Below are 71828 nucleotides of genomic sequence, written 5' to 3' on the forward strand. Positions count from 1 at the left end.
ACTAGTTTCACTAAAGCATAGTTACTCTTCTTTGTACGTTGGGGACTTTAATAGCCATCTCACAACTTGTGTGATAATGATGCTACTGGTGAATGGGCCTCGAATCAAGAAACATAGCTACCTTTCGCTCTTACATGGAATGCTAACATGTAGTATAGCAACAGGCCATTCAGTCCAAGTGGTCTATTCTGTATGTATGCTCTACTCTCTCATTCCCCTTTCCCTCTTCATTTAACTTTATTAGCAAATCCTTTTCTTTCCTGCCTTGTGAGCTTATCTAGGTTCCCCTTAAATACGTACCTGCCTCACTACTCCTTAAGGTAATGAGTTCTACATTCTGGGTAACACTCTGAGTAAAGCTTTTTCTCCTGGATTCCCTGTTGGGTTTATCAGTGACTATGTTGAGCCGACCTTCTGATACCAAAAGTGCTCAATGATGTGGGAGTCCTGACCCATGCACATGTGCAGTAATTGTCTGGGAAGCTTAACCTTCTGATTGTCAGATTTGTGCTGCACAGGTCCCTCCAAGAACTTCTCCAATACTGACCTCAGGTGTGGTAGGCGTCCTGCCTGATACTTAGCCGGATACTTGCCCTGGTATTGTACTGCTATTCATTTCTGGTGCAGCTCAATAATTAATAGCATTGGCCATACCTCACCCCAATTACTCTCCTCAAGTACCCACTTCTCAAATATCCACCCGCTGATTGACCATTCTCCTAACCCAACTGGCCACCCAAGTCTCTGATCTCCGCCATCTTGACTACCCAATTCCCGACCTGACTACTGAAACCCTCAGCTACCCAATCTTGATTACCCACCATCCATGATGCAATTACCTGACTACTCTCCTTCCAGCTACCTGCCTGACCCAAATACCCACATTTCTCAATCTGCCCACCCTTCAATCATCCATTCCCTCTCACCCATCCTCTTACCCACTCACCAACCCACTTACCCTCTCAAGACTGCTAAAAGCGTGCCTAAACATGGCAACTAGTGTTGTAAAAAGTGAGTATGGCCTCTCCACTGCTCCTTTCCTCTTTGCCCGCTGTGGATTGCTATGAGGAGGGATCATTCTGCAGGATGGATAGTACCAGTTGTAAGGACGGAAAATGTCGGGCCGTAATTATCTTCACAGTCAGTGAAAATTACCCCAGCATTGTCATTGACTGGAAAACCTAACATCTTATATTTATGGTCTCTAGTTTTTCAGTACATTTCAAATGGAAACATCTCACTATGTTCATTCTGTCAAGTCCCTTCATTTTAAAGACAGGTGTATAATAATGATCTAGATGTGAATGTGTGGGGGATTTGATCACTAAGTTTGCAAAAGACACGAAAATTGGTGGTGTGGTAAACAACGAGGGGAGAGCCTTAGATTACAGGCCGATAGAGATGGGCTGGTCATATGGGCAGAATAGTAGCAAATTGAATTTAATCCTGAAAAGCATGAGGCGAGGCATTTTGGGAGGATTAGCAAAGAAGGGAATACACAGTGAAGAGTAAGAAGCTAGAAAGTACAAAGGGGCATTGGGGTGTGTGTCCAAAGATCCCTGAAGGCAGCAAAGAACATTGGACAAATAAAAGTGCCCTTCGGCCTCCAAGCTTGTGCTGATCATGATGCCCTAACTGAACTAAAAACAACTTTCTGTCCTTATTCAGTCCATACCCCTCTATTCCCTCCCTGTTCATGTAGCCATCCAGATCCCTCTTAAAAGTTGCTGATGGTCAATAAGGTGGCTATGGGGCACATGGGATATTTGCCTTTACTAGATGAGGGATAGAATATAAATTAGAATACAGTAGCAGGGAGGTTGTGGATGGAGCTGTATAAAACACTCCTTAGGCCACAGCTAGAGTAATGTAGTGCAGTTCTGGTCACCTCACTATAGGAAGGATGTGATTGCACTGGAAAAGGTGCAGAGGAAATTTACCCACGATGTTGGTGGAGCATATCAGCTATGAAGAGAGGCTGGTTAGGCTGGGGTTGCTTTTCTTACAGCAGAGAATGCTGAGGGGGACCTGATTGTGGTGTACAAAATTATGAGGGGCATAAATAAGGTAGATAGGAGGGAACTTTCCCCTTTGATAGAGGGGTCACTAACCAGGGGGCATAGATTTAAAGTAAGGGGCAGTAAGTATTAATGATGGCAGAGTGAAGAAACTAATAACAATGGAGACCGGGATGGCAAGTTTGTTGGTCAGCAGCATGGTGGGAGTTTGGATTGAGGGAGCAAGATGCTGGGTGTCACGGACAAGATGAACTTGGAGAAGGCATGAGATGAGATGGGAGAGAACCTAAAGATAAAAGCTCATGACTGAAGTGACGGGAATGGGATCCTTAGGGAAAGTTTAACTGCCTATTCTGATGTCCACTGTGGGTACCTGGATGGATGCCACAGTATAGATATAGGAGGTGTCATTGTCCCTAAGGATCATTATGGATGTGGCAACATATTGGAATCATAATGTCTTTACTCAGCCTGCACTTTCTCATGTACTGCTCATATCTGGAGCCCAGGAAGCTGTACTTGCTTTGGTAGATAAGTTCCCTAGGACAGTTTATTCTGTACGTTGTGTTCCCAAACTGTTGTCTCCTCAGACTGGACTGATTCACAGGCTGTGGTCTTTGTACTTTAGGGATTGAGATTCTGCTGGCTGTCAGCATCATCTACTAACTCACAGGCCTGAAGAACCATGGGCTGGGATTTTCCAGCCTCACTGGCAGTGACAATCATTGTGGACAGGACAGGAAATTTGTCAGACCAGCCAAAGTTTGTTGACTTCAGGCAGGAATTACGCAATGGGACCGTAAAATCCCGCCATAGAGTCTTTTAAGGCACAGAAGCCATTCAGTCTATCGAGTTCACACTGACTCTGTAAGGTAATCCAGTTGGTCGCACTCCTTGCGTTATCACCATAAGTGATCTCAAATTAAATTTGAGATCATTAATCATGTCTGTTTCCCTTGTAGGAAGCAAGTTTGAGGTAATTATCACTTTCTTTTCTCATATCCCCTAATCACTTGCCTAAAATTTTTGATCTGCGTCCCCTAGTCCTGGTACCATCAGCTAACAGGAAACAGCTTTCCTTTGCCTACTAGTCACAATCTTGGACACCTCCTCATATCTCCCCTCAATCTCCTTTTCTCCAGAGAGAACAGCTCTAGCTGGTCAAAGAACAGAACAGCACAGAAACAGGCCTTTTGGCCCTCCAAACCTGCGCCAATCACGTTGTCCTATCTAGACCAACCTGCCTGTATCCCTCTATTCCCCTCCTGTTTGTGTGTCTATCCAAATAAGTCTCAAATGTTGCTAACTTGTCTGCCTCAACCACCTCACTTGACACTTTTCCAGGCCCCCCATCACCCTCTGTGTTAAAAACTTCCCCCACACATCTCCACTGAATTTCTCCCCTCCTACCTTGAACTTGTGCCCTGTTGTAATTGTCATTTCTGCCCTGGGAAAAAGCTTCCAACTGTTCACCTTATCTATGCCCCTCATGATTTTATAAACTTCCATCAGGTTGCCCCTCAGTCTCCTTCTTTCCAGGGAGAGCAATCCCAGCTTATTCATTCTCTCCTCATATCTCTGGGTGCTCCAGTTTCCTCCTATAGTCCAAAGATGTGCAGGTTGGTTGGCCGTGCCAAATTGTCCCTTAATGTCAGGGAATTAGCAGGGTAAATACATAGGGATGAGGCTGGGATTGTTGTTGGAGCAGGCTTGATGGGCCAAATGGCTTCCTTTTGCATTGTAGGGATTCTATAACAGCAGATACATAAGAACACCACCACCTGGGGTTCCCATTCCAAGTCACTCATCACTGGGTCAGAATTCTGAAAGAAATGGCGGAGGTGATAGTGGATGCCTTGGTGGTTATTTTCCAGACGTTGCTGGATTCCGGGGAAGTGCCGGATGATTGGAAAACGGCTAATGTTACGCCGTTGTTTAAGAAGGGTGCCAGGCAAAAGGCGGGGAATTATAGGCCGGTTAGTTTAACGTCTGTGGTAGGTAAAATGTTAGAATCTGTCATTAAGGAGGAAATTGCGAGGCATCTTGAAGGGAATTGCTTGATAGAGCAGACACAGTACGGTTTCATTAAAGGGAAGTCGTGTCTGACAAATTTACTGGAGTTCTATGAGGATGTGTCTAGGGCGGTGGATAGAGGAGAGCCGGTGGATGTGGTCTTTCTAGATTTTCAGAAGGCATTTGACAAAGTACCTCACAAGAGGTTATTGCAGAAGGTCAAGGGACATGGAGTTGGGGGTAGGGTGTTAGCGTGGATAGAGGATTGGTTGTCAAATAGGAGGCAGAGAGTGGGGGTTAATGGGTGCTATTCGGATTGGCGGATGGTGACTAGTGGAGTGCCCCAGGGGTCGGTGCTGGGGCCTCAGCTTTTTACCATTTATATAGATGATCTGGAGGAGGGAACCGAGTGTAGAGTGTCGAAATTTGCTGATGATACCAAGATTGGGGGAACGGCAAATTGCGCGGAGGGTGTGGAGAGTCTGCAGAAGGATCTAGATAGGCTGGGCGAATGGGCCAGGAAATGGCAAATGGAATTTAATGTTGGCAACTGTGAGGTGGTCCACTTTGGTAGGAAGAATGGTAGGAAGGACTATTACTTACGGGGTGAAAAACTGCAGCAGGCGACGGTGCAGAGGGACCTCGGGGTCCTTGTGCATGAGTCACAAAAACCCAGCTTGCAGGTGCAGCAGGTGGTCAGGAAGGCGAATGGGATGCTGGCCTTCATAACCAAGGGGATTGAATATAAAAGTAGGGAGGTCTTGCTGCAGCTGTATAGGGCATTGGTGAGGCCGCAGCTGGAGTACTGTGTGCAGCTTTGGGTGCCGCACCTGCGCAAAGATATTTTGGCCTTGGAGGGAGTGCAGAGGAGGTTTACTAGGCTGATACCGGAGTTGAGGGGGTTGAGCTATGAGGAGAGGCTGAATAAACTGGGCTTGTACTTGTTAGAGTTTAGAAGAATGAGGGGAGATCTCATTGAGACGTATAAGATGATGAATGGGATGGATAGGATAGAGGTGGAAAGACTCTTCCCGCTCAAAAAAGACAGTAGGACTAGGGGGCACAGCCTCAAGATAAAAGGGGGGCGGTTTAGAACGGAGTTGAGGAGGAACTTCTTCACTCAAAGGGTGGTGAATCTCTGGAATTCTCTGCCCGTTGAAGTGGTGGAGGCTGCCTCGCTAAATATTTTTAAGACGCGGGTTGATGGGTTTTTGATAAGAGAGGGGATTAAGGGTTATGGGGAGAGGGCGGGAAAGTGGAACTGAGCAGCGACAGATCAGCCATGATCTTATTGAATGGCGGGGCAGGCTCGAAGGGCTAGATGGCCTACTCCTGCTCCTATTTATGTTCTTATGTTCTTAATTCACTCCCTAACAGGAGCACTGCGAGTTCTCCTATGACACATGACTGCAGCAGTTCAAAAGGCAGTTCACCGCCATCTTCTCGTGGGAAATTAGGGATAGGAAATAAATTGTGATCTAGCCAGGAATGTCCATACTCTATGAATGCATGAAAAAAAGGGCCGAGATCTTTGGGATGAAGCCATTGCAGTTTTCATATGGGTGAGTGGGGTTATTGACTGCACTCCTAGGAAGAACAGAGCTGTTTTGGGATCAGCCATAAACATTACTCAACCTCAAAGGGTTCCACACTATCAAAGACCAACTGGTGTAAATCCATGGCCAAATCCTCCAGGTGTGCAATAAGATCTCATGCATTCCTGACACTGACAGCTAGCACAGCTGTCTAAGGCTCCCATACATCTGCAGGTATGGATCCTGGGTGACAGTGCTTATTAATTGAAAATATGGCTAATGACACCAGTCCAGGGTGCACTTGCTCGTCACCTATAATTAGTCCACTCTCCTGTGTAGGTGGTTGACATGCTTCTTAACTGGGTGGACCTGTGCCTCCACCACTTATGAGATTGGCCCCCTCTTCTCCACAACTCTGCCTGCCACCAAAATTCAGTGCTAATATGAGGTAGTCCACGTTAAACAATCTGTTTCCTTTCTAAGAGTCATGATACTCTTGAGAGGTTTTGATTAAGATTGACCCTCCTGACAAGTTTCGGAACACTAAGTCTAGACAGGTACTGACCCATTAGCAATCCTGTTGGTGTGAGGGTGACAAGCAAAAAACTTGTCAATCACAATGGAAATGCCCTGTGAGTCCGCTTCTTCATGGAAGCCTTGAACATCTGCACAGTTCATTCTGCCAACCTATTCAAGGCAGGATGGTAGGGGGCTGACCTGACATAACAAATGCCATTGGACTTGATGAAAGTCTGAAATTAATCAGCCCTGAATCAGCTGTCTGATCCAATGTTTCACTTAGACCATGGATCACAATGATCTGCCTCAATTTGTCAATAGTAGCTATGCTCATGGTGGATTTCATGGGCTGAATGTTCAACCACTTGCAAGGGGTATCTCCCAGAATTAGGAACATGTGCCCCAAAAAAGGCTCAGCCTTTTCTTTATGAAGCCATGACCATGGATGGCCCAGCCACTTCCAGGGATGCATGTGCACTGGTGGAGGTAACACTTGCTGAGTCTGTTAACTATCATGCTGCCCAACCATGTGTTCAATGTCTCTGCCAATGCCTAGCCACCAAACATAGCTTCTGGCCAACACTTACATTCTGTTCTGGCCGGGATGGGCATCATGTAACTCTTGGAGCAGAGTCCGTTGCCCCGGGGGTGGTACAATGACAAGGCGACCCCCAACAATATCCTATCCGAGCTTTGCAAATACAGCTTCATTTGCTCTACCTTGTCGAAGTGCTACCTTATCGGCGCCATTCTCTTGATCTTTGCTGACATCGGATTCCTATCTGTCCACGACCTAATGTGGGTCACTGAAACAACAGGATGTCCAAAAAATGCAGAACCAATATTATCTCCTGCTGAATAGCTGGTAACGGTATGGTCTGTGGTAGAAAATGTGGTTGACTGTCAACTGCCCTCAGGCAATTTGGGATGGGCAATAAATGCTGGCCAGTCAGCGATGCCCATGTCTCATAAATGAATAAAAAGAAAGGGAAGGTGGCTCAATGCATTTGCATCTGAGATCTATGTGGTCTGACCTATACTGGAAAGTATAGCTGTGCGCCACCAGCAACAAGGCCCATCTCTGCATCCTGGCTGAAGCCATAGGCAGAACTGACTTATCTGCTTGGAAAAGCCCAGAAATGGCTTATGGACTGACACAATAGTGAAACGTATAAATAATTTTGTTGAAATCTGTCCATTAGTTTTCAAGTTATATGATTTGCAGGAAAAATATTAACCACCTTTAGTGGCAGAGGAGAAAAGAGCATTGATCTGAGCACTTGACCCTTGTTGAATGCCACTGTCTACCTTCATCTGAAAAATAACTATTGAACACAATTTGCTGTTTTCTGCCCTTAAACCAGTTTTCTAATCTAAGCTGACACTGACCCTTCTATAAGCCTTAATTTTATTAACCAGCCTTTTCTGTGACACTTTATCAAATGCTTTCATAAAATCCATATGGACAACATCCACTGCATCTCTTCATCAGCCTTCGCTATTATTTTATCAAGAAAATTCATCTCGCTGAGTTAAACATATCCACCTTTTACAAATCCATGCAGGTTCTCCTTATTAACTCAAAACTCTCTATGGACCTGTTAATTTTTTTTGCTGATTCTTTTCTCTAAAATCTTATCCAGCGCTGACGTTAAATTGCCTGTCCTGTAGCTACTAGAAATGTCCTTGTGCTCCCTCTTGAACAAGCATGTTACATTTACCACATGATAATCTTTTGGCACCTCTCCCATTACTAAGGAAAATTGGAAAGTGATGGCAAGCCCTTCTGCTATCTGTAACATCAACTTCCTTATCAACCTGGGATCAACCTGGGATGCAAACCATATGACCAGGTGAGATATCCACTCTAAGCATAGCCAACTTTCCAGTACATTCTTTTAATCAATTTTCACCTTATCTACCAATCTCTATCTACCTCTACGATATTTTGTCACTACCCTCTCCTGTGGCAAATACCAATACAAAGTACTCACTAAGTATTGTAGATTTGTCCTGCATCTCTAAGTATATTACATCCTTTTCATCCCTAATGGGACTCACTCGTCTCTTAGTACCACCTTCTATTTAAATGCTGATGGAAGACTTTTGGGTTCCCTTTCATGTTAACTGCTATTCTATTCTAATATTCCCCCTTTGCCAATCCTATTTTTCTCTTAAATTCTCCTCTCAGCTCATTGTATTTAATCTGATTCTCACTTGAAGTATTCACCTGAGAGCATCATACACGCTCTTTTTAGTTCATAATATTCTATATCTTCTTTGTCATCCAAAGATGTGTGGATTAGGTGCTTTGGCCATGCTAAATTGCTTCTTACTGTCCTGGGATGCATAAATTCGAAGGATTAGTGGGGTATATATGGGGTTATGGAGATAAGGCCTAGAGAAGATTATTGTCAGTGCAGACTCGATGGGCTGAATGGCTTCCCTCTGCACTGTGAGGTTTCTATGATTCTATGAATTAGAACCATGGCTTTGGCTCGCCTCTTGTTGTGACGTACCTAGCCCGTCCCTGAAAGAACTCCTCCTTAAAGATCACTTATTATTCTGTTCTGATTCTGAGGGAAATGAATGAATCTGTTCCTCTTTATCTAACCCTGAGGAAAAACTCCTGCATTTTTTAGATTCCTTTTACACAATGACTTAACAAGTGATTTTCCTTTTGGGCATCAATTTTGCAAACGTATTTTAACATGGTCATAGGACTTTAAGTAATGGGGATGTGGGATAGTGATATTATCACTGGATTCAGAATGTTGGGGCCTAGGCTAATACTCTGGGATAAAAGCAAACTACACAGGTACTGGAAATCTGAAAAAAAACACAAAAAGCTGGAAAAACTCAGCAGATGTGGCAGCACGTTCTACACACCTGACGAAGGAACACCGTTTCTGAAAGCTTGTGGGATTACTATCAAATAAGCTGTTTGGACTTTAACCTGGTATTGTGAGACTTCTTACTGGGCTTCAGCAATGCCAGTTAAGCCTCAGTGGCAACCATGTCAATAATGCCAATCATTCCAGGGAGGTGAAGGTATGCAGCTATGTGCATCCCTCTCCATGTCCATGGACAGGAATTGCCTCCTGTTGATGTGCCACCTGGTCCTGCAAGAGAGTAGGTTATGTTGGTGAGTGTGTTGCAATGTTATAGTCGTAGGTCATAGAGTTTTACAGCACAGAAAGAGGCCTTTTGGCCATCAAAAACCCATCTATTCTATTCCTTTTCCAGCACTTGGTTCCTAGTCTTGTATGCTTTGGTGTTTCAAGTGTGCATCCAAATGCTTCTTGTTTGACTTATGTGCCTGTCATTGATGAGAAACTGGGAGAATGTGGACACTGCAAGAATAGTCAGCGCGTGAGGGTGATGTGGAATAGATAAACTCAACAACGAGTAAGATAACATGCCTTACTGAGAGACTCCACTCCCAGCCCCACTTTATATTGTTAAAATTTTACCCAGGGATTAAAATATCAATGAAGTAAATTGACTGTTGGTGCGTTCAAAATTGCTGTGCTGTGCTTTAGCCTCTAGTCTTAAAAGAGCAGAGTTCATCTGCATTGCTGCAACTTCCTCATTTACAAAGATGGAAGTCATGATATTAGGCTGAAATATTTGAACACAACACATGCAGAGGCGCACATCAGCTCAGATGCACTCGTCCACAGAGATGAAAACACATTTGGATATATCGGCCTAAGTTCCACAGTAAACACAGGGCCATCATAACAGCAATGTGTCTAATCAAAAGAACACGATCATCAAAAGAAATGATGGATCTGCCGCTGGAACAAGACTGATGGGAGCAGGCAGGTGGAATATGCAAATAGCTTTGTGATTCGATGTTGTTAGCAAATTAATTCAACTTCCCAGAGTGTAACCAGAGACAAAGATTCGACAAAAGGAGGTTGTCTTTCTTTGATCATTGTTACTCTGCCAGTTGCTTGCTGACAGGGTCTCTGAAGCAGACAAGCTCTATGACTTGAATTTGTTATTCGCTTAATCTGCATATTAATGACAGAAACTTGACAAGAGCCCACGGGCTGGAGATACCAACCACCAAAATCACCAGCTTAAAATGCCCTGAGGGAATAAGAACAGCATGCAGACTGGTGCGAGTAAACAGTTAAATTATGAAACACAGAACTATATAGCAAATTAGAATGGTTGCATTGCTCATAAGCCTGCTGCTTCTATTCTTTCCCTTGCATTACCATTCACAGATTCATGTTAAGTATCCGACTCCAAAAGTAGTTTTGGCATCAAGATGGGAAATGGAGAAGAATTTAAGGAGCTGAATGCTCAATTTCATTGAAAAATAGTCTGTATTTTAAAAAAAAACAATGTAGGAGAGGTCTGCAGCGTGGTGAAATAATGGCAATTATTCAACAGAAATGTACATATTCAGCTGCAGAGCTCTCACCATCTGATTTGGCTTGTTAATTTATCCTCTGGAACATTAACAAATTCCTTTCAGCCAGTATACCTGTGGATTTTGCTGTAGCTTTTTTACACAATAGTCAATTCCGTTATAGATGAGCTGCAACCTTGCCTTCGAACTGTTACAGACCAATTATCAAGTCAACACTCAGAACCCTGAACAGATTAGCCTCTCGGGACTGATCCTGTTTTGGCCTGGCGGAAACTGCAATATAATAAGGTTGTTTTTTTTACCCTATCAATGGGATCAGTAATAACACTGCATGTGAGTCCATATTATTAAAGATTTACTGGACGCTTTTATCAGCTCGCTCCACTGGATTAGTGATTCCAGTGCCAGGCAACATGAGACAGTTCCATTCTAGTTCATGGTGTACTATCAAGGCACTTTTATTGTTGTGATTTAGACAGAAGCAAAGCCAGGAGTTCTTACAGTTCCATTATAACTCTGAAATGAGATTATTTGACATTGAACAGAATAAAAATTGCCTTTTGAAACAGTGAATAGTTTATGTAAATATTTCAGAATAGAAAGCAATGGAATTAATCAATAGGAGAATTGAGGGTTACAGCAAAAGGGCAGGAAAGTGGCTATGAGGAACGTCAGATCAACCATGAGTCCAAAGATGTGCACGTTGGGTGGATTAGCTATGTTAAGTTGTTTGTTAATGTCCCAAGATGTGTAGGATTAACCATGGAAATATGTGGGATTATGGGAAAGGGTGGGGTGTGTGGGCCTGGGTAAAGTACTCTGTCAGAGAGTTGGTGTGGACTCAATGGGCTGAATGGTCTCTTCTGCACTGTAGAAATTCTATGATTGTATGACCCTATTGAGTGGCAGAGCAGGTATGAAGGGTCAAACAGCCTGCTCCTGTTCCTATTTCTTACAGTCTTACATAAGAACATAAGAAATAGGAGCAGGAATAGGCCATCCAGCTCTTCGAGCCTGCCCCGCCATTCAATAAGATCATGGCTGATCTGTCGTGTCTCAGTTCCACATTCCCGCCCTCTGCCCATAACCCTTAATCCCCTCACTTATCAAAAACCCATCAACCCACGTCTTAAAAATATTTAGCGAGGCAGCCTCCACCACTTCAACGGGCAGAGAATTCCAGAGATTCACCACCCTTTGAGTGAAGAAGTTCCTCCTCAACTCCGTTCTAAACCGCTCCCCCTTTATCTTGAGGCTGTGCCCCCTAGTCCTACTGTCCTTTCTGAGCAGGAAGAGTCTCTCCACCTCTATCCTATTCATCCCATTCATCATCTTATATGTCTCAATGAGATCTCCCCTCATTCTTCTAAACTCTAACGAGTACAAGCCTAGTTTATTCAGCGTCTCCTCATAGCTCAACCCCCTCAACTCCGGTATCAGCCTAGTAAACCTCCTCTGCACCTCCCTCCAAGGCCAAAATATCCTTGCTTAAGTACGGCGACCAAAACTGCACACAGTACTCCAGCTGCGGCCTCACCAATGCCCTATACAGCTGCAGCAAGACCTCCCTACTTTTATATTCAATCCCCCTCGCTATGAAGGCCAGCATCCCATTAGCCTTCCTGACCACCTGCTGCACCTGCAGGCTGGGTTTTTGCGACTCATGCACAAGGACCCCGAGGTCCCTCTGCACCGTCGCCTGCTGCAGTTTTTCACCCCGTAAGTAATAGTCCTTCCTACCATTCTTCCTACCAAAGTGGACCACCTCGCACTTGCCAACATTAAATTCCATTTGCCATTTCCTGGTCCATTCGCCCAGCCTATCTAGATCCTTCTGCAGACTCTCCACACCCTCCGCGCAATTTGCTGTTCCCCCAATCTTGGTGTCATCAGCAAATTTCGACACCATACACTCGGTTCCCTCCTCCAGATCATCTACATAAATGGTAAATAGCTGAGGCCCCAGCACCGACCCCTGGGGCACTCCACTAGTCACCAACCGCCAATCCGAATAGCACCCATTAACCCCCACTCTCTGCCTCCTATTTGACAACCAATCCTCTATCCATGCTAACACCCTACCCCCAACTCCATGCCCCCTTACCTTCTGCAATAACCTCTTGTGAGGTACCTTGTCAAACGCCTTCTGAAAATCAAGAAAGACCACATCCACCGGCTCTCCTCTATCTACCGCCCTAGACACATCCTCATAGAACTCCAATAAGTTTGTCAGACACGACTTCCCCTTAACGAAACCGTGCTGCGTCTGCTCTATCAAGCAATTCCCCTCAAGATGCCTTGCTATTTCCTCCTTGATGACAGATTCTAACATTTTACCTACAACAGACGTTAAACTAACCGGCCTATAATTCCCTGCCTTTTGCCTGGCACACTTCTTAAACAATGGCGTAACATTAGCCATTTTCCAATCTTCCAGCACTTCCCCGGAATCCAGCGACGTCTGGAAAATAACCACCAAGGCATCCACTATCACCTCCGCCATTTCTTTCAGAACCCTCGGATGCATTCCATCCGGTCCTGGGGACTTGTCCACAATCAGTCCCTCCAGTCTGTCGAGCACCGCCTCTCTAGTAACAGTAATGTCATTGAGACCCTCCAGTCCTACCACCTTTCCATCGCTAACACCCGGCAAATTATTCACGTCTTCCTCCGTGAAGACCGAAACAAAAAAGTTATTCAAGACCTCAGCCATTTCCCCATCCCCTACCACTAAGTCCCCCCCTCATCCTCTAAGGGTCCAACGTTCACCCTAGCCAGCCTCTTCCTTTTTATATATTTATAAAAACTCTTGCTATCCTTTTTTATATTAAGCGCTAGCCCAGCTTCATAGTTTCTCCTACTCTTCTTTATCAACTTCTTTGTCAATCTTTGTTGACATTTAAACCTCTCCCAATCCTCTTCTCGCCCACTACTCTTAGCTACTCTAAACGCCTCCGCTTTTAATTTAACACTTTCCTTCATCTCCTTTGTTATCCATGGCTTATTACCTCTCCTCCTACAGTCCTTTACAACCATCAGAATAAATTTCTGCTGAGCACCAAGAAAGATCTCCTTAAAGATCCTCCACTGCTTCTCAGCAGACCTACCTTCCAACGCGCTCCCCCAGTCAACATTCGCCAATTCTTCTCTCATCCTACCGTACTCCCCTCTGTTCAAACAAAGGACGCGTGTCCGGGACCCCACTTTCTCCTCCTCCATCTGCACCAGAAACTCCACCATACAATGATCACTCTCCCCAAGAGGATCCTTCACCACAAGGTCCCTAATTCTACCCGCCTCATTACATAACACCAGATCCAAGATAGCTCGCTCCCTCGTCGGCTCCAACACACACTGTTCCAGGAAACTATCCCGGCAGCATTCCAAGAACTCTTCCTCGAGCCCACCGCATCCAACATGGGTCGACCAATCAATATGCAGATTGAAATCTCCCATAATTACGGCCGTCCCATTCCTGCACGCCGCATTTATTTGCGCGTTAACAGCCCGCCCCACCTCCAGATCATTATTCGGGGGCCTATAGACGACACCCACCAGCGTCTTCCTCCCTTTGCTGTTCCTAATCTCCACCCACAACGATTCCACTTTCTGCTCTTTGGCTCCAATATCATCCCTTGCTACCACCTTGATGCTATCCTTAATCAGCAGAGCTACGCCCCCCCCTTTTTCCTCCCGCCTATCCTTCCTAAACACTTGATACCCCTGGACATTCAGCTCCCAGTCCCTGTCACCTTGCAGCCACGTCTCTGTAATGGCCACCAGATCATATCCATTTGTGCTGATCTGCACCACCAGCTCATCCACTTTATTCCGAATGCTTCGTGCATTCAGATAAAGCACCTTCATCCCAGCCTTCATCTGGACCCTATTTGCCAGAACACCACCAACCATACTCACGCCCCCTACTCCCTTTATTATTGGGACATCCTCGGCCTCTTCTCTTACCTGTACCGTCTCCTTAACTGTAGCCCCCGTAACGTCACCTACCCTCGCACCCTCCCCCCCCCCAATTAGTTTAAAGCCCTGTCTACAGTCCTATCTACACGATTCACCAGGACTCTGGTCCCAGCACGGTTCAGACCCACCCCATCCCACCCGAACAGGTCCCACTACCCCAATACTGGTGCCAATGCCCCATAAATTCAAACCCATTCCTCCCACACCAATCCCTGAGCCACCCATTCACTTCCTTAATCCTATCAACCCTATGCCCGTCTGCACACGGTTCAGGCAGTAGCCCAGAGATAACCACCTTGTCGGTTCTACTTTTTAATTCCGTTCCCAGCTTATCATACTCCCTCCCCAGATCCTCAGTTTGCATTTTGCCTACGTCGTTGGCACCCACATGTACCACAATGACCGGATTCTCACCCTCCCACTCCAGGTTCCTCTGCAGCCCAGATGCGACATCCCGGACCCGAGCACCAGGCAGACAACACACCCTTCTGTGCACTTTGTCATTGTGACAAAGGACAGTGTCAATACCCTTAACCCCATTATCCCCAATTACTATTACGTTCCTTTTCACCTTCTCTTTGCCTATGTCCTGCTGCATCACTGTACCGTGTGCAGTTTGCTCACCAACCTCACCTCCCTCGTTCTCGTCCAGACTGGAAGCAAGAACCTCAAACCTGTTATGCAGATTGAGAGGCTGAGGCATCCGCTCCCCACCCTCCTTCCTCCGCTCCCCACCCTCCTTCCTCCGCTCAACAGCCCCCTCTTGTTCCTGCCCGTTAGAGTTAGCCAGTCTAGCGGGGGTGGATGTCACTTGCACCCCATTATCAATGGCACCCTCTCTCCCCTTGATGAGCCTCAGTGTCTGTAGCTCAGAGGCCAGCTCATCTACCTTAAGCTGGAGCTCCTCCAGCAACCTGCACTTACTGCAGACATGGTCACTGGGAAGGACCCTGGGGTCCACCAGCTCCCACATCATACAGAAACAACACATCACATGCCCCTCCATTATTCACTGTAGTAATATTGAAAATTTCCACACAAACTTACCTGGCCCTTTTTCTCCCCAGCCCTTTTGATCTTAAGCCCTAATTGCTCACTCCGCTGCCCGCTCCGACGTTGTCCGCTGTCTACACCAGGCCTCCTTTTAAACCTGGTGCTGTTTTAAAGGCTGCTCCCCCACAACTCCCTGCAATCCACTCCCTTAGAATTCTTAAAGCGGTAAATACAAAAAGCCCGCAAAAATGCTTTTAAATGATTTAAACAGTTCTGCAACGTAAGTTCTTACTACAAAAGTGCTTTAAACTTATTTAAACAGGTTTTTAACAGGTAATTTCTTATCTGTCTCTCTGCTCCCTCACTCGTCTGCTCCAGCAAACAATGGAAGGCTTCACCATGTGAGCACCTGATAATTAAAGGCTGCTCCCCCACAACTCCCTGCAATCCACTCCCTCAATTCTTAAAGCGGTAAATACAAAAAGCCCGCAAAAATGCTTTTAAATGATTTAGCTTTATTTGGGGTGAGGGAGTTTTAGAACAGGAACCCTTTTAGATATATAAAGAGTAAGAGAGAGGCGAGAGTAGACATTGTTTCGCTGGAAGATGATGCTGAAGAAGTAGTAATAGGGAACAAAGAAATGGCGGAGGAACTGAATAAATACTTTGCGTCAGTCTTCACAGTGGAAGACAGCAGTAACATACCAAAAATGCAAGGGAGTCAGGGTGGCAGAGGTGAGAATGGTGGGCATTTCTAAGGAGAAAGTGCTAGGGAAGCTGAAAGGTCTGAAAGGGGATAAATAACCTGGACTCGATGGCCTACACACCAGAGTTTTGAAGGAGAGAGCTAAAGAGATAGTGGAGCCATTAGTGGTGATCTTTCAGGAATCACTGGAGTCAGGGAGGGTCCCAGAAGATAGGAAAATTGCTAATGTAAACTGCTGTTTAAGAGGGGAGGGAAGCAAAAGATGATAAATTACAGACCAGTCAGTTTGACCTTGGTTGTTGGTAAGATTTTAGAGTCCATTATTAAGGATGAAATTTTGGAATACTTGAAAGTGCATAGTGAAATAGGACAAAGTCAGCATGGTTTCATCAAGGGAAGGTCATGCCTGACAAATCTGTTAGAATTCTTTGAGGAATTAACAAGCAGGTTGGACAAAGGAGATCCTGTGGATGTTATCTACTTGGATTTCCAGAAAGCCTTTGACAAGGTGCAGCACAGGCAACTGCTGAGTAACATAAGTGCGCATGGTGTTAGAGGCAAGGTACTAGCATGGATAGAAGATTGGCTGACTGGTAGAAGGAAGACAGTGGGGATAAAAGGATCCTTTTCAGGATGGCAGCCGGTGACCAGTGAAATTCTGCACAGGTCTGTGTTTGGACCAGAACTTTTCACTTTATATATCAATGATCCAGATGAAAGAACTGAAGGCAGTGTGGCTAGGTTTGTAGGTGATAAAAAGATAGGCAGAGGGACAGGTAGTACTGAGGAGGTGGGGAGGCTGCAAAAGGACTTGGACAGGTTAGGAGAGTGGACAAAGAAGTGGCAGATGGAATACAATGAGGGAAAATGTGAGATTATGCACTTTGGGAATAAGAATAGACGCATAGACAATTTTCTAAATGGGGAGAGGATTCAGAAATCAGAAGCGCAAAGGGACTTATGAATCTTAGTTCAGGACTCTCTTAAGGTTAACTTGCAGGTTAAGCGGTAGTTAGGAAGGCAAATGCCATGTTAGCATTAAATTTGAGTGGACTAGAATACAAAAGCAGGGATGTACTGCTGAGGTTTTATAATGCTCTGGTCAGACCACTTTTAGAATATTGTGAGCAAGCTAAGGAAGGATATGCTGGCCTCGAGAGGGTCCAGAGGAGATTCACAAGAATGTTTTCAGGAATTAAAAGTTTGACAAAAGAGGAGTGCCTGAGAACTCTGTACTTGATGGAGTATAGAAGGTAAGGAGGGGTCTCATTAAAAGTTACAGAATAATGAAAGGCCTGGATAGAGTGGATGTGGGGAGGATATTTTCATGAGTAGGCAAGACGAAGATCCTAGAGCACAGCCTCAGGGTAAAATGACAATCCTTTAGAACCAAAATGAGGAGGATGAGGGCGGTGAATCTGTGGAATTCATTAACACAGAAGCTGTGGAGGCCACATCATTAAGTGCATTTAACATAAGGGTTACAGGGAAAAACTGGGAGAATGGGATTGAGAAAGTTATAAGCCACAACTGAATGGCTGAGCAGATTCAATGGGCCAAATGGCCTAATTCTGCTCATGTCTTATGATCTTAGTGTCTTATAACTTGTATTTATATGGCACTTTTAACATAGTAAAGTATCCCAAGGCATTTTATAGGAGTATTATCAAACACAATTTTATATTGAGTCACATGAAAAGACATTGAGACAGGTGACCAAAGCTTGATTAAGCATGTAGGTATTCAGAAGCGCCTTAAAGAATGATAGAGTGATAAAGAGGCAGATTGGTTTAACCAGGGGATTCAGTCTTTAGGACCAAGGATGGTGGGAAGGAAAGTGATGAAAAAGCAGGTGTTGCTTGCACAGGAGACGAGGGAGGAAATTGCAGGTTCCCTAGCAAAGACATTTGAATCATTGACAGTCATGAGTGAGGTGCCTGAAGATTGGAGTGTGGTAAATGTTGTGCCTTTGCTTAAAAAGGGTTACAGGGAAAAGCCTGGGAACTACAGGCCAGTGAGTCTCACATCTGTGGTGGGTAAGTTGTGGAAGGTATTTTGAGAGACAGGATCTACAGGCATTTAGAGACACAAGGACTGATTAGGGACAGTCAGCAAGGCTTTGTGAGTGGAAAATCATGTCTCACAAATTGGATTGAGATTTCTGAAGGGGTAACCAAGAAAGTAATTGAGGGCAATGCAGTTGATGTTGTCTACATGGACTTTACCAAGGCCTTTGACAAGGTACTGCATAAGGTTAGATCTCACGGGATCCAGGGTGACGTATCTAAATGGATACAAAATTGGCTTCTTGACAGAAGCCAGAAGGTGGTTGTAGAGGGTTGTTTTTCAAACTAGAGGCCTGTGATCAGCAGTGTGCCTCAGGGATCAGTGCTGGGTCCACTGTTACTTGTCATTTATATTAATGATTTTGATGAGAATATAGGAGGCATGGTTCATAAGTTTGCAGATGACACCAAGATTGGTGGCATAATGAACAGTGAAGAAAGTTATCTCCGATTGCAACAGGATCTTGATAAATTGGGCCAGTGAGCTGATGAATGGCAGATGGAGTTTAATTTAGATAAATGCTAGGTGATGCATTTTGATAGATTGAACAAAAGCAGGACTTACTCAGTTAATGGTACGGCATTGAGTAGATGGCCTACAGTAATGGTTTTTAGTTAATAATGCTTTTTGTCTGTTTGTTACAGTGAAAGAATGTTAAGAAATAGGCATCTACCTGGTTCTGGGCAGAGGCCAAGGGCTCCATCTTCCAAGCGTTCCAATCTATCCGTGGCAAGGTGACAGGCTGTGTTAGCTCAGTTTTTGGTATTCCTTTGACAACGGCAAGGACCAGGAATGTGTCTGCTTGGCATGTAAATGGTTACAAGAGCTCGTACCATAAAAAAGGAAGCCCTGGTAAAGAGAGAGAGAGAATGTTGGGGGGGAAAACCAAGGAGAGGACCCAAAGAGGGAGACCACCAAGGAAGAAAAAGATCATCAATAATAATCGCCAGAGAGAAAAACATCGGGGAAAAGAGGCTCCAGGCAGTAAAAGTGCTACTGTTGGCAGGCTACATGTTGTGAGGGTTCAGGAAAAGCCTGGGAGAGCTGAAAAGGGAGTGGAAAGTTGGTGACTCTGTGCTGTGAGCCACTGGAGAAAAGGGAACCCTGTATAAAAGTGGTGTGTTGTTTGGTGTGGCTGAAGAGCAGGCATTGTGCACATGAGTCAGTGCTAGAGTACAGTCTTGGGAAGCCAGGGGGACATATTCTCAGGAGAAGAGATTAAACCGACAGGAAATGACCATTTATTGAGGCAATGTGGTTTACAGTGATTTTGGAGGGAAATCAGAGGCTAAATCTTTGAAAGAAAAGATTTGAAATCCCTTCCAAGGGAGATAGTCTTAATACATTGTGCAACTCACAGTGAATGCTGGTACAGTGAAGTCTGTCTTGGTCACATCTGTCATTTATTGAGCAGTGTGATGTATTTGACCACACCTTTGCTTGTTAATTCATTCTTACCGCATGTTAATTCTGAGTGTTAGACTACTATATGGATATTTAAAATGTTATTACTTTCCAGACTTTGTATTGTCAAGTTTATTTTGGTCAGATTAAAACCATGGGATCTTGGGCTTTTATTCTTTTAATAAGTACCTGGGATCTCTCATTTTGATTTCTTTAAACAAAGAGTTACTTTAAACCAAAACTCGTGCAAAAATCTGGGGTCTGGCTCCAAAGGATTTCCTTTGACATAATGGCCCACAGCTTGAAGTGATTAACATCCCACAGCCATTCCAGCTCACCAGAGCATCTCCCAAGCCCTCACTACCTGGAGACTGCCAACAGGAAGTCTCTTCCCCAGCATCCCTGTGGTTTCTCTCCCCAACAGTTCCTACTGGTGGTTTCCTCCTGGTGGTCCCCCTCCCTCTGTCCTGGAACACCCCTTCTTATGGCACCAAAACTGGGTCCCTTGTTTAAAAACTGGATGTTGAGTTTCTTTTCAAGCTACCAGTCTCTCTGGGGATTGTAATGAAAAGTCAAAGTGAATCACTGTACCACCTGGAAGAGGTGTTTGGCCCCGGAAAGTGAGAACGGGAGAGGTATTGGGCTGCAACTCCATCTATCATTACTGTATATTGTATATATCTGTATATCTGTACATATATGTACATAGTTGTACATAGTTGTATATATGTACAGCTTGGTATTGCTCCTGCTCTGTCCAAGACCATAAAAAAACTACAAAGGGTTGTGAATGAAGCTCAGTCTACCACTCAAACCAGCCCCCATCTATTGACTCTGTCTGCCCTGCCTGCTGACTCGGAAAAGCAGCCAGCATAATCAAGGACCCCTCATACCCTGGATATACTCTCTTCCACCTTTTGGGACAGCACGGTAGCACAGTGGTTAGCCCTGCTGCTTCACAGCTCCAGGATCCTGGGTTCGATTCCTGGCTCGGGTCACTGTCTGTGTGGAGTTTGCACGTTCTCCTCATGTCTGCGTGGGTTTCCTCCGGGTGCTCTGGTTTCCTCCCACAGTCCAAAGATGTGTGGGTTAGGTTGATTGGTCATGCTAAGAAATTGCCCCTTAGTGTCCAGGGAAGTGTAGGTTAGAGGGATTAGTGGGTATAATATGTAGGGATATGGGGGTAGAGCCTGGGTGGGATTGTGTTTGGTGCAGACTCAATGGGCTGAAAGGCCTCTTTCTGCACTGTAAAGTTCTATTATTTTTCTGTCGGAAAAAAAGGTACAAAAATCTGAGGACACGTACCAACTGACTCAAGAACAGCTTCTTCCCTGCTGCCATCAGACTTTTGAATGAACCTACCTCGTATTAATTTGATCTTTCTCTACACCCAAGTTATGACTGTAAAACTACATTCTACACTCCTTCTTCCTTCTCTATGTATAATATGCTTTGTCTGTATAGCACGCAAGAAACTGTACTTTTCACTGTATCCTAATACACATGACAATAATAAATCAACTCAAATATCAATAAAATGGAAGGGATACATAGAAGAAGCAAAGAACAGACATAATTGAAATGGAAATCTAGGTCCTATCCTGATAACGAGTCCTCTGCTGCCCTTCTGCCCTGAGTGCACTGGGAAATCGCCAGAAATTCAAGGCAAGCTTAGTTGAGTCAGTTAAAGAAAAGTGCAGCCAAAAGTTCAGGATGGTAGTGTGGGCCACTGTAAAACGTTCCGCTTCTGGTTCATGAACCACATTCACATTTAGTGTGTGGCATGGGTTCCAGAGAAGGAGAGCCAAATAAGGGCAAATAATTACTTTAAGTGGCTGGATGGTGAACTCAGTGTTCTGATTCACAGATGGATACTGAATTATTGTACTGGAGAGCATTTACCTTTCCTTCTGCTGGGAATTCAATTCTGGTATGTTTGCATTTCAACACAAAAGTAAGGTTTTTTTAATATCAGCAGCCCAAAGGCACTTAGCTGCAATATCAATGGTTTTACCCGTTTCCTGTCTCAGCCTCACTGTGCTGTCACACGAAAGGATGCAACAGAAAACAATTTTCTACCTAATCTGGGTGTGATCAAAGCCATTTCCTGCCCTAATTCTCACCGGCATTTTAGCATATTGGAAATAATTTGAAGTAATACAGTTGATATTTATTCACCACTGTTTCATAAATGGAGAGATTAAAGCAGTACTGTAAGGCATGGTGAAATTTGCAGCATTGACTGATAAACTGCATTGATTCTTGAATTTCCAAATCATTCTCCTAACCCCATTTGTGAAAAATGTGGCTTTCTTTTTTCTTTGGAAGTTACATTGATCTCCTTTTGTAAATTTAATGATGGAGTATCCTAAAATGTGTCCAAAATGAAGTTTAACTTGAAAGTTGTCCAGCAACAGCATCAACTTGAATTGATATAGCATCATTAATGTAGTAAATCATCCCAAAAGCACTTCACAGGAACACAATCAAACTAGATTTGACACCAAACCAAATAAGGAGATATTAGTGTTGATGAGCGATGGGCCTTAAGTTTGATTGAAAGCAAAACAGAGTTAGAGGTGAAGATATTAAGGGAGGGAATCTAGGGTTAAGGCCTAGAGCTGAAGGGCACTAACCATGGAACAATTGAAATTGGGAATGTGCAGAAGGAGGAGTGCATGCTAGAAACGATCACATAAATAAGGAGAGTCGAGGCCATGAAATGAGCTGAAAACAAGAACCCACATTTTAGGTTGAGTCATTGCTCAACGAGGAGCCAATGGCGGTCAGCTAGCACAGGAACGAGTCATAGAAGTATGAAATAGGTTTTCGGTATCAAGCGAATGAAAATGGGGACAGAGTCTAGCAATGTTACAGGGGTGGATATGGACAGTCTGAGTGCGGGTGCAGACACGTGATCAGAAATTTGTCTTGGGGTCAAATATGACACTGAGGTTGTGAGCAGATGGGTAGAGCCTTGGACAGTTGCCAGGGTGGGGTTGGCGGTACCGAACAGAGTTAGTGGTGAGGTTCAAATACAATAAGCGGAATTCTCCGGCCGCGCTGATCTAAAGGCCGAAAATTCCTTCCCGACTGTCAATGGGGTTTCACGATGACGGAACCCACCAGCTAAAATTCCAGTGGCAGGCAGGATGGGAGAATTCCAGCCAATGGCAGGCGTCTTACCAAAAAATGGCAGAGTGTTGGTTTTGATGAGAATAATGGCATATTTCTCTCCAGAGAAACAGGCTGGTTTTCTCTCCAGATCTTATCACACACTGGCACAGAAAAGCAGGTGGGCATGTTTCATACCGTCATACAGAGAGACAGGGCCTCAACATACCGGCAAAGTCCAGCTGCTGGCCAAGCAGGCGATTGACTTTCTGAAGATGCAGTTCTGGTGCCTGGTGGTGGTGGTGGTAGTGGTGATTGGGGGGAGGGGCCATCTTTAAAGAGCGCCCCAGTCAAAGCAAAAAGAACACCCCCCACCTCCTCCACCCACCATAGAGGTCTCAGGGGATACCTCCAGCCCCACAGCCATTCACACCTCACCTCCCCCCCACCACTGCAGCAGTCGGTGCTGGCACCACCACACCTTCCCCTTCCCCCAAACCTCAGACCCTTTCTTTCCCCTCCACCACTCATTGTTGGCAACAACACCCCCTCCCAAAAGGCATCTCCAGCTCCTATATCTGCTCCCCCACCACCACCACAAATGAATGAATCCCACCTCCCCTATGATGCTGCCAATGGGGTCCGCCCCTTGGCACCACCCTCTGGCACAGGTTGGCATTTCCAAGCTGGCAGTGCCAGGTTTGCATGTACATGGTGCCAGCCTGGCAATGTCAGCCTGTGCCAAGGGCCAGGGACATTGCCAGGCCACTGCAATCGAGCAAGCGATTTATCTTCTAAAGATACAGTTCTAATGCCTGGACTGTTTGGGAGGCGGGGTGGGGGTGGGGGGAGGAGGGTACCCTACAATACAGAGGGTCTCCCACATTATTGTAGTTACTGCGTTCTCCACCACTTGGCACTGCAGAGGCGAGACCACCTGGATCTGGAGGAGATGGCGAGCACCACATCCCCTCGATAAGGAGGATGTTCAGGAGACAGCGAGGCTGACCACGCAGAGGAGGAGGTAGTAGACGCCCGGGCAGTGGTCAGGGCCTGGATGGGCCGATGAGCTCAGCGTGTCCTCACAGTGTCTCACCATGGGGACAAACAGGACTAGGAGCGACTGGCTCTCCCGCCATGGGCACTCATATCTCACCAGTGTTGTGACACCAGCAGTGGGCTCCCATGCTGTTGCTAGGCATTATGGGCAAGGTGCTGACGCCATTGGCCGGACTGTTCAGGAGAATGATGATAACTTTCATTAAGGACAGAGCGATACTCCTCTTGGTGACATGTGTGACTCCTGCCTGATAGAGAGCTTCAGGCATCCTGCCATCAAATGGACTTATAGGCCTCAGATATGATGCAGTATAGTTTGGTGTGATTGTGTCATGATGTAGTGAGGCATGGCAAGGTGTGGTCTTGTGTGGTGCAATGCGGTTCAGTGAGAACAGGAATCATCAAAGGCGATGTTTGAGATTGAGGTTTGGGAAAATGTGGTTCATGTGGCTATTTTCACATCTGCCCCAATGGTCACTCATTCCTCTCCCATCTCCTTGATGTCATCATGTCCCCAACTCCTTTCGCCGTCCTTCTCCGTAATCCGCTGCATTACTTCACCCTTAACACCGCATCCACTCTCACTCTCTCTTACTTCCCCAGGAACAGGCTGTGAGAGGCCTCAGGATGCTTCAATCTGTTTCCTGCCTCCCATCCTTCTTGAAGTGGCTTTCTTTGTTTTCAAGATTCAAACTTTTAAAACAAAATCAAATTGGAATGAGGAAAGAAACTGCCTGTCTATGTTTTTCTCTCTGTCAGTTTCAGGTATCAGTAATTAGTGGGGGGGAGGGGTGGGGGCATTTCTCCCAGCCTGCCATGCAACAGGGCAGGAGACATCAGCGGAGGCCATTTAGCGGGCTCCCCGCTGGGCACCGCGGCCTCCGTGCATCTCTGGGGACAAGATTTCTGGAGCCTTCAGCTACATAGCAGATATGGCAAGGAGCTGATTTAGGTGTTAAAATCCAGATTTTAATATCATTAGCAGACCCGGGATTGGACTGGTTCACCCCAGAGAGGTTTACAACAGCTTCCCACTGACAGGGAACTGGTGGTCGATCCCGCTGGAGTGAAGGGAGACCAGAGAGGCCCTCCAGGAAGTCAGGGGCAAGGGAGGGTGCCCCTTGGGCATTATCAGTCTAACCCCCTAGCACTGTCTAAAAGACAAACTGGCAATGCCAAAAGGGACCTGTGGCACTGCCCACTGGGCATCAGGCACTGCCAAGTGGGTGGTGCCAGAGGTGCGGGGCCCATTGGGGCAATCAGTGAGGGTGAGGGGTCTCGCTGTCACTCTGTACTTGGGATAGGTGGATCGCGGGTAAAGGGAGGGAAGTTGGTGATTAGGGGCTGGCCATCTGGGCGGCGGGGGGGGAGGTGGATAGGGGCTGCTGGGGGACCAGGGTTGTTGGGGGGGAGGGGGGGCGGGGGTCAGGGCTGCTGAGGCAGGGGCTGGGGCCGAGGGGGGGTGTGGCGGATAGGGGAAGTCAGGACTGTTGGGGGGATGGGGAGACACCGGAGCAGGACCAAGAGGCCAGTGATTAGGGGGTGGGGTTCGCACAGCCAGCAATGAGGAGTCGCTGAGCTGGTCAGTGATCAGGAGGCAGAAGTGCAGGGCTACTGCGTCAGTATCAGTGCTGACAGATCAGCGTATGCGCAGCGGCCTGCTCAGCACTATGCTGCCGGCCTCTCCAGTGGGAATAGGCCCTGTCCTTGGATTTTCAGCATGAATCTCCCTGAGGCACTTTGCAGTGCTCAGAATGTGGGAGATTCATTTTGAAAATCCCGCTGAAAAAAGCCAGCGGGAGTTACCCTCGTTTTTACGCAAATTTGATGTTTACAAATGTGACCCATTAGCATTGAACTTTTCATTTATGGCATACATCTCTTTGTTAAAAATGCATTCAGCATGCATAGTGCCTCCATAAAGCTTTTTAGATATTTGTCCTCTAGCTTTTGGTCAACTAAGTTTGAAAGAAAAACGACACTTCGAGCTGACTGAACAATACTGATATTTTCTGGGAAATTAGTATACAGGATAGTTAATCTCAAAGTCTCAATCCACATTCAGCTCACAGCATCAAATTATTAGGCTTTTAGGAGAGTCTTCCTGTACCTACATTAACATATGCAAGAGATGATTCAATGTACACATATTACCATGGAATATATATATATTTTAATTGTTACATTAGTTAAACTATCAGAGATGAGGAATTTCAGGTACAGAGAAAAAAGGGGCTTTTCAATTTATTTTTCAGCAAGCATTCTAAGAGAATTGTGAGAATTCAGTGCCCAGAATGCACAGAGTGACAAGTTTACATCAGGATTTTCTAAACTAAATTGAATTTAAAGTGGGAAAAACTGACAGAGAAGAACGACGGAGATATGACAACAGTAAAATCAAGGGAACATGTACAAATGTATTTTTTTCATTATAGAGAAGTATAAAACTCTTACAGGTAAAACAATATTTTGCTGCTAATATTACTGAGGTTTGGTTGCAAGTAAAGGTCTATATTTTGGGTGCTACACTGGATTCAGAAGAAATATTGCTAAAAATTCTTTCATGGGGATGTGAGACATAAACAGATCTGCAGAGATGGGCTAACTGTGATATTTTCACAGCAGCTGATCTCCTACCAACTGGGTCAATATGGTGGGCAGAGAGAGTGAACTCACTGAAGAACTGAAGGCATTTATATTGCTCTCTGAAAGCTGGACTTAGCCAGAATTACAAGCAGTTGGCAGAAGCCAGGGTACAGGCAGGATGGCAGAAGTAGCAGCACATTCTAAAGCTACCAGCATTGGCATCACATACAAAGCTATATAACTGGAAGCTGGTCTGAGAACCATTGTGTAAGTACACAGTATTGGCAGATAACAGTCAATTGTTTTCTAAAACTCAGACAATTTCTTTACAAGTTCTTCCCTTTTTCATTTTGCTGTTCCGATTTCTTTCATCTTTGACACATCCCCAAGCAGATGACTCTAAGTGCTGCTGGGTTTCTCAACCGGAACATTGGATCCAGATGCTCCGAGGGTGGATCGAGAGGTTGGCCGTCTTGCTCCTCCTGCGAAACAGAAATAATGATAAAGAGAATGAGAAATGAAAATTCAAGAACCCATCAATAAAAGAACCGGATTGGTTTTGTCAATTTGAAAAGGTTAATGTCTGTGTAAAGACAATACACTGAGGAATTTAATGTGCAGCTTTTAAACCTTTGCAAATGACCTCTGCTGATCAGATTTCAGACCGTTTTATGGTTAAATAATCTCTCAATGCTGTACACCTGTCACCAGAGTCCCAGATAAACTGCCTCATCATGGAAGTTTCACATCTCACTTATTGCACATTTAACAAATTTCTTTGGTAAGCCAGCTGTTTTCCCAACTGACTTATTTTTCCAATCATCCGTTTTAAGACCCATTCTTTTTGCTGCGTTTTAAAGTCTGTTTGGGAAAGGTGCTGTGATATGTACCTTGTGTTGCCCAGTGAAACCTGTACTGGGTGATGATGTATATCTGGATGCAGAATTCATGTGGTGCCACCTGATCACAGCTATCAGTCCTAGATTTGGGAGTCACAATGGCACAGTGGTTAGCATTGCTGCCTCACAGCAGCAGGGACCTGAGTTCGATTTTCAGCTTGGGTCACTGTCTGTGTGGATGTTGTATGTTTTTCCCATGTCTGTGTGGGTTTCCTCGGGGTGCTCCGGTTTCCTCCCACAGTCCAAAAATGTGCAGGTTAGGTTGACTGACCATGCTAAATTAACTCTTGTGTCAGTGGGATTAGCAGGGCAAATACATAGGTTTATAAGCATAGAGCATGTGTGGGATTGTGGCCAGTGCAAACTCGATGGGCCAAATGGCCTCCCACAGAACTGCAGGGATTTTATAACTCTAGATTATTAGTTCTCCACTGGATAGTTGCAGGTTGTGGTCCCAGCCTTTGACCTCCAGCCAGGATTGAGCTAAATGTCTTTCATTCTCTTTGTCATGGTTAGGGGTGGAATGATGTCTGACATAGAATATGGCACATTGAGATGTGAAGGCTGTTCCAATAAGGCCAGAAAATGTAGAGTGGGAGCTGGAGGTGTGTGTGTGTGTGTGTGTGTGTGTGTGTGTGTGTGTGTGTGTGTGTGTGTGTGTGTGTGTGTGTGTGTGTGTGTGTGTGTGTGTGTGTGTGTGTGTGTGTGTGTGTGTGTGTGTGTGTGTAGCATAAAACCTGTTGATCCCAATAGTCTATATCTGTGCAGTATGTAAATGAGACGGTCAAACTGACCACAGAAACATATTTTGAACTTCCAATTCTAGAATGTTGACATGTCCATCTATTACAGAGATATCTGTGGCCTACACCAACATCACTGATTGGAGGAAATTGTGGGGCTGAAGGAGTGCCAGTGTAAGTACTAAGGGACACCATGGCACACGCAGTGTGGAAGAGTCTGTATATGTTTAATCCAGGATTCTCTGGGAGTTTCTGTTCTCTGTTATTCTTTCAGCAGGGAGGCACTGAGCAGAAAGGAAGGCTATAAATCAGAGGACCATTAATCTCAGAATGATGACAAATGTTTCCAAGTGGTCACTTGCAATGTCGTGTTACCAAGTCCTGGAGCAACTCTTTGTAAGAATAATGCATGTGGACACCCAGCAAGGAAAACAAAAACTACTCAGGAAACCCGAACAGTCTACACACATTGCACTTGTTTCTATATGAGCGTGTTTGTATGTATATTACCTTATACAGCCATGTTTTTTTCTGTCCATACGCATGTAGTGACATCTATACATCTAACTATATGTGGGTCTATTTTTGCAATGTACATAGCATCCCTGCCCTGCAGGAAGAGGGCCTTTTGTGTCAGATACTTAGCAAATTATTTCAACCCCCAGACAATACATGGCTTTAATCAGCAGAAGTGGGTGGCACAGTGGCACAAGTGTTTAACACTGCTACCTCACAGCACCAGGGATCTGGGTTCAATTCTGATCTCAGGTCACTATCTGTGTGGAGTTTGCACATTCTCCCCATGTCTGTGTGGGTTTCCTCCGGGTGCTCCAGTTTCCTTCCACGTTCCAAAGATGCGCAGGTTAGATGGAATGGCCATGCTAAATTGAACCTTAGTGTCAGGAGGATTTAGCAGGGTAAATACCTGGGGTTACAAGGATAGGGGCAGGATGGGATTGTTGTTGGTGCAGGCTCGATGGGCCGAATGGCCTGCTTCTGTACCGTAGGGATTCTATGATCAGCCCTGACTTAATGTATTCTGGACACAAAGTGTACAGTGACATCACAAATTATTTTGACATATTTTCTCTTTTTCTAAATGTAAAAATGGTGCCATTATTTAATTCCACATAAAGTTATATTGACCTGATCTCTATATTATGGTATTAATTATTTAGAATTAAAATTGCAGTCAGAGATCTTTGCTTTTATTTCATCCTTTTGATTGGCAACTGAGCTTTCCTGTTCGAAAAACGAACACCAATTTCTTGCAGCAAAAGCCGCTGGAGTTGCTCGGACTTCCACACCACCAACAGCAGCCTGAGAGAATGGCTGTAGACTGGGATCCAGATACACTGATCCCTCATCTGGCATGGGAGTTTGTATCCAACTCACTTGTATGATGGCAGGTGTCCTGGTTTCCAGTAGATACAGTAAAAAGTCTGACAACACCAGGTTTTAGTCCAACCTATTTATTTGATAATATACTCGCAAGCTTTCGGGTTAGCCCCTTCGTCTGGACTAAAACCTGGTGTTGTCAGACTTTTTACTGTGTTTACACCAGTCCAACGCGGCATACCCACATCATGACTACTTCCAGTAGATAGCCTGTGGTCTGGGCATCTGCCCACGCAAAGCAAAGTTGGTACCCACCCTAACACCAAATACTCTGGCCAAGTCAGCTGAGGAGGGCACAATCTCACCACAATTTCCAGGATCAAATTCCCACACAATTTTAATGGGATCATTGCTTGCAACATTTTTAATACTGAAAGCTACAAAAACAATATTATAGAATCAAAAAAGCCAGGTTAAAGTAAAGAAATTTCTATTTTAAATATAAAAAGATTGCATGCAAATATAGTTTTTAGTCTGGCTATCCTGCATGCCCAGTCACCCCACCATAGCCTTATCCCCAGTGCTTTACTCTTCACATGAGTGCTCACTCCAAGTGGTCATGACACAGCAGATACTCAATTCCACAAAAAAGAACCAGCAGTCACTGTGCAACCCAGTGCAGTCCAGATTCAATCAGGTACCCTCCTCAGATGGACACAGAACAACTATTTGGCTGCATAAAGCAAAAACTGTTAAATCAACAAATTGGCAAGAATGTATTGAAGTACAAAGGGTGACGTAATGAAAACACTCTCTTGGCAGGAGCCATGCCTCATGGAGGTATTTTTGGCTCTTATGTACTTCAATCATGCTTTGCAAGGTTTGCAATCCAGTTATTACAGCCATGCATCACACAACCCCGATACACATACCCAGCGTACAAGACTCCCAGTTCAGTGTGACTAGTACATTTCCTTCCCACTGTGCACATGGTACAGGCAAAATCCAAACCAGTCGGTAACTAGACCTCCCAATCTATGTGAAATGTTACATGACCATTGCAAGTTTTCTTCATTAGTAATCTAACAATTAATTCTTTGGGCTTGATCTTACCATAAAGTTGTGCCTGTTTTTGGGCGTGAAAACTTAATAAAGTCAGGTGTGAGGTGAGTAGCGCGATCCTTATTCACCTCCGTGCTGGTTCCCCCATGGCCCAAAAATGGCCATGATTGGGACCATGCCCTAAACAGCCGAAATGCATTTGCATGCAATTTGAATTGACTTAATAGACTGCACACCCAGCCTTACTGGCACTTCCCCCTTTACCACCGCGTTCCCCATCCAGAATCAGCGTGAAACAGACATGGTCCTTAAAAGTCCAATTCAGGTGCTCCAGTTAATGAGAAGGTGAGTGCTGAGTCAATTTAGCTTGGCCAATCCATCTAACCAGCGCATCCTTAGACTGTGGGAAGAAACCAGAGCACCCAAAGGAAACCCAAGCAGACATTGGGAGAATGTGCAAAACTCCATACAGACAGTGACCCAAGGCTGAAATTGAACCCAAGTCCCTGGTGCTATGAGGCAGCAGTGCTAACCACTGTGCCACTGTGCTGCCCCCCCCCCCCCCCCCCCCCCCAATAGTAGGGAATTTGCTCTCAATGATACATAGCTTTACTCCATGCAATATGATTGATTCTTGATGCTTTCTGAAATGATCTAGCATAGCAGTGCCAACCTGCACTGGGGGCAGTACCGGGAGAAATGCCAGGGGCAGTGCTGGGTGGACCATAGTGGGACCCTTATGGGGGAGGGGATTTCATTTATTTGCAGTGGTAGAGGGGAGTGGATGTAGGACCATGGAATCCTGGCGATGGCTGTTTGAGTGGGGATTTGAAGGAGTCTGATATTCGGGGAAAAGGTGGGTGAGGGAGAGGTTGATGGTGCCGGCATTAACGGTTTGGTTGGCAGGGGAAGAAGTAGCAGCTCTGATCATGGCGGGATGTGGGAGTGGGGGTGGGTAGAGGCTCCGGCTCTAGTTACAGGGGAGGGTAGATGGTGGGAGTGTAGGCTCCAGTCATGGGGGGGTTGGAGGAGCCCATGAAACCTTTGTGGTTGGGGATGGGGCAGTTTTGTTTTCCTTTGCTCAAGATACCCTTTAAACATGGCCCAATCCCTTTGCAGCCAGGCTTACCAATGTCCTTAGGCTCCATCTCCCCTATACAATGGCGCGAAACCTGCCCCCCTTTTATTTTTGACAGAATGTCAGAAGTTCTGGAAAGAAAACCTGCCCAATACATTGGTTGTCAGTCAGACCCTGACACTTTCCCAAATTCTGGAATGACTGCCCCCTGTGCATCTGTGTACATGTCTGCATGTCTGTGAATTAGTAAAATGTCCTCTTACCTCTTGGTCCAAAGTACTGTAAGTAGCAGTGATTGCAGTATGGTTTCTCATCATACTAAACAAAAGAAAAAAATTGAATTGATTTAAATTTAAAACAATGAAATAATTTCAAAAGCACTGATTACATCCTCAGAATGGTCCAAAATTCTGTACAAACAATTCATGCTAAAGCATAGTCACTATTCTAGAGAAACAAACACAGTAGCCAATTTGCACACAGCAAGAGACAACATGTGAGGTGAATAACCATCAGTAGCTACAGTGAGGTAGATGGTGGTGTAATGATGTTGACACTGGCCTAATAATCTAGAGACCCAAGCAAATGCCCTGAGGACCATGGTTCATAATCCCACTATAGCAGATGGCAAAATTTGAATTCAATAAAAAACTCTGGAATTTAAAATCTAATGATGCAACAATTGTAAATTGTCATAAAAATCTATGGTTTATAAGGGTGAAATTCTCCCCAAAAAATTTGAAGTGTTGAATTTGTGTGAAAACTGTAATAATTCATGTTTCTTTTTCAGTGGGAGTTCAGAGAAGAATCTTCCACACTCTGTGCACTGCAGAGGCCACCAGCCTGCATAGGGATTGGATATCATTAAATTTCAGGGGCAGGGCCAATTCCTGCCAGGGAGGCTGAAATCAGTGTGTGAGTGGGTTACTGCGCATGTGCCGATCTGGCAGTGCCGAGATTGGAGCATGCGCAGTGGATCTATGCTAACAATCTCCCTTTTTGCTGGCCAGCTCAACTGCTAGCCAGCCCTGCAACCCCCGCAACATCAGACCACCGCTCCCCCATGACCCAATTGCTGCCTCCCCAACCATTCCCAGGCCCAGCCCCGACACTCTCCCAGCCTGCCATGATCTCTCCAGCCACCGCCCGCCACTGCCCCCCCCCCCCGCCCCAGATTCGCCCCCAGCAGTTAACCCGCCCCACAGTCCCGCACCCCCAGCAGGTTGAGCCCTCCCCTCTCCCAGCCCTTCCCAATTGCTGGCCTTCCTCCAACCCTGACAAATCCCTATGCAGAGTGGTAGCCGGACATCTCCCCCCACTCCCACCGATCACCCCCTAGCCCCACTCCCACCACATCATGCCTCCATCAGGCCCCACCCACCAATAGGCCGCACCCCCTTGACACTGCCTAATGTCTGATGGGCAGTGCCAAGGTGCCCCCTGGGCATTGGCACTTTGCCCCTTGGGCACTGCCAGGGTGTCCAAGCCCAGGAGCATCACTGCCCGACCCACTGGGGGACCCCAATTGCCCTCCTTTCACTTCAGCAGGGTTGGGCCGCTAGTTCCCTAAAAGTGGGGAGCAAGTGTAATCCCCGCTGGGGTGAAGGAGTGAAACAGTTTGAGGGGGGGTGGGAGAGGCTAGCGGGCTCGGAGACTTCAATCCTGAGCCCACTAATCTCATTTAAATTGTAGGGAATTTGTACTCAAATCATTTACGGGTCTCCCCCCAACCCCCGATTTCCAGTGAGGAGCAGATGCTGTCGGAAATCTGGCGCTGGGAGAATCGCACGGGGTGTGAACGCCTCCGCAAACCCCATGAATCGGCCGCTGCATTATTCTCTCGGGGTGGGAGAATCATGGCCCAAATGTCCTTTAAGGAAGTAAATCTGCTGTCTTTATCTGGTCTGGCCTTTCCCCAGCACAGGTCGGCACTGCTATGCTAGGTCATTTGAGAAAGCAGATACATGTGACTCCAGACCCATAGCAATGTGGTTGACTTTTAAATGCCCTCTTAAACATATAAGATTATGAAGGGAATAGATAAGGTAGAAGCAGGGACATTGTTTCCACTGGTAGGTAAAACTAGAACTAGGGGGTATAGCCTCAAAGTAAGGAGAAGCAGATTTAGGACTGAGTTGAGGAGGAACTTCTTCACACAAAGGGTTGTGAATGTGTGGAATTCCCTGCCCAGTGAAGCAGTTGAGGCTACCTCATTGAGTGTTTTTAAGGCAAGGATAAATAAATTTTTGAACAGTAAAGGAATTGAGGGTTATGGTGAGCGGGCAAGTAAGTGGAGCTGAATCCACAAAAAGATCAGCCATGATCTTATTGAATGGAGGAATAGGTTCAAGGGGTCAAATGGAGTACTCCTGCTCCTGGTTCTTGTGTTCTTATGTTAACTGGCCTAACATTCAGTTCAAGTGCAATTAAGGATGGACTATAAATGGTGGCCCAGCCAGCAACACCCACATCCCCTGAATGAACAACACAGTGGGATATTCTACGTCAATATCAACAGCCAAATGGGGTCTTGTTTATGTCTCACTCAATCCTACATTGTCAGCTGAGATTGTATAGGTTGAGCACCTGCAAGTGGGCTCGAATCTTTGAATCAGCCAAGCTAGAGAGCTGTTCATTGCACATAGAAAAGCAATCTTAAGCAATCAAAGTTACACTAACCACAGTGAGAACTTTTATGCTATTTTCTTGATCTGAAAAAGATCTGAGAATAAATTTTCAATAAAGCAAACACCAAACCAGAAAAGAATTTGTCTAGATAAGCAGTGAACTGTCCACCACAGAACCGATTTGTGTAAAGATGACTTTAATCTCCCTGCTCTTCATAACAATCTGTCTACAAATCCATGCTCTGCACATCTCATCTATCAATCCTGTCCATCACTTTTCCTGGCATTCCAGAGGATGATGTGGAGATGGACTGGGATAAGCATAGTAAGAAGTCTCACAACATCAGGTTAAAGTCCAACAGATTTATTCGGTAGCACAAGCTTATGAGCTCCAGAGGATAACATATCCCATCTGGAATCAAAGGCAAAAGAAAGTAGCAGCCAACTATTTTGTAAATAAAATGTGGTTTCGAACAGAAAATAAAAAATAACTTTGGTAATGTATTAACCATTAGTGCATACAGGGTCTTAGAATGATTTTGAAGTTAGAAATACACAGAAGTTGCAAATGGAATTAGGCCGTCCAGTCCAACTAACCCATACTAACCATTACCATTCATGAACAAATAATCTGAATTATATTTACCCACTCTTTTCATATATCCCTTCAACCCTTTATCCTTCTGATCTCGAACATTGACATGGGTGTGACTTTAACCCACTCCACCCATCTGGAATGGTTTGTCTGCACAGTTAAAGTCACTTCTGAAAACCTACTGCCACATTCAGACTCAGCTCCCACCTATCAATGCTTTAACTGTGTTCTTTATTACGCAGTTGAGGCACCCACTCAGCTCATCTGAGAACCTAACTGAAAATCAGGGATCGATAATCTCATTAGTACCTCAAGAACACGTTAGTCACCAATTTAGCAGAATATCCTCTTTGGTTGTCCCACTCTGTAAAACCTGGTCCACGGGAAGAAGAAGCCCTTTAAGAGTACATTAGTGTGGACTATCAAAACCCTCCCTTTAACAGCCGGACAAATCATCATCTGCCATCAGTTAACCAACTGACCCTTTTCCACCATCTTCAGTGGGCAGTTGGTTGCCAATATCTGAATGGGGCTTGAGAATTCAAACAACCAGAACTTCAAATTAATAATGTCATGTCGCATCCATCCACTTAAAAAACAGCCATAGATAAAATACTCCCCGTGGTAATTCCTCAACCATTAACCCAAAGTCTACATCTCATAACTCTTTGTACATGCTCTTCTGTCTCTTATGTTTAATTTTGTGTGTCTTGTTGCCCATTCTATTTCAATAACTACAAGAAACAGTCTGCTTCTATCTACCCTGTCCTATTTTTTCTTGGTCTTAAGCATATCTATTGCCTCATCCCATAACTTGTACTACTCTAATGAGAAAATAACCAGCATTTCAAATCATTCTGGGCCCTAATGAATCTGCATTGTACCATCACTAAAGCCTCAATGTCCTTCCTGTCGTATGAAGCCCAAAGCACACATTACTCCAACTAAGGTCTTATTTCACAATTACATCCGGTTTCTCTGCTTCTTTTAATTAAAACTAGAATTTGTTAAGTTTTGTTTAAATTTTGCCCTTTATCCTGTGAAACATTACCTCCAAATCCTTCTGCTCTTTTTTAGCACCAAGCTTACTTACATTCAGAATATAGTTATTGTTTTATCTAACTGAAAAATCACCTTGTACTTTGATTGAATTCCATCTGTTACTTTTGATTCATAATTTCATCATATCAATATCCCTTTATAGCTGTCAATGTCTTTCTGAGATGTTAACTAAATCTTTTGTCAAATAAATGGTAAGACTACTGCCAGAAGGCAGGTCTGTGGCTCATTGTTGGCTAATGCCTCATCCTGAGATGATGTACTTCAGTCTTGATTTGCCATTTCTTTTCATTTACTATATCGCAGGGTGAGGACACAGACCCCCAGTTTGCCTTAACCAGATTGGCAATGGAACTCATGCTATTCACATTATCCTGAAGCACATGCTAGCAATCCAGCTAACTACGCTAACCTGCCCCTCTCAATTTGCAAATTGCCATTCTTTCTAGGCCTTCATGAAAATCATTGAAACACAGGAAACAGAACAATATCTGTAAAATCCTCAAAAGAAATTTCAGTGTGCGTCTTATCTTAATCACCTGAACAGTAACCTGATGGAGCAGATTTCAGGTCTTTATTTATTCAGGTAAAATCAAGAGAATCTGGTCTGCTAGATTACTGCCTAGGCAGTCAGGGCAAGAATCTATTCTATAAGGTTGATCATGTTGCCTCTTCTTAAATCCATGCTGACTAATATTTTCTCTTTATCTAAATACGTAGTCATTTCACCATTAGTTACTATATCCAGATTTTTGCCTAACATGGATGTTAAGTGAATGGATGCAGATTAGCTCTGCCACCTTTTTTAAAAATGGCCCCTCCCCAGACCTCTGACATACATCCACCCACAACAGAGCCCTAAAGTCTAATTTCTAGAGCTGTAACAATTTCCTCCTCTGCATACATCTGAGATGTCTCTTCTGCATTAATTTGAGCCAGGTATGTGAGTGTATTGTGTATTTATTCTATCACCTACTCCAGAAGTCACCCCCTTCATTCATCGTAATGCAGTATTCGAGTGTTCAGAATTACAAGGGCTAATGTGTCACTGGGAAAACAGTACCACCCACATTATAATTTAGAGTCACATTGTAGAGTGTAGTAATGAATGAGCCTAGTAGAAGTCATCATGAAGAAAGCACCTGGTTAGGACTGTACCATATGTGTATATATATAATTACATGTAAATATAATATGTACATAGTTATGTGTTATTAATAATCAGTTATTGTTCAACCATAACGCTTCCAGGCTTCTTCATGAGACAACAAACAACCGTACAACATGGTGGCAGCAGGTGAAGGAGCCCAAAATCCCTAAGAGTGAAGAAGTGAAAAGACTGCAGTTTGACGTGAGAAGTGTGCCTAACTTGGAAGATCTTGAATTCACAGCTGGAGATAGTTTATGAAGCTCCATTACAGGCTTAGCAGCTGAAGGACTGAGGAAAGATCCACTCTGCAGCATAAAAGGACTCCACGACAGTGTGTAGAGATCCGATGTGAGACCTGATTGAAAGCAGAGTCAAAGAATCCAGCGGGATTGCTAAAAGGTGAACAATGTCCAAAAAGAAAGCCAAAATAAGCTTTTAAATTCAGCAGTGACAGACCATTTTTTTAACTGTCAATTTAAGCATTGTAGGAGTAGCCAATACTCTTTCTGATGTACTCCAATCTAAAAAAGACATTGGAAAAAGCAGCCATCAGGCAATGAATAGTCCAGCAGCAAAACCATAAAACCATCGAACCCTACAATGCAGAAGGCCATCAAATCTGCATCAAATCTCTGAAAGAGCACCCTACTCAGGCCTACCCTATCCCTGTAACTTCATGCATTTACCATGGCTAATCCATCTAATGTACATATCTTTGGATGCTAAGGGGCAATTTAGAATGGCCAATCCACCTAACCAGCTGTCTTTGGACTGTGGGAGGAAACCGACAGTTTCCCAGAGGAAATCCATGAAGACACGGAGAGAATGTGCAAACTCCACACAGACAATCACCCAAGGCTGGAATTGAACCCAGGTCCCTGAGGCAGCAGTGTTAACCACTGTGCCACCGTGCCACCCCACCATCCATTTTGTGTGGTAAAGTTAGACTGTTGGCACAGAGCAATCCCAACAGTCCAGCTCATAAAGCATCAAAAGAACAAAGTGACTCCAGGACAAGGCAAGCAACTGCCAAACAAAACACAAATAGTGGCAGTCCACATCAATGCTGTGAAGCCAAAATACCTTCCAAGCACCAGCAATATCCAGCAATCTCTGTGTGGTGCTTTCATTGCAACCACCCAAAACCGCGAGACATGCAAAGGATCCCATGAGATAGATGGACCATACCAACAAAAAGTCCAGCAATGCTTCTTGGGAGAAATCAAGGATCCTAGATGCATATTTTGGAATGCTGACATATCTGTAAATGGTCAGCTCACACATTTTAAGTTAGACACAGGAATCAATGTGACAGTCCTGTTAAATCTGGAACTGTGACTAAAAGACTTCTGATTCGAGACAACAGACACACCACTGTATGGCACCAGAGGAATCCAACGAGCCATCCTGGGCCTGATTCAAGAGTTGCTCTAGTATGACAATGAGTCAACAGTCAAAATTCTGTATCTCATCCTCAAATAACCCTTTTCTCTCCTGAGCAGCAATGTCTGTGTTGTTCACAACCTCCTTAAAACGGCAGAAGATGTTAACCAACCACTGCAATCAACTACACTGAATGGGAGACTTGTGAGAGGTTCACCAATGCTGATGATCCTGACTGGGACAGTTCGGAACTGTCTTCACTCTTCGCAGAGGCAGCTGTTCCTGCCCCTTTGCAAACAGCAGAAAATATTCTTCTTCAGTCAGACCAGCCAAAACTCCAGGTTGGTGTGAGCACCAACATACTCAGAACTGAAGATACAGAGAAGGTGCAGCAGCAAACTGTTGAGCCTGAACTTCAGAGTCAAACAGTTTCTGTCACAGAACTAGGGAAATCCATAGCATCGAGGCTGGAGCTTCAAGCTCACACACACAACACAAAGCCGATCCTGGAGCAGGAGAGAAGCGATCACCAACTCCCCAGAGCAAAACTCAGAGAGGCACAAATACACATGAAGAAACTGAACATAGCATTAGAAACCAAACTGCAGGTTGAACTCGAGGGTAAGGAACATAGGAACATAAGCGAGTTAAACCTTCTATCTGCAGGAAGAACAGGGTGGACCTGAATGAAAAATAAAACCCGAGTCCACACTGTGAATGAATGGAACGAACGTTCCCTCTGGAATGAGAGGGATAAGATTATGGCATCCAACCCAAGAAGAACAGGTTGTCAACAAAGAAAAATGTATATATGTATAATTATGTGTTTTATTCAACCAGACACAAGCCTCTGGATCTCTTCATGCAACAACATACAACAAGACAACAATAAAAGCAAAACTGGAGCAGCTACTTGGATCCTAACTGTCTTGTTATGTTTCAAGAGAACTTTATTTTCACAGAAGAGGTTGTGGGATTGAATGATGTTTAAGGGTTATGTTTTAAAGTAAGCTTGTGTAAAACACAAAATGGAACAGCGTTATTTTCTTTCAAATATGTTTAAATATTACTTAAATTTCATGATATCTGGAACTTAACATTTGCATACTTTTTGAAATAGCCAGCTCACTGTAACCTTTCACTGAGTGCCCAGAATGAAGAACCACCTTCACTGTGGCTAAAATCTCTTGCTTAAAGCCCCAAGTTAAGTTGCTGGGATGAACCATTGGATGAGTAGACTGAGTAGATGGCTGACATCTTGCAAACTACTCCAAAACAGATCTTCCATCATGCTGCTGCATGATGAAGAAAGTCTGAGGATTTGCATGGTTCTGTGGGAAGGTGCCACCCAAAGGTTAACAGGTTAACTATGTGACTCTGGGCTGAATTTCACCAGTCACAAAGGACATGATAGAAAAAGTCAGGGGGATGGAGGGGATGCTCTAAAATAGTGAGGGAAAGCCAGAGTAGGATGCTTGTCAATCTGCCTTGTGACATAGCGGGAATTCTTGTCAATGGCAGGGAAGGTGAAGTACAGCATTCCCATCAAGAGGTCAATTAAACCACTTAAATGGCCAATTAAGGGCCCTTTGCCATTGCTGCTGGGCAGGTGGGCCCTCTACCAAGTGAGGAAACCATCAGGTACACAATGGTGGCGTCCCAATAGGCCTGGGCTGGGAGACCTTCCTTTTTAGACAACTCTTTCAAATTTTTATTCAATCTAAATCTAAAATCCAATTGAATCCAATTCATGGTCCCCACAAGGGAGACAAACGAAATCCAAAGCTGACAAGATGAGGCACCCCAGATGCATCCCATTTTGGGCATTTATTTTTGTTTTGGTACCTTTCAGTACTTTATTTCTGACCAAGAAAGCCAATTCAAATTAAGTCAAATCATAGTCCCCACATGACAGACAAATAAGATGCCAGACAAGAGATTGCATCCCATCCTGGGCTCAATGAAACAAGATGGAAGCTGACAGGATGAGGCACTGCACCCCCTCCTGGGCTTCATCTTAGCCAAAAGGCTGAGATATATTTGAAATATTGCATCAGGTAAAGCCTCAGTTTTACCTCTTTGGGTCCCCTGATCCTTTACTCTGTCCTAGCTTAGACAAACCAGGATCACAAGTGTCAGCACATCCCCAGTGCACTGGGCTAGCCTCATCCCCTGCCTGATCATGGTTTCACCCTGCCTGGTAAGTGATCTGACACTTCATCTTATGAAGGTGTCCCTCTGCAGCAATGGCCACCTTGTGCCAATGGCACTGCCTATCCTCACCAACCACCTCTTACCGAGGTCAGCCTGGCCAGCCCAGGTGCCCCCAGCCTCCACTTACCTGGCTGTGGGAGCACAGTTCTTCCATGTGTCCTCTTATAGGTGCAGTCCCAGCAGTCAGCACTGCTCCCAGTGGCACTGCTTAGGCTGCTAGGTAGGCAGGCCTCTAATTGGCCAACAGCTCCTATTAAGTGGCAACTAATTAATTGCCTACTGTACATAAAATGTGGTCCTGGTTTCCACAGATCCAACTTTCGGACCCCCATCTGTGAAAACAAGAGACAGCTCTCTATTTTGGGCCTGTGATGACTATATTGCTTAGACCGAGAGCAGGCATGCAATCTCTGCAACAGCAAAGTGGATGTAATTGGCTTAATGGATGTTCGTTGCGACATCGTGTGTGAATCCTTGTTGTTAGGAGGATGGTGACAGAATATCGGCATATTTTGTGAAGAGCTGCTCTTGATGCCACTCAGTAGAAGTTCCTGCTTGTGAGCTACTGATCTGTGCTTGTTGATTATCTAATGGCCAACTAATAGGTATCCTCTTGGGGAGCGAGATAATAAGTGATGTCTCATCAAGGTCACACTAAGATGAACCAGCTTATGATGGAAAACCAACTGAGTTCTTTAGTACATTTAGTGGCGATTGATTCATTATAGTGACTTAGAGAGGTGGAAAAAAGAAAGATCCAGCACCTTTCAAACCCTTGGGAGTTGCAGAGTGTCTCACAGCTGATGAAATACATGTTTGGATGTAATTACTGTTGCAGGGAAGTTCAGTTGTCAATGTGTCTACAGCAAGGTCCTACAAACAACCGTTATTAAAAATGACCATTTAATTTGTTTGAGTGTGGTTCATTGAGAGATACATATTTGCTGGCACACCAGGAGCCATCCCCTGCTCTTTTAGCTACATTCATTTAAATACTCCCATTTGCAGATATATCATTGGAATTCATTTTGAGTATTCCTTCTGGTAGCCAGTCCAGAGAGGAGGTATTACTGAAAGATAATATCCTGCTTTTACAGCAGCTACTGCACTCCTGCATATTGTATTTACCGTCATCTTTTTGTGTTTGATTCTTTGACATATCCATAACAAAGAAATACACATGAAAAAAGTTTAAAGCGTTAATGTTTATGCTAGCTTTGCTGTGTTTGAATGCATTTTTACCGCAACAGTCTTCATCTTGAAGAATTAGATTCTGAGGCACTTTACAGGTTTTTATAAAAAAGATATGTGCACCAAACTGCAGTCTTTCTCACTTGTGCTTTGAAATCGTTGATTGTCTGAATCTTCTGTTCTTTTTGAAATGCATGTCCACAATAGACATTTTGATATCCAAAGTTCTATTTGCATAAAGCATTTCATTTTGAAATGACTCAGAGCGATCTGTCTGCTTTAAATTACCCATTCAGTCTGTAACTCATGTAAAACATTCCTTTTAAAATACCCCCTTTTGCAGTTTAGCTTTCACCCTGAAGAGGAGCTGAGATCAGTCAGTGTGATTTTGAATTTGTACCCTTTATTCATCCCAATGGTTTCAGTGGCCATTGCTGCTATAGCAGCCCATTTACACTGATGTATTCGCACACACACCAACATACAAAACATATACACACACAAAGTAGCGATAGTGACAGTACACCCATTACTTAAGCATGCAACCTTGATGAAAATCATATTCTCCCAGATGCACTGCCATGTAAATGAGGAGAATCCCAGTAGTGGAATTCGAACTCAGATCAGGATGATACATAATTAGGTTTCAACTCCGTATGTGGATGGGGAAAAAGATATTGATGTTCATGATTAAAAAGCAAGGCCCAGATGTTCTGATTGCTTACAATTCCCTCAAGGAGAAAACAGCTACAAAGCATGCTTGAAGAACCAGACTCGAGTAATAATACAGCTAGACAAACACTGGGCAAACAGATGGAAGCTCAGGACATTACGTACCTCTGCATGTTGGCCCGGACTTAACTGTCGCTTACACCGGTAGCATTTTAGACAAAGAGGGTGATAGTCTTTGCCTAAGGATCGCTTTTTCTCCGCTGTAAAAAGAGAAAAGTTTAATGAAGATTCTCTTTTTAATAGAGAACCACCACTTGCAGCCACAGTCATTTATAATCCTATTTTAAAATGCCCAGATCCATTTGATTCATGCCGGCTACATTGCAAACAAGAGAGATTCTCCCACTTTTTCAGAAAGGTAAATCTGGTCCCTGACACATGTTTCACTGTGATACCAATATTCTTTCTGTTTGTCTAAACAACGTTATCCTGAATACACTTTATAATCTCCTAAAATGGTATCCGATGGCTGACTTTTAAAACACGGTGTCACTGCATTGAGATTTTCCTTGAAAAACGATGCTATGACTTTTATGCTGTGTGATATTTGCTAATTGTGCAATGACAATGTAATCAGAATGTGTCCGTTATAAAAGACCAATTCCTTCCTTTAGCAACAGGTGTAAGATGAGGAGCTGTAAGCTCATCGGGCCTATTTCCTCTTGCTTACCATATGGTACAAGGCATTTGCTGTATGTTTATTAGGAGGGAAATCCATTAGTCTGGTTATACTTTACTAACGTCCAGCTTTAGTTTGTACTGATTAACTTAAAAAGTTAATCAGTAAGGTACTGAATCCACTCTCACAAGCCAGGCACTTGCATTGCAGAGTCATCTCGACAACCACCATTACCGAGCCAGCTATGGTTAGGAAGTGTTTCTACAATTTGTTGTCTTAACTCAAAAGACCTGGCTGAGGCCAAATTCAACCAGTTACAGAAAGAACACATCCCCAAAACCATCAGAAAACACATTTGATTGCACATTCATTATTACTGTCCCTCTCTGTAAACGAATAGTTGTGGTGTATTGCACAATGCTGTGTCAGCATGAGCAGGAATAAGCTTACAGAATGAATTCTTCCTTTATCTCGGCTGCATGTTTCCAAAGGGACGCACACTCACCAAAATAGACAGGTTTCCCACAGATTGGACAGTATGAAATCATCTTCTGAAATTCTGTCAATTCGATCCTATAGCAGATGCAGTTTAAAAAAAATCCAAAACTGACAGGAAAAGCAGCAAGTGTGACGTGTTTCACTTTTAACTCCAGGATGTGGTTTTCTGTAAGGGCGCCCATTAGAGAAGTTTCTGACAAGTTTGACTAGAACATTAAATATATTTCAGCCAAAAGCCATGAAGTTACACAACCAAGTAGATCTGCAGAATGTTTACTTTTATTCCTTTATTACAGAGATTAAGAAACAAAGAAGTGACAGAAACCTTCCTGAAAATTTTTAACATAGGTTTTTATTTCATTTTTTTTCAGTTTGATTGCTTTTTTGACCAATATTGTAGGTTAAGGTGACGGATGATGCATTTTATTTTTGTGATCAATGTCAATTATTTTCTTTTGATCAAAAGTTTTATTTAAAAAATTAAGGATGATGAATGTTGATGCGAGAATCATTTTCAGTGTCCCCTTTCAGTTAGTATTCCAAGCACATTTTTAAAAAATATTATTATTTCAGTGGATGAATGGTGGCAAGGCCAGCATTGGACAACCATTCCTAATTGTTCTTGAACTGAGTGACCTCCAGCCCATTTCAGAGGGCATTTAAGAATCAACCACTTTGCTGTGGGTCTGGAGGGACACATAGGTAAGACCAAAAGGACATTAGTGAACCCAGATAGGTTTTTATGACAGTTGATGATAGTTTAATGATTACCATTACTTAGGTTAGCTTTATAATTCCAGATTTTAATAACTTAATTTATATTCCACCAACTGCTATGATGGGCTTTGAACCCACGTCCTCAGAGCATTAGCTGTGCCTCCAGATTATTTGTCACCAGTAAGCCACCGTCTCCCAGCTGCTTCATGTTATGGGCCTATTCAGCATAGAAATTTGCAGCTTGTTTCCAACATCTTTTAAAGATGTCCAGAGCTGATGAGGAGAAGTGTAAGAACGCTTTCAATGGAACTAGATGATCTTATTATGAACGCTTGGTAGAGAGAACACAAGGTCATAAAAGGATTATCTCAGTATGCGGGTTCTACTTTGACAACTGGAGAAAACTGTTGACATTGCAAGATTGACATCTTTTAGTTGTTATAATAAGTTGTTCCTACTGTGATCTCTTTTGTCAATGCTTCAGTCTTTATTTGCACAAGATTAAGAAATGCGAGGGGTATGAAATCTACTGGTATTGTAATAGTCTGTCTGACTGACAAGTCTACAGAGATATAGGGATTTAGGAACAGCAGCTATTTTTCCAAAAGCAGATTAGTGATTTTTTTTTTGTTTTTTGCAGTTCCATACATACCATCATTACAATATGGCTCATTGGTTCTGTACATAGTGTAAATAGGCATGAAAGGGCCTTGAGCTGGCATGAGTTGGCATGGAGAGAATGGAGGTGACATGGAGATGTGAGGGGGATGAGGGAATAATAGTCTTTAATAAAACTGGGATGAAGTTCAAGAGATTTGAGCCAGGCCTTCTAGCCCACCATGACACTAGATTGCCCTCATGGCCACCAATGCTCTGCTTCTGGGGTGCAGACACAACCCTATTCTGCACCCACGACCCCACCACCCCTGGACAAAGATCATGACATTCAGAAGTCTTTCTACCAAGGTGAGTCTGGCAAGTTAAGAACTTTTCTGACTTGAGCTACCCACTCTTTGTCTCTGACAGCAAATGGTCGTGACATTAAAAGGTTAAGTCGCCATAGTCCCAGATGCTGCTCTCCCCTTTGAGAGGGAAAGCTGACTGGTGACAAATTAACCTGAGGATCGTCACAACTTAGGCAAGGGGCAAGGTTGAGAAGGCATAGCCTTCATGTACAGCCACAGCCAGTATAGGAATTGAACCCGTGCTGCTGGCATCACAAACAAGCCATCCAGCCACCTGAGCTGAACCAACATTATGGTGGTACAGAATACATTCTGGATAGACTTCAGGGTGAAATTGTTAATGGGTTATAAATGCAGGCATATAGGGACAGCAGTATGATCTCCTTTTGACCATGATGGTATTTAATACAATGCCAACCCATCATATTGGGAAAGGAATTTAATTGTTGCTCATACAATTGTCAAAGGTGAGGCATATCATTCAACCTGGACTCAGCCAGATTAATAGCAATGTTCAGTATCAAATTAAATCATTCAGAGTCCATGTTGTTGTTTATCCATCGTCATTGATGAGGACCTCAACACCATTGGTCATTTTGAGGCTGGTTGCGGTGTGTCCGAAGATGACTGATCAGGCCAATTCGGGCACGGAATGTCCTGGCACATATTGGACAGACTTGTGTAGACACTGTAGTTGTTGCGCTTGTGGCTCTGGACCTGTGCAGCTCGCGCTTAAGTTGTGCTTCAGCAATGCATCTTGCTTCATGAGCTTGACAGCCTTTGTGGATGAGGCAACGCCAGGTTGGGCGGTTTTGTGCCAGTGTTTCCTAGGTGGTTGTGTCAATGTCAAGTGACTTCAAGGAGGCCTTGAGTGTGTCTTTGTAACATTTCTTCTGCCCTCCATGCGAGTGTCTTCCAGCAGCTCCTAAAAAGGAGCTGCTTGGGTATGCGCTCGTCTGACATACGGATGACATGACCTGCCCACCGGGCCTGTGCTCTCATCAGCAGTGTGTGGACTGATGGTAGACTTGCTCTAGAGAGAACTTCAGTGTCTGGTACTTTGTCTTGCCATCGAATGTGTAATATTCTGCGAAGACAAGTCATGTGGAAATGATTGAGCTGTCTTGCATGCCCCCCATACACAGTCCGTGTTTCACAGGCATACAGGAGGGTAGTGAGTATCACGGCACTGTAGACCTTCAGTTTTGTTGCTGGGCTGATTCCTCGACGTTCCCATACAGTGGAGCGCAGTCTTCCAAAAGCAGAACTTGCCTTTGCTATTCTGCAGTTAATTTCTGCGTCAATAATCACTGCTTGGGAGAGGATGCTGCCAAGATAAGTGAACTGGTCCACTGCCTGTAGTTTCTGCCCTTTGACTGTGATTATGGGTTCTGTGTACAGTGCATGAGGAGCAGGCTGGTGCATGACTTCGGTCTTTTTAATGTTGATGGTGAGTCCAAAGTTGTCACAAGCCGTGGAAAATTTGTCCATACTGACTTGCATCTCTGGCTCTGAGCCAGCATACAGGGCACAGTCATCAGCAAAGAGGAAATCTCTCAGAGCAGACTCTTTCACTTTGGTAATAGCTTGAAGTCCCCTCAGGTTGAAGAGCTTCCCATCCACTCTGTACCTGAGGCTGATTCCAGCAACACTGTCCTGGAAGGCATCATTCAGCATGGCAGTAAACATCATGCTGAACAGTGTGGGTGCAAGCACACAACCCTGTTTGACACCATAGGTGTCTGGGAATGCCTCAGAGAATTCTCTGCCATCCAGTACTCTGGTCATTGTGGAACTGGTGTACCATCTGAATGAATTTGGGAGGGCAGCCAAACTTTGACATGATCCTCCATAGGCCTTGTCGGCTTACAGTATCGACGGCTTTCACGAGGTCAACAAAGGTTGTGTAGAGCTCGCTATTCTGCTCCTGACACTTCTCCTGAAGTTGGCGCACAGCAAAAATCATGTCAGTTGTCCCACCACCTTTGTGGAAGCCACACTGTGACTCTGGAAGCAGGCCCAGCTCCAGATGAGTGACCAGACAATTTAGCAGGACTCTTGCGAGGGCTTTTCCTGTGATGGAGAGCAGCGAGATTCCTCAGTGGTTGTCGCATACTTGCTGATTGCCCTTCCTCTTGTAGAGGTGAACGATGGAAGCATCTTTAAGTTCCTGAGAAATGGATCTTTGCTTCCAAAAGGACTGGAACAACTCGGTCAGCTTCTCGTTGAGTACAGGACCAGCAGCTTTGTAGATCTCTGTGGGTATGGTATCTGCCCCTGGGGCTTTGCCACCAGATAGCTGGCTGACAGCTTTCATGACTTCAGCTACTACCGGTGGGTCATTCATGGCGCTGTTGATATCAACCTGGGGAATCCTGTCTGTTGCCTCATTGTTAATAGATGACGATCAGTTGAGGGCAGCTTCAAAGTCTTCAGCCTATCTCTGCAGGATCTGAGCCTTCTCTGTAATGAGAGTTGTACCATCTGTACTGAGGAGGGGGGATCTCCCGAGAGATTGTCGAGGGCTTCATAGAACCATTTCAAGTCGTTTCTGTCAGCATATCCCTGTATTTCATCTGCCATGGAGCTCAGCCAGGCATCCTGCATTTTACGCAGTTTTTATTCTGGACTGTCCCGTGAGCATTGGTAAAAGCATTTTCTTGGAAGCTGAAGATGGGTCGTTCTGACAGGCCTGATGAAGATGGTGCTTTTCAACAAGTAGAGCCTGTATCTCCTCATCATTCTCATCGAACCAATCATGCTGCTTGCGGGTGGAGGGCCCGAGCATCTTCAGTGCACATGAATGGACAGCATTCCTGAAGCATTCCCAGTCATCCTCAGTGCTGCCTGCGAGGTGTAGGTCAGCAAGCTTGATTTCTGAGTCTTCAGCCAGTGCTGAAGCTATGCTGGGATTCTTTAATTTGGCCGCATTGATTCTTTTCATAACCTTGCTTCCTTGTGGTCGCCTCTTGGGTCTGATGCAGAGCCTCATTTTGGAGACAATGACCCTGTGATCTGTCCAGCAGTCAGCACCACACATGGCCTTGGTCACTCTGACATCCTGCCTGTCTTTTCTCCTGACAATGGCATAGTCGATAAGATGCCAATGCTTAGAGTGGGGGTGCATCCAGGAGGTCTTGTTATGGGTAGGCAGACGGAAGGTTGTGTTGATGATGAGGAGGTCATGTGCTGCACAGGTCCTCATTACTGTTACACTTGCCCACTCCATGCCTCCCAATGACTCCCTGCCAGATTGCAGAGTCACACCCTACACTGAAATTGCCAAGCAAGATCAGCTTGTCAGTACTGCTCACTGCTGATAGTAGGGCGTCTAGTTCTTCATCGAACTTGTCTTTCATCTCGTCCAGGTTGTTCATTGTGGGGGCATAGGCACTGATCAGGGTGGCTTGACTTCTTTTCTGTAGCGGAAGCGCCAATGTCATAAACTGGTTGTTCACACCCTTGGGTAGACTATCAAGTTTCCGAACAAGGTGACTCCTGACGGTAAATCCAACTCCAGCATCATGACGCTCATCACTGCCACGACCACTCCAGAAAAATGTGTACCCACCTCCAGTTTCAGTCAACTGACCTACGTTGGCAAGACGAGTTTCACTCAGGGCTGCAATGTCAATGTTGTATCTTGCAAGCTCTCTGGCAACTAAGGCTGTTTTTCTCTCTGGCCTGTCTGCTGTAGGGTTGTCCAAAAGCGTGCGCACATTCCAAGTGCCAATGGTGAGTGGTGTCACCTTGTGTTTTATTTTGTTTGTTCAACTGCAAGATGGGATCCCTGCCAGCCGTGGTAAACTGGCCAGGGTGTAGTGAAGCAGGCAATGTTTACGGCACCTTTTCTAGCCCCTTCCTCATTCTACGGAGGTGAGCAGTGCAATGCCAGAAGAGGACTGCTCAGTCGCCTAGGTAGACGCCAAGTTTCACTGCTGCTTCAGTCAGCGGAAAACGACCATTAGACCTGAGCCGCCTGTGTGCAGGTCCGTGACTCCAGTTCCCAGTGTATCCACACCTGCTGCTTCGTCGCTCGCCCATCGCCACAGGACTTCAAGGGTTGAACAGGACACTGATGATGGTGTCGAAACTAGCGCTTGATTTGGATTAAAGTGCGGGAGAGTTGCGCAGCGTCAGCTTCACTCTCTCTTCCCAATTCCTATCTAGATCCAGTGGCAAGACAAGAGTCAAGATGGCTGGAGGTGAGACTAGGCGCAGTGAATGACCAGGATGTCTTCTGTGTCTTGTCCTACTCTTTGTGTTCCACGACGCTTGCAGAGACCGCCCTTCTTGACCGTTGGACCTTCCATTGGTCTTGTCCACTCAATCCACCGGACTCTGTCTTCACATGCTGGGATAGACATCTTCCTATCTCACCGAGGGTTGAGACCCATCAGCTACCCTCACCTGGTTTAGCCAGTTTGTCAAGGCCGTTGCCCAGGGTATGGTCGCTGTCACATGCAAACAGCTACGGGAGCCATAGGTGAGAGCTGAGTGCCAGGTGGGGACGAAAGATGGACAAACTGCCCTGAAAGGATACGACATGTTCCCCACCAAAGGTACTACAGCTCCCTGAATTCCCCAGAGTCCATGACATCTACACATGAAAGAGATCTGAAGGAAATTTTCTACCCAACTCATAAGATGTTGGGTCTTCACCCAGAAGACTAAGACCATTCTCAGGGCACTCCTTTATCCATCATAAATCAAATGAATAAATCAGAAAGTCACAGTCAGATATATCTGGACACTCATTGGAGTGAAGGTACAGGATGTTAAATACAGTTAACAGTGTATTGCTTATAATAAACCAACCAATGCTCCCTGTAGTTATATCACCAGTTGGTATTCTGACTGTAGAAAGAGACATTTACTAAACTATAAAATGATGGTTGCTGTCATTAATACTGGATGAATCATATTCTACACAACCAGCAGATATGGTGATAGTCAGCATTACGGTGAAAGTGGTGAGTTCTGGCATAAAATTTGGCTATAATTAATATATCCTGTTGTTGATGACGAGGGAATGTTTCAGTTGAAATGCAATTCAATAAGATTAGCTCCAGCACAATCTCTCATCTTTGTAAATACATCAAGTCACCACAAAGCTGTTAGGGCTCTTTCTGTTCAAAAGTTAAGCACCACAGTCTGACTCAATTGAGTCATGGTTTGGTTTTTGAGCCAGAGCTGCTGAATTCAGTGCTTTGGGAATAAAGGGGAACTCAGAGTTAACAATGGTTAATGGTGGAGGCTATGGTTTGGACACAGTTCCTGTGCTGCCTGTCGTTCTGGGTGCCCCATTATAGAATGAATATTAAAACTGTAGCCAGTACAGATTCATCAGGATCATGCCAGGCATTCCTCTAAAAAGGCACCTGAGATATGAGCACTGAAACAAAGAAAGCCAAGGGAAGATTTAAAACATATATTTGAAATGATGGAGGATTATAATAAATATGGAACCTTTCTACTCAGACTAACAGATGAAAAACAGATGAGCAACATTGTTTAATTTTATTGGATCTGTTGCCAATAACCACTTCTATAGATATATTTAGTTTATTGGCAGCCAAATACTACTATTGAATAAAACAAAACTCAAATTGATGCAATTTGGGAACAGAAGGGTGAATATGCTTAGAAGTAGTTGCTGACATGGATGGTAAATGGTGACACAGGTTACTTGTATATTCTAACTGCTAGAATACTCAGCCTGTAGGTAACTTGGCAATGGCACTCAACATTAAGATGTTAAAGCCAATTTTAAGATTTTCTGCTTGTTATAATGTCAATATAATAACTAAAGTTCTGAGAGCTCCCAGACCTTTCTTTCTTCTCTTATTAGTGTAATGATTGTGATGGTTGTAACTATCGTCAAGAGGGAGATAAAACATGTTGTGGAAACCATCAAGATATTTAAAATCCTGATACACGTGCTTCTAAATTACTTGCTTCTTGTGGCTGGGCAAATCCTCCCAAAGGCCACGGGCACGATCTTCCCGGCCATTCACACCACGCTCCCGCTGCAGCAAACTCAGAGATTTTGATGCCCAGCCAAAACTCCATTCACAGCAGTGGGATGGGAAAATCCCACCAGCATGAGCGGCTATAACATTCCGACCACAGTGTGGTTTTAGACCTTCCAGAGGAACCTTTGACATGGGCGGAATTTCCCCTACGTTTGGCAGTTAGAGGCGAGGAAAAGCGGTGTTGAAGCAACCGCCACCACGGTAGTTTTCACTACCGTACAGTTCATGACATAGAAAGAAAATAGTAGGGGTGCAGGTCCCATGAGTAGGGTTGGCTCTGATTGTATCCACCTCACCTTCAACTTAGTTTTTTGAAGGTCGGATTCCATTCTGCTGTTTGTCATTTTCATAAATGACCTAGATGAGGGTATAGAAGGACGGGTTAGTAAATTTGCTGATGACACCAAAATCGGAGGAGTTGTAGACAGTGAGGATGGATGTTACAGTTTGCAGAGGGACATAGATAAGCTGCACAGCTGGGCCGAGAGGTGGCAAATGGAGTTTAATACGGAAAAGTGTGAAGTGATTCACTTTGGTAAGAGTAACAGGAGTACAGAATATAGGGCTAATGGAAGGACTCTTAGTAGTGTTGACAAGCAGAGAGAACTTGGTGTACATGTGTATAGCTCCCTGAAATTTGGCACCCAGGTTGATAAGGTTGTTAAGAAGGCGTGCGGTGTGTTAGCTTTTATTGGTAGAGGGATTGAATTTCGGGGCCGTGAGGTCATGTTGCAACTGTACAAAACTCTGGTGCGGCTGCACTTGGAGTATTGCGTACAGTTCTGGTCGCCGCATTATAAGAAAGATGTGGAGGCATTGGAAAGGGTGCAGAGGAGGTTTACCAGGATGTTGCCTGGTATGGTAGGAAGGTCTTATGAGGAAAGGCTGAGGGACTTGAGGTTATTTTCATTAGAGAAGAAGGTTACAAAGTGACCTAATTGAAGCATACAAGATGATCAGAGGGTTAGATAGGGTGCACAGTGAGGGCCTTTTTCCTCGGATGGTGATGGCTAACATGAGGGGACATAGCTTTAAATTAAGGGGTGGTAGTTATAGGACGGATGTCAGAGGTAGGTTCTTTACTCAGAGTTTAGTAAATGCGTGGAATGCCCTGCCTGCTGCAGTTGTGGACGTGCCAACTTTAAGGGCGTTCAAATGGTCAGTGGATAGGCATATGGATAACATTGGAATAGTTTAGGTTAGAGGGTCATTAGATTCCACTGGTCGGTGCAACATCGAGGGCCGAAGGGCCTGTACTGCGCTGTAATGTTCTATGTTCTATTCTTAAAGGCCGCCACAGTACACAATAGTTCACCAGGAGACCGTCCTGTCCCCGTGCAACCCGCAATGCAGACTGCCTTTGCAATCTTTTCTTTGTCCTTCTCTGGATTGCTGCACATTTGAGAGTTGAGAAAACAGGATATGGTAGGGGAGATGGTTTTCAACCATCCAGACACTGTCCCAAATCCATCAGAATTGATTTTGCCAGAGTTTTGCCTGAACGTTTGTGGAGCTGGCTTCAAGAAGAACATTAACATTTGCTCGACAATCTTTCCATTAAATCTGGAGGATGCGGCGTCGATTTTGCTAAGAAATTTCTTTAGCACTCTTACATCTAGTTCCCTCTGCTGTGTACGAGTGCAGGGTTGACAACCACTCTGTACAATCGGACTTTTATTGATTTGTGAAGGCCTTTTTTATCAAACATTTGCTGCTGTAGTTTGTAAAAGGTTGAACTGGTGCAGCATTGGATCTCCTTGTCAATGATAGTTTTTTGAAAGAGGTATAGCTGAGGTTTGGGAAACGCTCGACCTATTCCACAGTCTCTCCTTCAACATGTATAGGAGGTGGAATATTTGGCTGATACATAGTTTTCCTCTGGCAGGTCAAGTCTCTTGCATGAAGAATTGAAAAGATCATGAGTGACTTGGAAATCTGGTGCAGAGCAGTCAACAACACCGCAGTCATGTCAATCCACAGTTTCGTTTCAGCACAGAGATAACTAAGGTTAAAGAGTTTTCCAGCGAGACAGTATTTAGTACTCAGAGGGAAGTTGATCTTTGATGAGGTGAATAGCCACTGTTGGTTAGATTGTAAATAATGTGAAGGTTATCACACAGCCTACCTTCATCCCAGTGCAGAGTTTAAAGATATTGATTTCAGATTTCCCAGTCAAGACAGTTGTAGTGGTAATATCATGAAGCAGTGCCAGATTGTGAAGACATTTCTTGGACATCCAAATTTGTGGAGTACGTCCATGGATTCTCAGGTGCGTGAACACAATGAAGTTTCCTGGTGTTGTACTTGACATTTTCCTTGGATTTGTCTAATACAAAGAGGATGGCCGGGATTTTCCACTCCCATTGTTGTTGGGTAGGCTCAGAAACACAAGCAGAAAATCACGCAGGATGTCCAAATCGCATCTCATGCCAGTGTAATGCATAAAGTGATTGTTCCCCTTTCCCATCTGCGACTTAGTGCATTCAGTTTCATGCAGAGTACCAGAGACCCAGATACAATTCTGGCCACAGGTCACTGTCTGCGCTGAGTCTGCACATTCTTCCAGTGTCTGTGCAGAGTGAGCAAATTCTCCCAGAGTCTGTGCGGAGTCTACATGTTCTCCCAGTGTCTGTGCGGAGTCTGCAGGTACTCCCAGTGTCTATGCAGAATCTATACATTCTCCCAGTGTCTGTGCGCAGTCTGCACATCCTCCCATGTCTGTGCACAGTGTGCACATTCTCCCAGTGTCTGTGCAGAGTCTGCACATTCTCCCAGTGCCTGTGCGCAGTCTACTCGTTCTCCCAGTGTCTGTGCAGAGTCTGCACATTCTCCCAGTGCCTGTGCGCAGTCTACTCGTTCTCCCAGTGTCTGTGCAGAGTCTGCACATTCTCCCAGTGTCTGTGCAGAGTCTGCACATTCTCCCAGTGCCTGTGCACAGTCTACTCATTCTCCCAGTGTCTGTGCAGAGTCTGCACATTCTCCCAGTGCCTGTGCACAGTCTACTCGTTCTCCCAGTGTCTGTGCTGAGTCTGCACATTCTCCAAGTGTCTGCTGAGTCGGCACGTTCTCCCAGTGTCTGTGCTGACACTGCACATTCTCCCAGTGTCTGTGCTGACACTGCACAGTCTCCCAGATGCTGTGCAGAGTCTGCACATTCTCCCAGTGTCTGTGCAGAGTCTGCACATTCTCCCAGTTCCTGTGAAGAGTGTGGAAATTCTGCAAGTGTTTCTGCGCAGTCTACATGTTCTCCCAGTGTCTATGCAGAATCTGTACATTCCCCCAGCATTTGTGCGCAGTCTGCACATTCTCCCAGTGTCTGTGCGCAGTCTGCACATTCTCCAAGTGTCTGTGCTGAGTCTGCACATTCTCACAGCGTCTGTGCGCAGTCTGCACATTCTCCGAGTACCTGTGCTGAGTCTGCACATTCTCCCAGCGTCTGTGCGCAGTCTGCACATTCTCCCAGTGTTTGTGCGCAGTCTGCACATTCTCCCAGAGTCTGTGCTGAGTCTGCACATTCTCCCAGTGTCTGTGCGCAGTCTGCACATTCTCCCAGAGTCTGTGCTGAGTCTGCACATTCCCCCAGTGTTTGTGCGCAGTCTGCACATTCTCCCACTGTCTGTGCGCAGTCTGCACATTTTCCCAGTGTCTGTGTGCAGTCTGCACATTCTCACAGTGTCTGTGCTGAGTCTGCACATTCTCCCAGTGTCTGTGCTGAGTCTGCACATTCTCACAGTGTCTGTGCTGAGTCTGCACATTCACCCAGTGTCTGTGCGCAGTCTGCACATTCACCCAGTGTCTGTGCGCAGTCTGCACATTCTCCCAGAGTCTGTGCTGAGTCTGCACATTCTCCCAGTGTCTGTGCGCAGTCTGCACATTCTCCCAGAGTCTGTGCTGAGTCTGCACATTCCCCCAGTGTTTGTGCACACTCTGCACATTCTCCCACTGTCTGTGCGCAGTCTGCACATTTTCCCAGTGTCTGTGTGCAGTCTGCACATTCTCACAATGTCTGTGCTGAGTCTGCACATTCTCACAGTGTCTGTGCTGACTCTGCACATTCTCCCAGTGTCTGTGCTGAGTCTGCACATTCACCCAGTGTCTGTGCGCAGTCTGCACATTCACCCAGTGTCTGTGCTGAGTCTGTACATTCTTTCACTGTCTATGCAGAGTCTGCAAACTCTCCCAGTGTCTGTACAGAGTCTCCACATTCTCCCAGTGTCTGTGGACAGTCTGCACATTCTCCCTGTTTCTGTGCAGTCTGCCCATTCTCCCAGTGTCTTTGCTGAGTTTGCACATTCTCCCAGTGTCTGTGCTGAGCCTGCACATTCTCCCCGTGTCTATGCACAGTCTGCACATTCCCCCAATGCTTGGGCACAGTCTGCGCATTCTCCCAGCGTCTGTGCGCGGTCTGCACGTTCTCCCAGTGTCTGCACAGAGTCTGCACATTCTCCCAGTGTCTGTGCACAGTCTACTTGTTCTCTCAGTGTCTGTGCTGAGTCTGCACATTCTCCGAGTGTCTGCTGAGTCGGAATATTCTCCCAGTGTCTGTGCACAGTCTGCACATTCTTCCAGTGCCTGTGAAGAGTGTGGAAATTCTGCAAGTATTTCTGTGCAGTCTACATGTTCTCCCAGTGTCTGTGCAGAATCTGCACATTCTCCCAGCATCCGTGCACAGTCTGCACATTCTCCCACTGTCTGTGCTGAGTCTGCATATCCCCCCAGAGTTTGTGCACAGTCTGCACATTCTCCCCGTTTCTGTGCGCAGTCTGCACATTCTTCAAGTGTCTGTGCTGAGTCTGCACATTCCCCCAGTATTTGTGCACAGTCTGCACATTCTCCGAGTACCTGTGCTGAGTCTGCACATTCTCCCAGAGTCTGTGCGCAGTCTGCACATTCTCCCTGTGTCTGTGCGGAATCTGCACAATCTCTCAGTGTCTGTGCGCAGTCTGCACATTGTCTAGTCTCTGTGCGGAATATGCATGTTCTCCCAGTGTCAGTGTGCAGTCTGCACATTCTCCTGGTGTCTGCGCTGCGACTGCTCATTCCCCCAATGCCTGTGCACAGTCTGCACATTCTTCCAGTGTCTGTGTGAGTCTGCACGTTCTCCCAGTGTCTGTGCTGAGTCTGCACATTCTCCCAGTGTCTGTGTGCTGTCTGCACATTCTCCCAGTGTCTGTGCATGGTCTGCACTTTCTCCCAGTGTCTGTGCTGAGTCTGCACATTCTCCCAGTGTCTGTGCTGAGTCTGCACATTCTCCCAGTGCCTGCAATGAGTCTGCACATTCTCCCGGTGTCTGTGCACAGTCTGCACATTCTCCCAGTGTCTGTGCATGGTCTGCACTTTCTCCCAGTGTCTGTGCTGAGTCTGCACATTCTCCCAGTGTCTGTGCTGAGTCTGCACATTCTCCCAGTGCCTGCAATGAGTCTGCACATTCTCCCAGTGTCTGTGCACAATCTGCACATTCTCCCAGTGCCTGCAATGAGTCTACACATTCTCCCGGTGTCTGTGCACAGTCTGCACATTCTCCCGGTGTCTGTGCGCAGTCTGCACATTTTCCCAGTGTCTGTTAGTAGTCTACTCATTCGCCCAGTATCTGTGCACAGTCTGCACATTCTCCCGGTGTCTGTGCGCAGTCTGCACATTCTCCCAGTGTCTGTTAGTAGTCTACTCATTCCCCCAGTGTCTGTGCACAGTCTGCACATTCTCCCGGTGTCTGTGCACAGCCTGAACATTCTCACGGTGTCTATTAGTAGCCTACTCATTCCCCCAGTGTCTGTGCACAGTCTACTCATTCTCCTGGTGTCTGTGCGCAGCCTGCACGTTCTCCCAATGTCTGTGTGCAGTGTGCACGTTCTCCCAGTGTGTTGGCTGAGTCTGCACATTCTCCGTGTCTGTGCGCAGTCTGCACATTCTCCCAGTATCTGCGCTGAGTCTGCACATTCTCCCAGTGTCTGCGCTGAGTCTGCACATTCTCCCAGTGTCTGTGCGCAGTCTGCACATTCTCCCAGTGTCTGCGCTGAGTCTGCACATTCTCCCAGTGTCTGTGCACAGTCTGCACATTCTCCCAGTGTCTGTGCACAGTCTACACATTCCCCCAGTGTCTGTGCAGGGTCTGCACGTGCTACCAGTGTCTGTGCAGAATCTGCACATTCTCCCAGTGTCTGTGCGCAGTCTGCACATTCTCCCAGTGTCTGTGCGCAGCCTGCACGTTCTCCCAGTGGCTGTGCGCAGTCTGCACATTCTCCCAATGTCTGTGCACAGTCTGCACGTTCTCCCAGTGTCTGTGCTGAGTCTGCACTTTCTCCCAGTGTCTGTGCACAGTCTGCACATTCCCTCAGTGTCTGTGCAGAGTCTGCAAATTCTCCCAGTGTCTGTGCTGAGTCTGCACATTCTCCCAGTGTCTGTGCACAGTCTGCACATTCCCCCAGTATCTGTGCAGAGTCGGCGCATTCTCCCAGTGTCTGTGCTGAGTCTGCACATTCTCCCAGTGTCTGTGCTGAGTCTGCACATTCTCCCAGTGTCTGTGCGCAGTCTGCACATTCTCCAAGTGTCTGTGCGCAGTCTGCACATTGTCTAGTCTATGTGCGCTGTCTGCACATTCTCCCAGTGTCTGCGCTGAGTCCTCACATTCTCCCAGTGTCTGTGCTGAGTCTGCACATTCTCCCAGTGCCTGTGCACAGTCTGCACATTCTCCCAGCGTCTGTGCGCAGTCTGCACATTCCCCCAGTATCTGTGCAGAGTCTGCTCATTCTGCCAATGTCTGTGCACAGTCTGCACATTCTCCCAATGTCTGTGCACAGTCTGCACATTCTCCCAGTGTCTGTGCTGAGTCTGCACATTCTCCCAGTGTCTGTGCTGAGTCTGCACATTTTCCCAGGGTCTGCAATGAGTCTACACATTCTCCCGGTGTCTGTTAGTAGTCTACTCATTCCCCCAGTGTCTGTGAACAGTCTGCACATTCTCCCAGTAACTGTGCGCAGTCTGCACATACTCCCAGTGTCTGTGCGCAGTCTGCATGTTCTCCCAGTGTCTGTCCTGAGTCTGCACATTCTCCCAGTGTCGGTGCTGAGTCTGCACATTCTCCCAATGTCTGTGCACAGTCTGCACGTTCTCCCAGTGTCTGTGCACAGTCTGCACATTCTCCCAGTGTCAGCGTGCTGTCTGAACATTCTCCCAGTATCTGTGCTGAGTCTGCACATTCTTCCAGTGTGTGTGTGCCGACTGCACATTCTCCCAGTGTGTGTGCGCAGTCAGCACGTTCTCCTAGTGTGTGTGTGCAGTGTACACATTCTCCCAGTGTCTGTGCGCAGTCTGCACATTCTCCCAGTGTCTGTGCACAGTCTACACATTCCCCCAGTGTCTGTGCAGGGTCTGCACGTGCTACCAGTGTCTGTGCAGAATCTGCACATTCTCCCAGTGTCTGTGCTGAGTCTGCACATTTTCCCAATGTCTGTGCGCAGTCTGCACATTCCCCCAATGTCTGTGCACAGTCTGCACATTCTCCCAGTGTCTGTGCTGAGTCTGCATATTCTCCCAGTGTCTGTGCTGAGTCTGCACATTCTCCCTGTGTCTGCGCTGAGTCCTCACATTCTCCCAGTGTCTGTGCTGAGTCTGTACATTCCCCCAGTGTCTGTGCACAGTCTGCACATTCTCCCAATGTCTGTGCGCAGTCTGCACATTCTCCCAGTGTCTGTGCTGAGTCTGCACATTCTCCCAGTGTCTGTGCACAGTCTGCACATTTTCCCAGTGTCTGTGCTGAGTCTGCACATTTTCCCAGTGTCTGTGCTGAGTCTGCACATTCTCCCAGTGCCTGCAATGAGTCTGCACATTCTCCCGGTGTCTGTGCTGAGTCTGCACATTCTTCCAGTGTCTATGCACAGTCTGCACATTCTCCCAGTGTCTGTTAGTAGTCTACTCATTCGCCCAGTATCTGTGCACAGTCTGCACACTCTCCCGGTGTCTGTGCGCAGTCTGCATGTTCTCCCAGTGTCTGATAGTAGTCTATTCATTCGCCCAGTGTCTGTGCACAGTCTGCACATTCTCTCGGTGTCTGTGTGCAGCCTACACGTTCTCCCAATGTCTGTGTGCAGTGTACACGTTCTCCCAATGTGTTGGCTGAGTCTGCACATTCTCAGTGTCTGAGCGCAGTCTGCACATTCTCAGTGTCTGCGCGCAGTCTGCACATTCTCCCAGTGTCTGTGCGCAGTCTGCACGTTCTCCCAGTGTCTGTGCGCAGTCTGCACATTCTCCCAGTGTCTGTGCTGAGTCTGCACATTCTCCCAGTGTCTGTGCGCAGTCTGCACTTTCTCCCAATGTCTGTGCTGAGTCTGCACATTCTCCCAGTGCCTGCAATGAGTCTGCACATTCTCCCGGTGTCTGTGTGCAGTCTGCACATTCTCCCAGTGTCTGTTAGTAGTCTACTCATTCGCCCAGTATCTGTGCACAGCCTGCACATTCTCCCGGTGTCTGTGTGCAGTCTGCACATTCTCCCAGTGTCTGTTAGTAGTCTACTCATTCGCCCAGTACCTGTGCACAGTCTGCACATTCTCCCGGTGTCTGTGCGCAGTCTGCACATTCTCCCAGTGTCTGTGCGCAGCCTGCACGTTCTCCCAATGTCTGTGCGCAGTCTGCACATTCTCCCGGTGTCTATTAGTAGTCTACTCATTCCCCCAGTGTCTGTGCGCAGTCTGCACGTTCTCCCAATGTCTGTGTGCAGTCTGCACATTTTCCCAGTGTCTGTGTGCAGTGTGCACGTTCTCCCAATGTGTTGGCTGAGTCTGCACATTCTCCGTGTCTGTGCGCAGTCTGCACATTCTCCCAGTGTCTGCGCTGAGTCTGCACATTCTCCCAGTGTCTGTGCGCAGTCTGCACATTCTCCCAGTGTCTGCGCTGAGTCTGCACATTCTCCCAGTGTCTGTGCACAGTCTGCATATTCTCCCAGTGTCTGTGCGCAGTCCGCACATTCTCCCAGTGTCTGCGCTGAGTCTGCACATTCTCCCAGTGTCTGTGCACAGTCTGCATATTCTCCCAGTGTCTGTGCTGAGTCTGCACATTCTCCCAGTGTCTGTGCTGAGTCTGCACATTCTCCCAGTGTCTGTGCACAGTCTGCACATTCTCCCAGTGTCTGCGCTGAGTCTGCACATTCTCCCAGTGTCTGCGCTGAGTCTGCACATTCTCCCAGTGTCTGTGCTGAGTCTGCACATTCTCCCAGTGTCTGTGCTGAGTCTGCACAATCTCACAGTGTCTATTAGTAGCCTACTCATTCCCCCAGTGTCTGTGCACAGTCTACTCATTCTCCCAGTATCTGTGCGCAGCCTGCACGTTCTCCCAATGTCTGTGTGCAGTGTGCACGTTCTCCCAGTGTGTTGGCTGAGTCTGCACATTCTCCGTGTCTGTGCGCAGTCTGCACATTCTCCCAGTGTCTGTGCGCAGTCTGCACGTTCTCCCAGTGTCTGTGCGCAGTCTGCACATTCTCCCAGTGTCTGTGCACAGTCTGCACATTCTCCCAGTGTCTGTGCGCAGTCTGCACGTTCTCCCAGTGGCTGTGCGCAGTCTGCACATCCTCCCAATGTCTGTGCACAGTCTGCACGTTCTCCCAGTGTCTGTGCTGAGTCTGCACATTCTCCCAGTGTCTGTGCACAGTCTGCACATTCCCTCAGTGTCTGTGCAGAGTCTGCAAATTCTCCCAGTGTCTGTGCTGAGTCTGCACATTCTCCCAGTGTCTGTGCACAGTCTGTACATTTTCCCAATGTCTGTGCGCAGTCTGCACATTCTCCCAATGTCTGTGCGCAGTCTGCACATTCTCCCAGAGTCTGTGTTGAGTCTGCACATTCCCCCAGTGTCTGTGCAGAGTCTGCACATTCTTCCAGTGTCTGTGCTGAGTCTGCACATTCTCCCAGTGCCTGCAATGAGTCTGCACATTCTCCCAGTGTCTGCGCGCAATCTGCACATTCTCCCAATGCCTGCAATGAGTCTGCACATTCTCCCAGTGTCTGTGCGCAGTCTGCACATTCTCCCAGTGTCTGTTAGTAGTCTACTCATTCGCCCAGTATCTGTGCACAGTCTGCACATTCTCTTGGTGTCTGTGCACAGTCTGCACATTCTCCCAGTGTCTGTTAGTAGTCTATTCATTCCCCCAGTGTCTGTGCACAGTCTGCACATTCTCCCGGTGTCTGTGCGCAGCCTACACGTTCTCCCAATGTCTGTGTGCAGTGTGCACGTTCTCCCAATGTGTTGGCTGAGTCTGCACATTCTCAGTGTCTGCGCGCAGTCTGCACATTCTCCCAGTGTCTGTTAGTAGTCTACTCATTCGCCCAGTATCTGTGCACAGTCTGCACATTCTCTTGGTGTCTGTGCACAGTCTGCACATTCTCCCAGTGTCTGTTAGTAGTCTATTCATTCCCCCAGTGTCTGTGCACAGTCTGCACATTCTCCCAGTGTCTGTGCGCAGTCTGCACGTTCTCCCAGTGGCTGTGCGCAGTCTGCACATTCTCCCAATGTCTGTGCACAGTCTGCACATTCTCCCAGTGTCTGTGCTGAGTCTGCACTTTCTCCCAGTGTCTGTGCACAGTCTGCACATTCCCTCAGTGTCTGTGCAGAGTCTGCAAATTCTCCCAGTGTCTGTGCTGAGTCTGCACATTCTCCCAGTGTCTGTGCACAGTCTGCACATTCTCCCAGTGTCTGTGCGCAGTCTGCACATTCCCCCAGTATCTGTGCAGAGTCGGCGCATTCTCCCAGTGTCTGTGCTGAGTCTGCACATTCTCCCAGTGTCTGTGCTGAGTCTGCACATTCTCCCAGTGTCTGTGCGCAGTCTGCACATTCTCCAAGTGTCTGTGCGCAGTCTGCACATTGTCTAGTCTATGTGCGCTGTCTGCACATTCTCCCAGTGTCTGCGCTGAGTCCTCACATTCTCCCAGTGTCTGTGCTGAGTCTGCACATTCTCCCAGTGCCTGTGCACAGTCTGCACATTCTCCCAGCGTCTGTGCGCAGTCTGCACATTCCCCCAGTATCTGTGCAGAGTCTGCTCATTCTGCCAATGTCTGTGCACAGTCTGCACATTCTCCCAATGTCTGTGCACAGTCTGCACATTCTCCCAGTGTCTGTGCTGAGTCTGCACATTCTCCCAGTGTCTGTGCTGAGTCTGCACATTTTCCCAGGGTCTGCAATGAGTCTACACATTCTCCCGGTGTCTGTTAGTAGTCTACTCATTCCCCCAGTGTCTGTGAACAGTCTGCACATTCTCCCAGTAACTGTGCGCAGTCTGCACATACTCCCAGTGTCTGTGCGCAGTCTGCATGTTCTCCCAGTGTCTGTCCTGAGTCTGCACATTCTCCCAGTGTCGGTGCTGAGTCTGCACATTCTCCCAATGTCTGTGCACAGTCTGCACGTTCTCCCAGTGTCTGTGCACAGTCTGCACATTCTCCCAGTGTCAGCGTGCTGTCTGAACATTCTCCCAGTATCTGTGCTGAGTCTGCACATTCTTCCAGTGTGTGTGTGCCGACTGCACATTCTCCCAGTGTGTGTGCGCAGTCAGCACGTTCTCCTAGTGTGTGTGTGCAGTGTACACATTCTCGCAGTGTCTGTGCGCAGTCTGCACATTCTCCCAGTGTCTGTGCACAGTCTACACATTCCCCCAGTGTCTGTGCAGGGTCTGCACGTGCTACCAGTGTCTGTGCAGAATCTGCACATTCTCCCAGTGTCTGTGCGCAGCCTGCACGTTCTCCCAATGTCTGTGCGCAGTCTGCACATTCCCCCAATGTCTGTGCGCAGTCTGCACATTCTCCCAGTGTCTGTGCGCAGCCTGCACGTTCTCCCAATGTCTGTGCGCAGTCTGCACATTCTCCCGGTGTCTATTAGTAGTCTACTCATTCCCCCAGTGTCTGTGCGCAGTCTGCACGTTCTCCCAATGTCTGTGCGCAGTCTGCACATTTTCCCAGTGTCTGTGCGCAGTCTGCACATTCTCCCAGTGTCTGCGCTGAGTCTGCACATTCTCCCAGTGTCTGTGCACAGTCTGCACATTCTCCCAGTGTCTGCGCTGAGTCTGCACATTCTCCCAGTGTCTGCGCTGAGTCTGCACATTCTCCCAGTGTCTGTGCGCAGTCTGCACATTCTCCCAGTGTCTGCGCTGAGTCTGCACATTCTCCCAGTGTCTGTGCACAGTCTGCATATTCTCCCAGTGTCTGTGCTGAGTCTGCACATTCTCCCAGTGTCTGTGCTGAGTCTGCACATTCTCCCAGTGTCTGTGCACAGTCTGCATATTCTCCCAGTGTCTGTGCGCAGTCTGCACATTCTCCCAGTGTCTGCGCTGAGTCTGCACATTCTCCCAGTGTCTGTGCACAGTCTGCATATTCTCCCAGTGCCTGTGCGCAGTCCGCACATTCTCCCAGTGTCTGCGCTGAGTCTGCACATTCTCCCAGTGTCTGTGCACAGTCTGCATATTCTCCCAGTGTCTGTGCTGAGTCTGCACATTCTCCCAGTGTCTGTGCTGAGTCTGCACATTCTCCCAGTGTCTGTGCACAGTCTGCACATTCTCCCAGTGTCTGCGCTGAGTCTGCACATTCTCCCAGTGTCTGCGCTGAGTCTGCACATTCTCCCAGTGTCTGTGCTGAGTCTGCACATTCTCACAGTGTCTGTGCGCAGTCTGCACATTCTCCCAGTGTCTGTGCTGAGTCTGCACATTCTCACAGTGTCTATTAGTAGCCTACTCATTCCCCCAGTGTCTGTGCACAGTCTACTCATTCTCCCAGTATCTGTGCGCAGCCTGCACGTTCTCCCAATGTCTGTGTGCAGTGTGCACGTTCTCCCAGTGTGTTGGCTGAGTCTGCACATTCTCCGTGTCTGTGCGCAGTCTGCACATTCTCCCAGTGTCTGTGCGCAGTCTGCACGTTCTCCCAGTGTCTGTGCGCAGTCTGCACATTCTCCCAGTGTCTGTGCACAGTCTGCACATTCTCCCAGTGTCTGTGCGCAGTCTGCACGTTCTCCCAGTGTCTGTGCGCAGTCTGCACATTCTCCCAGTGTCTGTGCACAGTCTGCACATTCTCCCAGTGTCTGTGCGCAGTCTGCACATTCTCCCAGTGTCTGTGCGCAGTCTGCACGTTCTCCCAGTGTCTGTTAGTAGTCTATTCATTCCCCCAGTGTCTGTGCACAGTCTGCACATTCTCCCAGTGTCTGTGCGCAGTCTGCACGTTCTCCCAGTGGCTGTGCGCAGTCTGCACATTCTCCCAATGTCTGTGCACAGTCTGCACATTCTCCCAGTGTCTGTGCTGAGTCTGCACTTTCTCCCAGTGTCTGTGCACAGTCTGCACATTCCCTCAGTGTCTGTGCAGAGTCTGCAAATTCTCCCAGTGTCTGTGCTGAGTCTGCACATTCTCCCAGTGTCTGTGCACAGTCTGCACATTCTCCCAGTGTCTGTGCGCAGTCTGCACATTCCCCCAGTATCTGTGCAGAGTCGGCGCATTCTCCCAGTGTCTGTGCTGAGTCTGCACATTCTCCCAGTGTCTGTGCTGAGTCTGCACATTCTCCCAGTGTCTGTGCGCAGTCTGCACATTCTCCAAGTGTCTGTGCGCAGTCTGCACATTGTCTAGTCTATGTGCGCTGTCTGCACATTCTCCCAGTGTCTGCGCTGAGTCCTCACATTCTCCCAGTGTCTGTGCTGAGTCTGCACATTCTCCCAGTGCCTGTGCACAGTCTGCACATTCTCCCAGCGTCTGTGCGCAGTCTGCACATTCCCCCAGTATCTGTGCAGAGTCTGCTCATTCTGCCAATGTCTGTGCACAGTCTGCACATTCTCCCAATGTCTGTGCACAGTCTGCACATTCTCCCAGTGTCTGTGCTGAGTCTGCACATTCTCCCAGTGTCTGTGCTGAGTCTGCACATTTTCCCAGGGTCTGCAATGAGTCTACACATTCTCCCGGTGTCTGTTAGTAGTCTACTCATTCCCCCAGTGTCTGTGAACAGTCTGCACATTCTCCCAGTAACTGTGCGCAGTCTGCACATACTCCCAGTGTCTGTGCGCAGTCTGCATGTTCTCCCAGTGTCTGTCCTGAGTCTGCACATTCTCCCAGTGTCGGTGCTGAGTCTGCACATTCTCCCAATGTCTGTGCACAGTCTGCACGTTCTCCCAGTGTCTGTGCACAGTCTGCACATTCTCCCAGTGTCAGCGTGCTGTCTGAACATTCTCCCAGTATCTGTGCTGAGTCTGCACATTCTTCCAGTGTGTGTGTGCCGACTGCACATTCTCCCAGTGTGTGTGCGCAGTCAGCACGTTCTCCTAGTGTGTGTGTGCAGTGTACACATTCTCCCAGTGTCTGTGCGCAGTCTGCACATTCTCCCAGTGTCTGTGCACAGTCTACACATTCCCCCAGTGTCTGTGCAGGGTCTGCACGTGCTACCAGTGTCTGTGCAGAATCTGCACATTCTCCCAGTGTCTGTGCGCAGCCTGCACGTTCTCCCAATGTCTGTGCGCAGTCTGCACATTCCCCCAATGTCTGTGCGCAGTCTGCACATTCTCCCAGTGTCTGTGCGCAGCCTGCACGTTCTCCCAATGTCTGTGCGCAGTCTGCACATTCTCCCGGTGTCTATTAGTAGTCTACTCATTCCCCCAGTGTCTGTGCGCAGTCTGCACGTTCTCCCAATGTCTGTGCGCAGTCTGCACATTTTCCCAGTGTCTGTGCGCAGTCTGCACATTCTCCCAGTGTCTGCGCTGAGTCTGCACATTCTCCCAGTGTCTGTGCACAGTCTGCACATTCTCCCAGTGTCTGCGCTGAGTCTGCACATTCTCCCAGTGTCTGCGCTGAGTCTGCACATTCTCCCAGTGTCTGTGCGCAGTCTGCACATTCTCCCAGTGTCTGCGCTGAGTCTGCACATTCTCCCAGTGTCTGTGCACAGTCTGCATATTCTCCCAGTGTCTGTGCTGAGTCTGCACATTCTCCCAGTGTCTGTGCTGAGTCTGCACATTCTCCCAGTGTCTGTGCACAGTCTGCATATTCTCCCAGTGTCTGTGCGCAGTCTGCACATTCTCCCAGTGTCTGCGCTGAGTCTGCACATTCTCCCAGTGTCTGTGCACAGTCTGCATATTCTCCCAGTGCCTGTGCGCAGTCCGCACATTCTCCCAGTGTCTGCGCTGAGTCTGCACATTCTCCCAGTGTCTGTGCACAGTCTGCATATTCTCCCAGTGTCTGTGCTGAGTCTGCACATTCTCCCAGTGTCTGTGCTGAGTCTGCACATTCTCCCAGTGTCTGTGCACAGTCTGCACATTCTCCCAGTGTCTGCGCTGAGTCTGCACATTCTCCCAGTGTCTGCGCTGAGTCTGCACATTCTCCCAGTGTCTGTGCTGAGTCTGCACATTCTCACAGTGTCTGTGCGCAGTCTGCACATTCTCCCAGTGTCTGTGCTGAGTCTGCACATTCTCACAGTGTCTATTAGTAGCCTACTCATTCCCCCAGTGTCTGTGCACAGTCTACTCATTCTCCCAGTATCTGTGCGCAGCCTGCACGTTCTCCCAATGTCTGTGTGCAGTGTGCACGTTCTCCCAGTGTGTTGGCTGAGTCTGCACATTCTCCGTGTCTGTGCGCAGTCTGCACATTCTCCCAGTGTCTGTGCGCAGTCTGCACGTTCTCCCAGTGTCTGTGCGCAGTCTGCACATTCTCCCAGTGTCTGTGCACAGTCTGCACATTCTCCCAGTGTCTGTGCGCAGTCTGCACGTTCTCCCAGTGTCTGTGCGCAGTCTGCACATTCTCCCAGTGTCTGTGCACAGTCTGCACATTCTCCCAGTGTCTGTGCGCAGTCTGCACATTCTCCCAGTGTCTGTGCGCAGTCTGCACGTTCTCCCAGTGTCTGTGCGCAGTCTGCACATTCTCCCAGTGTCTGTGCACAGTCTGCACATTCTCCCAGTGTCTGTGCGCAGTCTGCACGTTCTCCCAGTGTCTGTGCGCAGTCTGCACGTTCTCCCAGTGTCTGTGCGCAGTCTGCACATCCTCCCAATGTCTGTGCACAGTCTGCACATTCTCCCAGTGTCTGTGCACAGTCTGCACATTCCCTCAGTGTCTGTGCAGAGTCTGCAAATTCTCCCAGTGTCTGTGCTGAGTCTGCACATTCTCCCAGTGTCTGTGCACAGTCTGTACATTTTCCCAATGTCTGTGCGCAGTCTGCACATTCTCCCAATGTCTGTGCGCAGTCTGCACATTCTCCCAGAGTCTGTGTTGAGTCTGCACATTCCCCCAGTGTCTGTGCAGAGTCTGCACATTCTTCCAGTGTCTGTGCTGAGTCTGCACATTCTCCCAGTGCCTGCAATGAGTCTGCACATTCTCCCAGTGTCTGCGCGCAATCTGCACATTCTCCCAATGCCTGCAATGAGTCTGCACATTCTCCCAGTGTCTGTGCACAGTCTGCACATTCTCCCGGTGTCTGTGCGCAGTCTGCACATTCTCCCAGTGTCTGTGCGCAGTCTGCACATTCTCCCAGTGTCTGTTAGTAGTCTACTCATTCGCCCAGTATCTGTGCACAGTCTGCACATTCTCTTGGTGTCTGTGCACAGTCTGCACATTCTCCCAGTGTCTGTTAGTAGTCTATTCATTCCCCCAGTGTCTGTGCACAGTCTGCACATTCTCCCGGTGTCTGTGCGCAGCCTACACGTTCTCCCAATGTCTGTGTGCAGTGTGCACGTTCTCCCAATGTGTTGGCTGAGTCTGCACATTCTCAGTGTCTGCGCGCAGTCTGCACATTCTCAGTGTCTGCGCGCAGTCTGCACATTCTCCCAGTGTCTGTGCACAGTCTGCACGTTCTCCCAGTGTCTGTGCGCAGTCTGCACATTCTCCCAGTGTCTGTGCTGAGTCTGCACATTCTCCCAGTGTCTGTGCACGGTCTGCACTTTCTCCCAATGTCTGTGCTGAGTCTGCACATTCTCCCAGTGCCTGCAATGAGTCTGCACATTCTCCCGGTGTCTGTGTGCAGTCTGCACATTCTCCCAGTGTCTGTTAGTAGTCTACTCATTCGCCCAGTATCTGTGCACAGCCTGCACATTCTCCCGGTGTCTGCGCGCAGTCTGCACATTCTCCCGGTGTCTGTGCGCAGTCTGCACATTCTTCCAGTGTCTGTGCGCAGCCTGCACGTTCTCCCAATGTCTGTGCGCAGTCTGCACATTCTCCCGGTGTCTATTAGTAGTCTACTCATTCCCCCAGTGTCTGTGTGCAGTCTGCACATTTTCCCAGTGTCTGTGTGCAGTGTGCACGTTCTCCCAATGTGTTGGCTGAGTCTGCACATTCTCCGTGTCTGTGCGCAGTCTGCAATTCTCCCAGTGTCTGTGTGCAGTCTGCACATTCTCCCAGTGTCTGCGCTGAGTCTGCACATTCTCCCAGTGTCTGTGCACAGTCTGCACATTCTCCCAGTGTCTGTGCTGAGTCTGCACATTCTCCCAGTGTCTGTGCTGAGTCTGCACATTCTACCAGTGTCTGTGTTGAGTCTGCACATTCTCCCAGTGTCTGTGTTGAGTCTGCACATTCCCCCAGTGTCTGTGCAGAGTCTGCACATTCTCCCAGTGTCTATGCACATTTTCCCAATGTCTGTGCGCAGTCTGCACATTCTCCCAGTGTCAGCGTGCTGTCTGAACATTTTCCCAGTATCTGTGCAGAGTCTGCACATTCTCCCAGTGTCTGTGCAGAGTCTGCACATTCTCCCAGTGTCTGTGCGCAGTCTGCACATTCCCCCAGTGTCTGTGCAGAGTCTGCACATTCCCCCAGTGTCTGTGCAGAGTCTGCACATTCTCCCAGTGTCTGTGCACAGTCTGCACATTCCCCCAGTGTCTGTGCAGAGTCTGCACATTCCCCCAATGTCTGTGCACAGTCTGCACATTCTCCCAGTGTCTGTGCACAGTCTGCACATTCCCCCAGTGTCTGTGCAGAGTCTGCACATTCTCCCAGTGTCTGTGCACAGTCTGCACATTCCCCCAGTGTCTGTGCAGAGTCTGCACATTCCCCCAGTGTCTGTGCAGAGTCTGCACATTCTCCCAGTGTCTGTGCACAGTCTGCACATTCCCCCAGTGTCTGTGCAGCGTCTGCACATTCTCCCAGTGTCTGTGCAGTGTCTGCACATTCTCCCAGTGTCAACGTGCTGTCTGAACTTTCTCCCAGTATCTGTGTGCCGTCTGCACATTCTCCCAGTGTCTGTGCACAGTCTGCATATTCTCCCAGTGTCTGTGCTGAGTCTGCACATTCTCCCAGTGTCTGTGCTGAGTCTGCACATTCTCCCAGTGTCTGTGCACAGTCTGCATATTCTCCCAGTGTCTGTGCGCAGTCTGCACATTCTCCCAGTGTCTGCGCTGAGTCTGCACATTCTCCCAGTGTCTGTGCACAGTCTGCATATTCTCCCAGTGCCTGTGCGCAGTCCGCACATTCTCCCAGTGTCTGCGCTGAGTCTGCACATTCTCCCAGTGTCTGTGCACAGTCTGCATATTCTCCCAGTGTCTGTGCTGAGTCTGCACATTCTCCCAGTGTCTGTGCTGAGTCTGCACATTCTCCCAGTGTCTGTGCACAGTCTGCACATTCTCCCAGTGTCTGCGCTGAGTCTGCACATTCTCCCAGTGTCTGCGCTGAGTCTGCACATTCTCCCAGTGTCTGTGCTGAGTCTGCACATTCTCACAGTGTCTGTGCGCAGTCTGCACATTCTCCCAGTGTCTGTGCTGAGTCTGCACATTCTCACAGTGTCTATTAGTAGCCTACTCATTCCCCCAGTGTCTGTGCACAGTCTACTCATTCTCCCAGTATCTGTGCGCAGCCTGCACGTTCTCCCAATGTCTGTGTGCAGTGTGCACGTTCTCCCAGTGTGTTGGCTGAGTCTGCACATTCTCCGTGTCTGTGCGCAGTCTGCACATTCTCCCAGTGTCTGTGCGCAGTCTGCACGTTCTCCCAGTGTCTGTGCGCAGTCTGCACATTCTCCCAGTGTCTGTGCACAGTCTGCACATTCTCCCAGTGTCTGTGCGCAGTCTGCACGTTCTCCCAGTGTCTGTGCGCAGTCTGCACATTCTCCCAGTGTCTGTGCACAGTCTGCACATTCTCCCAGTGTCTGTGCGCAGTCTGCACATTCTCCCAGTGTCTGTGCGCAGTCTGCACGTTCTCCCAGTGTCTGTGCGCAGTCTGCACATTCTCCCAGTGTCTGTGCACAGTCTGCACATTCTCCCAGTGTCTGTGCGCAGTCTGCACGTTCTCCCAGTGTCTGTGCGCAGTCTGCACGTTCTCCCAGTGTCTGTGCGCAGTCTGCACATCCTCCCAATGTCTGTGCACAGTCTGCACATTCTCCCAGTGTCTGTGCACAGTCTGCACATTCCCTCAGTGTCTGTGCAGAGTCTGCAAATTCTCCCAGTGTCTGTGCTGAGTCTGCACATTCTCCCAGTGTCTGTGCACAGTCTGTACATTTTCCCAATGTCTGTGCGCAGTCTGCACATTCTCCCAATGTCTGTGCGCAGTCTGCACATTCTCCCAGAGTCTGTGTTGAGTCTGCACATTCCCCCAGTGTCTGTGCAGAGTCTGCACATTCTTCCAGTGTCTGTGCTGAGTCTGCACATTCTCCCAGTGCCTGCAATGAGTCTGCACATTCTCCCAGTGTCTGCGCGCAATCTGCACATTCTCCCAATGCCTGCAATGAGTCTGCACATTCTCCCAGTGTCTGTGCACAGTCTGCACATTCTCCCGGTGTCTGTGCGCAGTCTGCACATTCTCCCAGTGTCTGTGCGCAGTCTGCACATTCTCCCAGTGTCTGTTAGTAGTCTACTCATTCGCCCAGTATCTGTGCACAGTCTGCACATTCTCTTGGTGTCTGTGCACAGTCTGCACATTCTCCCAGTGTCTGTTAGTAGTCTATTCATTCCCCCAGTGTCTGTGCACAGTCTGCACATTCTCCCGGTGTCTGTGCGCAGCCTACACGTTCTCCCAATGTCTGTGTGCAGTGTGCACGTTCTCCCAATGTGTTGGCTGAGTCTGCACATTCTCAGTGTCTGCGCGCAGTCTGCACATTCTCAGTGTCTGCGCGCAGTCTGCACATTCTCCCAGTGTCTGTGCACAGTCTGCACGTTCTCCCAGTGTCTGTGCGCAGTCTGCACATTCTCCCAGTGTCTGTGCTGAGTCTGCACATTCTCCCAGTGTCTGTGCACGGTCTGCACTTTCTCCCAATGTCTGTGCTGAGTCTGCACATTCTCCCAGTGCCTGCAATGAGTCTGCACATTCTCCCGGTGTCTGTGTGCAGTCTGCACATTCTCCCAGTGTCTGTTAGTAGTCTACTCATTCGCCCAGTATCTGTGCACAGCCTGCACATTCTCCCGGTGTCTGCGCGCAGTCTGCACATTCTCCCGGTGTCTGTGCGCAGTCTGCACATTCTTCCAGTGTCTGTGCGCAGCCTGCACGTTCTCCCAATGTCTGTGCGCAGTCTGCACATTCTCCCGGTGTCTATTAGTAGTCTACTCATTCCCCCAGTGTCTGTGTGCAGTCTGCACATTTTCCCAGTGTCTGTGTGCAGTGTGCACGTTCTCCCAATGTGTTGGCTGAGTCTGCACATTCTCCG

The 71828-nt window shown here is 46.9% G+C and overlaps 1 protein-coding gene and 1 long non-coding RNA gene across 2 annotated transcripts; one reads left to right on the forward strand and one right to left on the reverse strand.

The window, feature by feature from the left end:
• Positions 1 to 25816: 25816 nt before the first annotated feature.
• Positions 25817 to 43670, reverse strand: LOC145343422 (cysteine-rich protein 1). Its single transcript, XM_080189651.1, has 4 exons — positions 43575 to 43670; positions 42556 to 42650; positions 31763 to 31817; positions 25817 to 26861 (listed from the first exon to the last, which is right to left on the reverse strand). Exons 1-4 carry the CDS (start codon positions 43615 to 43617, stop codon positions 26779 to 26781), a joined length of 276 nt encoding a protein of 91 aa, XP_080045777.1. The 5' UTR covers positions 43618 to 43670; the 3' UTR covers positions 25817 to 26778.
• On the forward strand, positions 26839 to 28500 carry LOC145343423 (uncharacterized). Its single transcript, XR_013886703.1, has 3 exons — positions 26839 to 26954; positions 28131 to 28195; positions 28296 to 28500. It is a non-coding gene; the product is annotated as an uncharacterized LOC145343423 (long non-coding RNA).
• Positions 43671 to 71828: the final 28158 nt, after the last annotated feature.

Source organism: Carcharhinus amblyrhynchos, chromosome 5 (genome assembly GCF_965287045.1).
Source record: "Carcharhinus amblyrhynchos chromosome 5, sCarAmb.v2.hapA, whole genome shotgun sequence".
Taxonomy (NCBI): Eukaryota; Metazoa; Chordata; class Chondrichthyes; order Carcharhiniformes; family Carcharhinidae; genus Carcharhinus; species Carcharhinus amblyrhynchos.

Excerpts from the sequence above, each read along its gene's own strand:
- LOC145343422 (XM_080189651.1), bottom strand. The coding sequence starts at position 43,617 with ATGATTTCATACTGTCCAATCTGTGGGAAACCTGTCTATTTTG. Across the intron at positions 42,651-43,574 it reads TGGGAAACCTGTCTATTTTG|CGGAGAAAAAGCGATCCTTA; the intron begins GTGAGTGTGCGT and ends CTCTTTTTACAG. Across the intron at positions 31,818-42,555 it reads GTCCGGGCCAACATGCAGAG|TATGATGAGAAACCATACTG; the intron begins GTACGTAATGTC and ends TCTTTTGTTTAG.